A 72089-nucleotide genomic window follows, 5' to 3' on the forward strand; every position below is an offset into this window, starting at 1 on the left:
TTAGAGGCAGATGCTTGGAATTTAGAGTGGTAGAAAGTGGCTTTAGCAGCAGAGACAGAAGAGGAAAATGTAGAGAGGAGGGCGTGAAAGGATGCCAGGTCCGCAGGGAGGCGAGTTTTCCTCCATTTCCGCTCGGCTGCCCAGAGCCCTGTTCTGTGAGCTCGCAGTGAGTCGTCGAGCCACGGCGCAGGAGTGGAGGACCGAGCCGGCCTGGAGGATAGGGGACAGAGAAAATCGAAGGATGCAGAAAGGGAGGAGAGGAGGGTTGAGGAGGCAGAATCAGGAGATAGGTTGGAGAAGGTTTGAGCAGAGGGAAGAGATGATAGGAAGAGATGATAGGATGGCAAGGTGCTCCATCATGCTGGAAAAGGCATTGTTCGTCACCAAACTGTTCCTGGATGGTTGGGAGAAGTTGCTCTCGGAGGATGTGTTGGTACCATTCTTTATTCATGGCTGTTCTTAGGCAAAATTGTGAGTGAGCCCACTCCCTTGGCTGAGAAGCAACCCCACACATGAATGGTCTCAGGATGCTTTACTGTTGGTATGACACAGGACTGATGGTAGCGCTCACCTTGTCTTCTCCGGACAAGCTTTTTTCCAGATGCCCCAAACAATCGAGAAAGCTCTGTACTGGTGGTGCCCCGATCCCGCAGCTGAATCAACTTTAGGAGACGGTCCTGGCGCTTGCTGGACTTTCTTGGGCGCCCTGAAGCCTTCTTCACAACAACTGAACCGCTCTCCTTGAAGTTCTTTACGATCCGATAAATGGTTGATTTAGCTGCAATTTTACTGGCAGCAATATCCTTGCCTGTGAAACCCTTTTTGTGCAACGCAATGATGACAGCACGTGTTTCCGTGCAGGTAACCATGGTTGACAGAGGAAGAACAATGATTCCAAGCACCACCCTCCTTTTGAAGCTTCCAGTCTGTTATTCGAACTCAATCAGCATGACAGAGTGATCTCCAGCCTTGTCCTCGTCAACACTCACACCTGTGTTAACGAGAGAATCACTGACATGATGTCAGCTGGTCCTTTTGTGGCAGGCCTGAAATGCAGTGGAAATGTTTTTTGGGGGATTCAGTTAATTTGCATGGCAAAGAGGGACTTTGCAATTAATTGCAATTCATCTGATCACTCTTCATAACATTTAAGAGTATATGCAAATTACCATCATACAAACTGAGGAAGCAGACTTTGTGAAAATTAATATTTGTGTCATTCTCAAAACTTTTGGCCATGACTGTATACCAACCCTACCTTGTCACAACACAATTGATTGGCTGAAACACATTAAGATGGAAAGAAATTCCACAAATTCACTTTTAACAAGACACACCTGTTAATTGAAATGCCTTCCAGGTGACTACCTCATGAACCTGGTTGAGAGAATGCGAAGCGTGTGCAAAGCTGTCACCAAGGCAAAGTGTGGCTACTTTGAAGAATCACAAATCTCAAATATATTTTGATTTGTTTAACACTTTTTTGGTTACTACATGATTCCATATGTGTTATTTCATAGTTTGATGTCTTCACTAGTATTCTACAATGTAGAAAATAGTAAAAATAAAGAAAAACCCTTGAATGAGTAGGTGTGTCCAAACTTTTGACTGGTACTGTATGTAAATTAGATATTTCTGTATTTAATTTTCAATACATTTGCAAACATTTCTAAAAACATGGTTTCACTTTGTCATTATGGGGTATTGTGTGTAGATGGGTGAGGAAAAAAATATGTTTAATACATTTTGAATTCAGGCTGTAACACAACAAAATGTGGAATAAGTCAAATGGTATGAATACTTTTCGAAGAAACTGTAAGCCTTTATTCTAACTATGATCTCAGACTTTAAATAAGGAGCTTTTTACAATCACAGTGAATGACAACGCCTGACACCGATTTCCTAGAGCCAAAGTACCCAAAGCTTCCCCACCCCCGACTCGCTCTCCCTTCATCCCTCCTTCCCCTCTACACACTGCTACTCTCTCTCTGCCTCTCTCTTTCTCTCCCCCTCCCTCATCACAACATCCTTCTCTTCCTCCTATCTTCAGTAATAACATTTGTCTCCAGCTGCTCGGATTCATCCCCCTCTTCTAACACGCAGGCATGGAAAGCAGAGCAGAGCAGCGGCGTCTACTAAATAGTTGTCATGAAGGCTGGATATCATTGTCCCTTACAGGAATAAACAGAGACAGGGAGAAGTAGAGAGAGCGAGAGAGAGAAAGAGAGAGAGAGATACTCAGGGCTGCACTGGGGGAGTGTATAGGGAAGGGAAACGTATCCCTTCCCAATAAAGAAAAAAAATGTTTTATGTAAGTCTGATGTTTTGTGGGAGTAAAGACTCAGACATAATACTTTTTCAGTATGCAATACTATTAACGGTGAGAGGGTGGAAGTAGGACTCTTGGCATTGGTCAGAAACACTGCTGAACCTGGTTCCCTCCTCTTTATTGGTCTTGGGAGCAAGATCACATGTCAATAAAAAAGGAGAAACTATCAGAATCAGCCAGATGTATTGAGACATTGACTGTTACATGCAGAAAGACCAAGTTAAGGATGTGCATAGGCTGCACTTACACAGGCAGCCCATTGTGATCTTTTTTTACATTAATTGGTCTTTTGACCAATCACATCAGATCTTTTCACATCAGACTGTTTTCAGAGCTGATGTCACTGGTCGAAAGACCAATTACTGACAAAAAATATCAGAATTGGGCTGCCTGTGTAAATGCAGCCTTGTTGGAAAGGCCTATGGCAGGAGGACTGGCTCCTTCTGGTTTATCTACAGTGTCCTGGAAAATGGAAACAGACACACACAAACATACATACAGGGGAGAGGGTTCAAAGGGGAATCTCAACAGTGCAGGCTTTTTCTCTATTCTTTTTTCTTCCTTTTTTACTTTTGAATCCTCTTTCCTTGCCCGCTTCACAAAATGCATTGGAGAAGAAGGTCAGAGGGGAGGGACCTTAGACCTCTTCCTCCAATACGGTTGAGAAGGAGGACATAGAGTGAGGAAATGCAGAAAGGCCCTACAGTAGCAATTGGGGGTGATGTAGGAAGCAACTGGGTTGATTGACACTACGCTCAACCAATAACAAATTGGGATGTTGGTACGCCGACCAATAGAAAATCTGCATTTTGGAACTGCTACTCACACTGGAGGCCAGCTTCTCCAGAGGAGTGCCAGAGATGTTGCCGAAGTTCTCCACAAAGTTACGGGGGGGCACGGAACACCCGCAGGACCTTCTCGTCGACCCCGGAGACGTACTGGAAACGCCCCACCATGGCCAGAAACTGCATGTCATAGCTGTGGATCTGGGGGTGAGAGATCTGGTGTCAGGTAGGCTGTAATTAAGATACAGAGGACAGGGGGGGTTAGAGATACTGAAGAGATACTGAGGTATAGTATTAAAGTGAGAGATCTGGTGCCAGGTGGGCTGGGGGAGGACAGGGGGGTAAGAGGTAGTAAAGAGATACTGAGGTATAGTATTATAGTGAGAGATCTGGTGCCAGGTGGGCTGGGGGAGGACAGGGGGGTAAGAGGTAGTAAAGAGATACTGAGGTATTGTATTATAGTGAGAGATCTGGTGCCAGGTGGGCTGGGGGAGGACAGGGGGGTAAGAGGTAGTAAAGAGATACTGAGGTATAGTATTAAAGTGAGAGATCTGGTGCCAGGTGGGCTGGGGGAGGACAGGGGGGTAAGAGGTAGTAAAGAGATACTGAGGTATAGTATTATAGTGAGAGATCTGGTGCCAGGTGGGCTGGGGGAGGACAGGGGGGTAAGAGGTAGTAAAGGAAAAGTTAGAAGAGGTCTCCTGTGGCAGCATCTCAAATGGAAGCGCTATTCCCTATAGTGTAATACCAGGGCCAATTGTCCAGGGCCCACGGTTAGGAAATGTGGCGGTAACAAATACATGCGCATAACTTTGACAGAAGTATCCATCTTCAGATAAATATAGATTTTTTTCAGTTTTATGTAGTCCTGGGAATTTTTCCCCCCACAATAGGTATTATTCAAAGTGGTTCTGATCTGAAATGCACTTTTCCCTTCAAAAACCACCTCAGAGAGAAATAAGCAATTTTAATGTGGTTACGTGCCTGAATACGAGACAGAAAAATGCATTTTCCCGTCTTAACAAGGTTTTCCTGCCAGACAGACACATTACAGTATAAACTTAAACAACAAATGGTTGGAAGTCCTCTATGAGAATATGTAGGGCTAGTAAAACGACTTAATCTTCACAAACTGTTCATATTTTACTGTAAATACAAAACGACGCAGCCCACAATATAACACTGCCTTATTGAAAACGTGCAAAATAGGAGGATGATATCTGGTCATTACCAAGAGGAATAAACACTTTGAGAAATTAAAGTACTTTTAGTTTTAGGATCATGGTACGTAGCCAGTAGTTTGGTTAAAGGCCTTAAAAAAATCTCAATTCAATCAATTTACAAGTGTTCATGCAGTAGTATACAAAATAAAAAATGTTCCTGTGGTCAAATAGAATTGCAGTATGGTTTTATTAGTAGGGCTCGGTAGGGGCATCAACATGGGCAGGTTAGCGTTTTTCATCATGCATCTTGTTCTGGAGGCAACTCTACAGAGTGGTCGCTAGGTGGCATAACCACAGTCATAAAATCTGATTTAAACCCAACCTTAACCTAAACATTAACCACACTGCAAACCCTAATGCTTAACCCGAACCTTAAATTAAGACCAAAAAGCTTGCCAATTTTGACTCTGCAGTTGGCCTATTTAAGGGGAAATCTTTCAGTTCTGCCTCCAGGACAAGACTAATGACACTAAAGTCCACTTGCTCAATGTCATGTCTATAGGTACTTATGGATACGCCTCTATTTTCTGTCTACAGTGCATCTGTGGGTCTGCATATAGGAGTGAAAGGGGTCTATAGGTTACATCAAGGCTCTCCAACTCTGTTCCTGGAGAGCCACTCCAACCCTAATCTAGAGCACCTAATTCAAAAAGGCTTCTCAACAGTTTTTACCCCCAAGCCATAATACTCCTGAACAGGTAATCAAATGGCTACCAGGACTATTTGCACTGTGTGCCCCCCCCCCAACACCTCTTTTACTCTACTGCTACTCTCTGTTCATCATATATGCATAGTCACTTTAACCATATCTACATGTACATACTACCTCAATAAGCCTGACTAACTGGTGTCTGTATGTAGCCTTGCTACTCTTATTTTCAAATGTCTTTTCACTGTTGTTCTATTTCTTTACTTACCCAATGATCACCCAATACCTTTTGTTTGCACCATTGGTTAGAGCCTGTAAGAATTTCACTGTAAGGTCTACTACACCTGTTGTATTCGGCGCACGTGACAAATAAACTTTGATTTGATTTGCTGGTTGATAAGATAAGTCAGGTTAGTTACAACTGGGCTTGGAGTGAAAACCTACAGGACGGTAGCTCTTCAGGAACAGGGTTGGAGAGCCCAGGGTTACATGTTTGATCTTTCCTCCTCCAGGGTGTTAATAGCCTGGTGGTCTGGTCTGACCCCACACTGAGGATGAAGTCCCCCTCAGGGTCCCACCGCATTGAAGTGACCAGATATCACCACCCCTGGACTCCACTCCACCTGGGACCACACACAGACATAACCTTGTTGCACAGCTACTGAACCTGATCCCTTCTTCCCACTGTCCTGCCGACCAACCACACTGTGCTATAGTGTTGTCACATTTTCTTTGGGAAAAAAAGAAAACACTAATCAAAATTCACTCTAGGGTCCTTATTGTGTGCTATATGGCTAGCAAAATAAACAAATGTAACTCTGGGTGACAATTGAAGGCTGTTTTTTCCAACATTAGGACTGTTTTTCAGTCCGCTTCATGTTTTGTTTCCTTTCCTTCCTTACTCCCTAGTATCGCAACGCCGGTGTCATGACAACCCTACTGTGCTGACCCAGATATTTTCCTTTCACATTGAACCAGGCCAGTACATCTCCGCTCAGCTCAGTAGTGTAAAACAACAAGGCTAACAGAGTAGTCAGCCACTCAGTCAGGTCTAGTTCTCAGGGTAACAGAGTAGTCAGCCACTCAGAGTCAGGTCTGGTTCCCAGGGTAACAGAGTAGTCAGCCACTCAGTCAGGTCTAGTTCTCAGGGTAACAGAGTAGTCAGCCACTCAGAGTCAGGTCTAGTTCCCAGGGTAACAGAGTAGTCAGCCACTCAGAGTCAGGTCTAGTTCCCAGGGTAACAGAGTTGTCAGCCACTCAGTCAGGTCTGGTTCCCAGGGTAATAGAGTAGTCAGCCACTCAGAGTCAGGTCTAGTTCCCAGGGTAACAGAGTAGTCAGCCACTCAGAGTCAGGTCTAGTTCCCAGGGTAACAGAGTAGTCAGCCACTCAGGGTCAGGTCTAGTTCCCAGGGTAACAGAGTAGTCAGCCACTCAGAGTCAGGTCTGGTTCCCAGGGTAACAGAGTAGTCAGCCACTCAGTCAGGTCTAGTTCTCAGGGTAACAGAGTAGTCAGCCACTCAGAGTCAGGTCTAGTTCCCAGGGTAACAGAGTAGTCAGCCACTCAGAGTCAGGTCTAGTTCCCAGGGTAACAGAGTTGTCAGCCACTCAGTCAGGTCTGGTTCCCAGGGTAATAGAGTAGTCAGCCACTCAGAGTCAGGTCTAGTTCCCAGGGTAACAGAGTAGTCAGCCACTCAGAGTCAGGTCTAGTTCCCAGGGTAACAGAGTAGTCAGCCACTCAGGGCCAGGTCTAGTTCCCAGGGTAACAGAGTAGTCAGCCGCTCAGAGTCAGGTCTAGTTCCCAGGGTAACAGAGTAGTCAGCCACTCAGGGTCAGGTCTAGTTCCCAGGGTAACAGAGTAGTCAGCCACTCAGAGTCAGGTCTAGTTCCCAGGGTAACAGAGTAGTCAGCCACTCAGGGTCAGGTCTAGTTCCTAGGGTAACAGAGTAGTCAGCCACTCAGAGTCAGGTCTAGTTCCCAGGGTAACAGAGTAGTCAGCCACTCAGGGTCAGGTCTAGTTCCCAGGGTAACAGAGTAGTCAGCCACTCAGAGTCAGGTCTAGTTCCCAGGGTAACAGAGTAGTCAGCCACTCAGGGTCAGGTCTAGTTCCTAGGATAACAGAGTAGTCAGCCACTCAGAGTCAGGTCTAGTTCCCAGGGTAACAGAGTAGTCAGCCACTCAGGGTCAGGTCTAGTTCCCAGGGTAACAGAGTAGTCAGCCACTCAGAGTCAGGTCTAGTTCCCAGGGTAACAGAGTAGTCAGCCACTCAGAGTCAGGTCTAGTTCCCAGGGTAACAGAGTAGTCAGCCACTCAGAGTCAGGTCTAGTTCCCAGGGTAACAGAGTAGTCAGCCACTCAGAGTCAGGTCTAGTTCCCAGGGTAACAGAGTAGTCAGCCACTCAGAGTCAAGTCTAGTTCCCAGGGTAACAGAGTAGTCAGCCACTCAGAGTCAGGTCTAGTTCCCAGGGTAACAGAGTAGTCAGCCACTCAGGGTCAGGTCTAGTTCCCAGGGTAACAGAGTAGTCAGCCACTCAGGGTCATGTCTAGTTCCCAGGTTAACAGAGTAGTCAGCCACTCAGGGTCAGGTCTAGTTCCTAGGGTAACAGAGTAGTCAGCCACTCAGAGTCAGGTCTAGTTCCCAGGGTAACAGCGTAGTCAGCCACTCAGGGTCAGGTCTAGTTCCCAGGGTAACAGAGTAGTCAGCCACTCAGAGTCAGGTCTAGTTCCCAGGGTAACAGAGTAGTCAGCCACTCAGGGTCAGGTCTAGTTCCTAGGGTAACAGAGTAGTCAGCCACTCAGACTCAGGTCTAGTTCCCTGGGTAACAGAGTAGTCAGCCACTCAGGGTCAGGTCTAGTTCCCAGGGTAACAGAGTAGTCAGCCACTCAGGGTCAGGTCTAGTTCCCAGGGTAACAGAGTAGTCAGCCAAACAGTCAAGTCTGATTCCCAGTCAAACACTGACAATCAGGGTCTTTAGTCAGTCTAATGACACTTTGCACAGTCTCTCTCTAACAGTGTGGCTGACCGGGAACTCACTGTGATTAAATCTCATTTGAGATAGACCCACCACGGTGCAGCTCAATCAGTAGTCTATAGAATATAATATAATAGGAATCTCACCTTTTTGCCTCCAGAGATGTAGAATAGAGAGAGAGAGAGAGAGAGAGAGAGAGAGAGAGACAGACAGACAGACAGACAGACAGACAGACAGACAGACAGACAGACAGACAGACAGACAGACAGACAGACAAGACAGACAGACAGACAGACAGACAGACAGTCATCTGACATTATCTAAAGTAAACCCATGTCTCCAGACAGTCCACCTAAACTCACACACTGGCATCAGCTGTGTGATGAGCGATCCCTTTTTTAGGTGCATCAGCGCAGCATCACTGCAGATCCAATAGAAATCAACACTGGTTGCATCCCAAATGGCACTGTATTCCCTACATAGTGCACTACTTTTAAAACTGGACCCGTAGGGCTCTGGACAAAAGTAGTGCACTATATAGAGAATATGGTGCCATTTGGGACGCACCTTATTCTGCCCTTTATTTTAGACTGTTTGAGTAGTTTATTTGGGTCGCATCTCTTGGGTCACCTCCAAAGCACACAGTGTATAATGAATCTGTTGGGAGTCAGAGCAGTGGGGCCAGGACTTTTTACTGACCATGTGACGTTGCAACCAGGGAAAAACTCTGGGCTCTAGTTATAAGGTTAGTGCCAACCCTGTATCCTTTGGACGTTGCTACCCTAATCCTAACCTTAACCCTTATCATAACCCTTACCATAACCCTTTCAAAATGTCAACTTCAATGGGGTAGGGACGTTGCAAGGACCCGGATAGCAAGGACCTTAGTTCTAGGCTGGTCAGGGATCCTGGATAGCAAAAACCCTACTTCTAGGCTGGTCAAAAATCCTAGATCGCAACGACCCTACTTCTAGGCTGATCAGGGATCCCAGCTAGCAAGAACCCTAGTTCTAAGCTGGTCAAGGACCTCAGATAGCAAGGACCCTAGTTCTAGGCTGGTCAGGGATCGCAGCTAGCAAGGACCCTAGTTCTAGGCTGGTCAGGGATCCCAGCTAGCAAGGACCCTAGTTCTAGGCTGGTCAGGGAAAACGCCTGCCCCTACAAATCAGTAATGACCACTAGATAATCCCAGATGTCTCCATCCAACCATCTCTTATTAACAAACACCCAAACAAATCAGACAGTCAAGCCAGAAGAAGTAATTATGTAAAGCTGTAAGACTCATTATTAGAAGGGAATCCATTTTGTTATTTTTGGAAATTAATTTATCGTCTAATGCGATAATGAAAGCAGTCACAGCGCTCCATATCACATTAAAGAAATGGGCACCAAAAAGGGCATAGCTCGAGAACATATTAAGACTTGACTAGGATTTGTTTAAATTGGATTCGGGTGAGAGAGCCTTTGACCTGGGAATGTAATCGCTCCATAGATCTTACAAGTAGGTTACATCCAAATGGCACCCTAATTGCTATATAGCACACTACTTTGTAGGGAATAGGGTGTCATTTGGGATGCACGCTAACCCGTCTACCCTCTATATGACTATAAGCCTGTATTGGACAATCCCATTAATTTGAAAATGATCAGTAACCCCAGCTGTAACAGCCAATAGAGAATCAATTATTTTCTTTCAAGAGCACAACCACATGCTCCATATTTAAATAATGCTATATTTAATTACATAGAGAGAAAGTATGTAGTCTAATGTATAAACTAGAGCCAGAATGATCTCTTTTCACAGGATAGGTGAGTGGGATAAGTCTATCAGGGTCCATATTCAAGAGTGCTGATCTAGGATCAGGTCCCCCTGTCTATATAATATTATTCAGTATAATGGAAAGGCTAAACTGATCCTAGATCAGCACAGGATGCTTTATGAATAAGGGCCCCGATTTTGACAATTTTCCAATTAAGTCATTCGCCAATTAGCAATAACCAAATTAAGATGACTTAAGTGGTAAACAAGTACATTTCAGGCAGAGAGAATTGTGGGGGAAAAGAGGATTATAATTGAGTGATAACATTACGACGTAAAATAAAGATAATTTTATGCAAACAAAGTCCTCACATGTATGCATTAATCCAGTTCCTGACACTAATATCCATGGAAAAACAATACTAAAAACAAATCAAAATAACACAAGACAGCCTACATTAGAAACACTGTTTCTTGTAGGTTGTGTAACCAGTGGTTTTTGTGGTAGGATTAAAGGCCCAGTGAAGTTAAAAATGGGATTTTTCTGTGTTTTATATACAGTTAAGTGCCAATAAAAACCATATACCATGACTGTTGCAGTCAAAAGATCTCAACCCAAATGAACACTTATGAAAGACTCTGGAGCGGCGCCTGAGACAGTGTTATCCACCACCATCAACAAAACACCAAATTATGGAATTTCTCGTGGAAGAATCGAGTTCCAGTCACTTGTAGAACCTATGCCAAGGTGCACTGAAGCTGTTCTGGCCTATTAAGACACTATGTTGGTGTTTCCTTTATTTGGTAGTTACCTGTTATTTCCACACTATGAGTTTGGAATAATACTGTAAAAAAATGCCCTTAGTGTAAGAGCTGTTTGAAAAGACAGCCTCAAATTCCAGCCTGTTTTGGTGGGCTGAAGTTTTGGCCTGCCTGGTGACATCAAGACCAATAAAAAAAGAGAGTTTGTATTTGTATTTATTATGGATGCCCATTAGCTGCTGCCAAGGCTACTCTTCCTGGGGTCCAGCAAAATTAAGGCAGTTTATACAAAAAAACATTAGAATACATTAACAGATTTCACAACCCACCTTATGCCCTCAGGCCCCTACTCCACCACTATCTACAGTACTAAATCCATGTGTACGTTTGTGTATAGTGCATATGTTATTGTGTGTGTGTGTGTGTATGCATGTGTCTATGTTTGTTCCAAACCTCTCAGTTAATAACAGTAGTTTTCAGTTTTCCACTCCCTACTCAGACCCCTCCCAGACAGTAGAGAGAATAACCTAACTTAGCAGGCATTTCTTTCTTTCTGGTCCTGACGAGAGGGAAAAAATGGTTGAGGGAGGTTCTCTTCTGCACTGTTCAACCAATCCAGTAAATGTGGAGGAGTTAAGATGGAGTCAGTGTCGCCTTATTAATGTAAAAAAGCAGAAGTCGGGTCTTTTCACCTGAAAATTGGATGCATCCGGTTGTTATCAACCCCACAGAGGGTGGGTGGAGAGAGAGGAGACAGAGAGAAAAACTTATTCTGCTCCCTCAGCACTTTGGCTGTGTCAAATCTAGTCAAAGCTATCTAATATCTGTGTTAAGCAATACATGGGCACATTCCACTATTCTATGGAATGTAATCAATTGTTCAGAAGTGTTGCGAAATATGAGAACTCAGAATATTATTCTGGCCTCAACAATAGTCAATTAATTAATCACTTTCCCTTGTTTGGATTGATAAAGTAGTATTTGTAGTTATAGCAGACTAGTAGTAGTAGTAAAGTGCCTACAGAAAGTATTCATACCCCTTGACTTATTCAACATTTTGTTGTGTTACAGCCTGAATTAAAAATTGATTAAATAGATTCTCACCCATCTACACACAATACCCCATAATGACAAAGTGAAAACATGTATAGACATTTTAGCACATTTATTGAAAATGAAATACAGAAATATCTTTATTTACACAAGTATTCACAACCCTGAGTCAATACTTTGTAGAAGCAACTTTGGCGGCAATTACAGCTTTGGTTACATCTTGGGTATGTCTGTATCAGCTTTGCACATGTGGATTTTGAGATTTTTACCCATTCTCCTTGCAGATTTTCTCAAGCTCAATTAAATTAGATGGGGAGCGGCGAACAGCAATCTTCAAGTCTTTCCACAGATTTCCAAATGGAATTCAAGTCCGGGCTTTGGCTGGGCCACTCAAGGACTTTCACATTCTTTTCTGAAGATTTTCTAGTGTTGCTTTGGCTGTATGCTTGGGGTCATTGTCCTGTTGGAATGTACAGTTGAAGTCGGAAGTTTACATACACCTTAGGCAAATACATTTAAACTCAGTTTTCACAATTCCTGATATTTAATCCTAGTAAAAAATTCCCTGTCTTAGGTCAGTTAGGATCTCCAATTTATTTTAAGAATGTGAAATGTCAGAAAAATAGTAGAAAGAATTATTTATTTCGGCTTTTACTTCTTTCAGCACATTCCCAGTGGGTCAGAAGTCAATTAGTATTTGGTAGCATTGCCTTTAAATTGTTCAACTTGGGTCAAACATTTTGGGTAGCCTTACACAAGCTTCCCACAATAAGTTGAGTGAATTTTGGCCCATTCCTTCTGACAGAGCTGGTGTAACTGAGTCAGGTTTATAGGCCTCCTTGCTTGCACACACTTTTTCAGTTCTGCCCACACATTTTCTATAGGATTATGGTCAGGGCTTTGTGATGGCCACTCCAATACCTTGACTTTGTTGTCCTTAAGCCATTTTGCCACAACTTTGGAAGTATGCCTGGGGTCATTGCCCATTTGGAAGACCCATTTGCGACCAAGCTTTAACTTCCTGACTGATGTCTTCAGATGTTGCTTCAATATATCCACATAATTTTCCTCCCTCATGATGACATCTATTTTGTGAAGTGCACCAGTCCCTCTTTCAGCAAAGCACCCCCACAACATGATGCTGCCACCCCCGTGCTTCACGGTTGGGATGGTGCTCTTTGGCTTGCAAGCCTTCCCCTTTTCCCTCCAAACATAACAATGGTCATTATGGCCAAACAGTTCTATTTTTGTTTCATCAGACCAGAGGACATTTCTCCAAAATGTACAATCTTTGTCCCCATGTGGAGTTGCAAACTGTAGTCTGGCTTTTTATGGCGGTTTTGGAGCAGTGGCTTCTTCCTTGCTGAGCCGTCTTTCAGGTTATGTCGATATAGGACTCGTTTTACTGTGGATATAGATACTTTTGTACCTGTTTCCTCCAGCATCTTCACAAGGTCCTTTGCTGTTGTTCTGGGATTGATGTGCACTTTTCGCACCAAAGTACGTTCATCTCTAGGAGACAGAACGCGTCTCCTTCCTGAGCGTTATGATGGCTGCATGGTCCCATGGTGTTTATACTTGCGTACTATTGTTTGTACAGATGAATGTGGTACCTTCAGGCGTTTGGAAATTGCTCCCAAGGATGAACCAGACTTGTGGAGGTCTACAATTTCTTTTCTGAGGTCTTGGCTTATTTCTTTTGATTTTCCCATGATGTCAAGCAAAGATGCACTGAGTTTGAAGGTAGGCCTTGAAATACATCCACAGGTACACCTCCAATTGACTCAAATGATGTCAATTAGCCTATAAGAAGCTTCTAAAGCCATGACATCATTTTCTGGAATTTTCCAAGCTGTTTATAGGAACAGTCAACTTAGTGTATGTAAACTTCTGACCCATTGGAATTGTGATACAATGAATTATAAGTGAAATAATCTGTCTGTAAACAATTGTTGGAAAGATTACTTGTGTCATGCACAAAGTAGATGACCTAACCGACTTCAAGTTCAGGCTCTGGCTGGGCCACTCAAGGACATTGAGACTTGTCCCAAAGCAACTCCTGCATTGTCTTGGCTGTGTGCTTAGGGGCGTTGTCCTGTTGGAAGGTGAACGTTCACCCCAGTCTGAGGTCCTGAGCGCTCTGGAGCAGGTTTTCATCAAGGATCTCGCTGTACTTGGCTCCGTTCATCTTAGTCTTGATCCTGACTAGTCTCCCTGCCCCTGTTGCTGAGAAACATCCCCAAAGCATGATGCTGCCACCACCATGCTTCACCGTAGGCATGGTGCCAGGTTTCCTCCAGATGTGACTCTTGGCAATCTTGGTTTCATCAGACGAGGGAATCTTGTTTCTCATGGTCTTAGAGTGTTTAGGTGCCTTTTGGCGAACTCCAAGCGGACTGTCATGTGCCTTTTACTGAGGAAAGTCTTCCGTCTGGCCATACTACCATAAAGACCTGATTGGTGGAGTGCTGCAGAGATGGTTGTCCTTCTGGAAGGTTCTCCCATCTCCACAGAGGAACTCTAGCCCTAGGAAGAGTCTTGGTGGTTCCAAACTTCCATTTAAGAATGATGGAGGCCACTGTGTTCTTGGGGACCTTCAATGCTGCAGACATTTTTGGTACCTGTGGTGTCTTTGGCTATGCCGGATTAAGTGATATGACATGCTATTCTATAAAATCCTCTCTCTGTAATTAATATTACCTGATTAAGCTAATCATGTAAATGTAATTAACTAGAACGTCGGGGCACCACTAAAGAGTGTTTATAAAGCTGTTATCTTCTGAATAAACTCTTAAAGACCTAGTAATATTTTACATCAATAGCAGTCAATATTAATCATAACCTTATTTCAGTCTCATCTGAGAGTTGTAAATTCTTGGTTATCTTCACGAACCCTGGCTACAAGTTGAATGAGCAATACAAACTTTGGTTTAATTATTTATTTACTAAATAATCACACAGAATTACATATACACAGAATGCAAATTATGTCATACAGAACACGTCCCTGGTGGACGGAGCCGACATGACGGCTTGTTACACAAAGGAAAGGGGGTTGGGTTTGAGTGAAAGAGCGGGAAGACTGATGAACAAAGGGAGAAGCTATGCTATCGTAAATACAGTATCTTATGCATTCTAAATTACCGCCCATTTGGAAAAGGAAAATGCAATAAATATTTACACTGAGCTGCGCTTCGGTAGGTTGGTCGTAGATGCTGGCCGTGTTGCCCAACAGAGATCTTAGTTTATAACCAATGTCTCTGGCCTTCCCTGTAGCTCAGTTGGTAGAGCATGGTGTTTGCAACACCAGGGTTGTGGGTTCGAATCCCACGGGGGGCCAGCACAGAAAAAAATGTATGATATGTATGAAATTGTATGAAATGTATGCATTCACTACTGTAAGTCGCTCTGGATAAGAGTGTCTGCTAAATGACTAAAATGTAAATGTAATCTTCCTGTCCTTGGAAGAATGTCTCTGGTGGTAAATTGGATACGTTGTAGTATCGTCGTTGTGTGTTAGACTGCATCCGTCGTCTGTCCTTTCCTAGCCCACGTTTACAGCAGCCAATGCTAACTCAATGACTAGGAGGTATCACTTCTGTAGTGAATAAGAGTTCAAAGTTCATACCATTCGCAACCAAAGCTCATGCTGAGGTTGGCTTAGTTCTGTAGTTGACGTTAGTCCTTCTAATGTGGAACCGTCATCCTCGGAACAGCTTATTATCTGAATCCTTCTGACATCGGACCGTCGCCCTAATGTACCCGGAACAGCTTATTATCTAAGTCCTTTTAACGTGAGGCTGCAGGCCTCGCATACTCGGAACAGCTTATTATCTGAGTCCTTTTAACGTGAGGCTGAAGGTCTCGCGTACTCGGAACAGCTTATTATCTGAGTCCTTTTAACGTGAGGCTGCAGGCCTCGCATACTCGGAACAGCTTATTATCTGAGTCCTTTTAACGTGAGGCTGCAGGCCTCGCATACTCGGAACAGCTTATTATCTGAGTCCTTTTAACGTGAGGCTGAAGGTCTTGCGTACTCGGAACAGCTTATTATCTGAATCCTTCTGACATCGGACCGTCGCCCTAATGTACCCGGAACAGGAAGTTACATTGTCGTCAACGGCTTTATATAGGAAGGAAGTGAAGGGGGTGTTTCATAGTTTAGAACCAATGTCTCTTCACATGGGCGGGGCCACTGAGTTGGGCATAGTTCACTCATGAAAACCAAATTCTCTCATTTGGAAGCTAAAATTACATTTCATCTTTTCACAAATAGTTTCATATTTAAACATTTAAATTGCACAACAATTCCATGTGAATCTGATAACTATAATGTGTAGACTTTCCACGATACAGTTTATGTCATCCTATCATTAGTAATAATGTCTCAGATGACAACCGAACTGACATCATATTCATTGAGTACCAACGCATATTTACAACTGGTTGGATTACCAAAATATGGTTCCTTTCCCCCCACCTTTTGATGTTCCCAGACTCTATATATTTAACAAAGGCTTCTTCAAGAGTCCTTCTGTTGAGTCAAGAGAGAGAGGGAAGGGAGAAAGGTATTTATGGGGGGTCATCAACCTACCCACAGGCCAACATCATGACAGTAACCTTCCCCAGATCTGTGCCTCGATACAATCCTGTCTCCTTCGACCTCATTTCAAAATGTTTAAAACCTGTTTTCGCTTTGTCATTATGGTTTATTGTTTGTAGATTGCTGAGAAAAAAAATATATTTAATACATTTTAGAATTAGGCTGTAACAACAAAATGAGTGGCACTCATCTCCCCCAGCCATTCACGGGATAGATGACGAGGAGAGACCAACCTCAGAAATTGCAGCCCAAATAAATGCTTCACAGAGTTCAAGTAACAGACACATCTCAACAACTGTTCAGAGGAGACTGTGTGAATCAAGCCTTCATGGTCGAATTGCTGCAAAGAAACCACTACGAAAAGGACACCAATAAGAAAGAGACTTGCTTGGGCCAAGATACATGAGAAATGGACATTACACCGGTAGAAATGTGTCCTTTGGTCTGGAGTCCAAATTGGGGGGTGGTGGTGGTGGTGGTGGAGGTGGTAGTGGTAGCGGTGGTGGTGGTAGTAGTAGTGTTAGTAGTAGTGGTAGTGGTGGTGGTGGTGGTGGTGGTGGTAGTGGTAGCAGTAGTGGTAGTGGTAGTGGTGGCGGAGGCGGTAGCAGAAGCAGACTAGTTGCAGTAGTAGTTGACTAGTTGTAGTAGTGGCAGCAGTAGTAGTTGACTAGTTGCAGTAGTAGTTGACTAGTTGTAGTAGTGGCAGCAGTAGTAGTAGTAGCAGCAGTAGTAGTTGACTAGTTGTAGTAGTGGCAGCAGTAATAATTGACTAGTTGTAGTAGTTGCAGTAGTAGTAGTTGACTAGTTGTAGTACTGGCAGCAGTAGCAGTTGACTAGTTGCAGTAGTGGCAGCAGTAGTAGTTGACTAGTTGCAGTAGTGGCAGCAGTTGACTAGTTGCAGTAGTGGCAGCAGTTGTAGTAGTTGACTAGTTGTAGTAGTAGCAGCAGTAGTAGTAGTTGACTAGTTGCAGTACTAGCAGCAGTAGTAGTAGTTGACTAGTTGCAGTACTAGCAGCAGTAGTAGTTGACTAGTTGCAGTAGTGGCAGCAGTTGACTAGTTGCAGTAGTGGCAGCAGTTGTAGTAGTTGACTAGTTGTAGTAGTGGCAGCAGTAATAATTGACTAGTTGTAGTAGTTGCAGTAGTAGTAGTTGACTAGTTGTAGTACTGGCAGCAGTAGCAGTTGACTAGTTGCAGTAGTGGCAGCAGTAGTAGTTGACTAGTTGCAGTAGTGGCAGCAGTTGACTAGTTGCAGTAGTGGCAGCAGTTGTAGTAGTTGACTAGTTGTAGTAGTAGCAGCAGTAGTAGTAGTTGACTAGTTGCAGTACTAGCAGCAGTAGTAGTAGTTGACTAGTTGCAGTACTAGCAGCAGTAGTAGTTGACTAGTTGCAGTAGTAGTTGCAGTAGTAGTAGATGTAGTAGTAGGTTTATTCTAGATCTGACTGTAGTTTAAATGATGTAACCTGGGGTCCCTAGCACTAACAACATCCCTGCCAAGCTGCTAGCTCCATTATTCTCCCTCCTAAAGAGGTCCAGCCATCAATGACCTTCAAAGACACGTTTCCTGTCGATCCTAAGGCTGAACTAATGACGTCTATAAAGCTGTCCCCCTTCACTTTGAGTGGCACCCATCTCCCCCAGCCATTCAGGGGAGAGACAACGAGGAGAGACCCATCTCCCAGCCATTTAGGTGATAGATGACGAGGAGAGACAGCGACGCAACATTAAACAGATTGATTTTGATTCTGCACACAACAGCTCTGCCGTAAATCATGTGATACTCAGAGGCACACAACAAAAAATGTAATCAGTCTTGTTTACTAGAGGGAAAACAATATGGATGTGAGGTGTGACATGGGGTCTTATCGCTGGCCAGCGGATAGAGGGGGAAGAATTAAACAAGAACAACAGGAAAGAGGGGGATGGCATATTTCATTCCTCAAGAGGAAGGAGGAAAGACGAGGACTTAATGTGTGGAAACGGACGAGAAGAGAAGGCCATACGGTACAGTAAAGGGATAGTTCACATCATTGCTCAGCTTTGTCCATCCACAAGTTAATACTAAACAGCCTGGTTGCTCTCTAGGTTTCTTCCTTCTAGGGAGTTTTACCTTGCCACTGTGCAACTGTCTCGGCTCGCTCTTTGTAGTTTACAGTAACCCTGCCTTGACCACAATCAGTCACATTTGAGGAGAGAGGGATGCTCTGGTCTATTGCCCTCCCTGATCCTTAATTAATAGTATGGCTCGTCGTTAGTACTTGGTGCTTAACTCCGCGGTGGGCCTAGCCACCCCACTGCTCGCCCCAACCCTCCGCTAAATTTCACCAATTACTCTAATCATCACAGAGGGAGTGAGGTTTCCTTTGTAAAGGCATTAATTAAGACCTAGCCAAGGCTGGCCATTTACTGCCTTGCCTTTGGTTCACCAAACTCAGTCCTGGGGCGTGTTCAGTAGGGAATACTGTAGCAATACGTTTCGCAACGGGAAATTAAAACTAGCATATCTTATTGGAGTTCTGGTTGTTTCACTCCCTTTTCAAAAACTTTTCTCCCTCTGGACAGGAGTTGGCTCTAGAAAGGGATAGGTCTCCTTCTGGTGCAGACAGGACATGTGGAAGTTCATTAGAGTTACCAGCCTCAGAAATTGCAGCCCAAATAAATGCTTCACAGAGTTAAAGTAACAGACATCTCAACATCAACTGTTCAGAGGAGACTGTGTGAATCAGGCCTTCATGGTCGAATTGCTGCAAAGAAACCACTACTAAAGGACACCAATAAGAAGAAGAGACTTGCTTGGGCCAAGAAACACGAGCAATGGACATTAGACCAGTGGCCGTATTACAATATTACAACAAAGTTACAGCAAACAACAAACCCTGTTTTTTTCCCCTCTGACATCATTGCACACGCGAAGAACAGCAGCGCATGTACTGCAATCATTTTTTTACGATTCACGATGCTCCCCATTTTATTTTTATTTATTTTATAATATTTTTATTATTTTCCAATATAATAAAAAAAAAATATATAAACATTGACATTCCTTGTAGTGTTGAATGGGATGGCAAATTTAGAGGACAAAAAAAAATACTTAACTCACAAATACAAAAATCCTATTAGGTGGAACATATTATAAGACAGCATATAGTCATTACAAGCGGTGTAGTTAAACCAAAAATAAATATTGAGTTCAGTACAGCACAGAGTAGCAGCAGATGATCAACCCATTTATGAAGGGGGAACAAACCATTTATCCAGTATCGGCTGCCATATTTTGTAAAACATTGGACTTCTATTGGAGGTATTGTATCGAATCTTTTCCATATGCATTACATTCCCTAAATCCCGTAACCACATGTCAAAAGGTAGGTACAGTCTCCAATTTCCAAAATTGCAAAATGAGTACAAAGAGAGACAGCCTTCCCTTCCTGGTTATTCCCACCAACTGTACCAAACAGAGCGATCAATGGGTCTGTGGCTATAACTCCATCAAAGGCTTTAGATAAGTAATCAAAAATGAGAGCCCAGTAAGCATGTGACTTAGGACATGTCCAAAATAAGTGGGTCAAAGTCCCCTCATCCTGTTTGCACCTCTCACACAGTGGTGAGGTGTCTGGGAATATTTTTATAACCTTTGAGTAATGTAACCTGTGTATCACCTTAAACTGAACAGGGTTGTGTTTTCCTGAGAGTATCTACCCAATCCTCATCTGAGATTTCTGAACCAAGTTCCTGCTCCCAAGCCCTTTTAATAGTGTCTGTAGATACTTCTATGTGAGCCTGTAGCACATCATAAAGTCTAGAGACTGACCCTTTTGAATGGGGTTTGACATGGATCAGGCTATCGAATGTAGGATTATTTGGCTTAATGCCACACTGTGGGATATGTGTCCTTAAGAAATTCCTGATTTGGAGGTATCTGAAAAAATGTGTTGCTGGCATATTAAAATAAATCCTCTTAAGGATCCGACCCTTTTTTTCCCACTTCAATTTTCGCCTAAAATGACATACCCAAATCTAACTGCCGGTAACTCAGGCAGTGAAGCAAGGATATGCATATTCTTGAAACCATTTGAAAGGAAACACTTTGAAGTTTGTGGAAAGGTGAAATGAATGTAGGAGAATAAAACACATATCTGGTAAAAGAAAATACAAAGAAAAAACTAACAATTTTTTTGTACCATCATCTTTGAAATGCAAGAGAAAAGCCATAATGTATTATTCCAGACCAGGTGCAATTTAGATTTTGGCCACTAGATGGCAGCAGGGTATGTGCAAAGTGTTAGAATGATCCAATGAACCATTGCATCTCTGTTAAAAAATGTTCATCAGAACTGTTCAAATATGCCTAACTGGTTTATTAATAAGTTTTCAAGCTCATAACTGTGCACTCTCCTCAAACAATAGCATGGTATTATTTCACTGTAATAGCTACTGTAAATTGGACAGTGCAGTTAGATTAACAAGAATTTAAGCTTTCTGCCAATATCAAATATGTCTATGTCCTGGGAAATTCTATTGTTACTTACAACCTGATGCTAATCGCATTAACCTATGTTAGCTCAACCGTCCCGTGGGGGACCCACCGATCCTGAAGAAGGTTAACCCTGTAACTGTTGAAATTAAGCTAAATGACCATCAATGTAAATGCCCCTTCTCCCTCCACTGTGAAAACACCATATCATCCAATGCAGGGTGGAAAGAATGAATCAGGCAAATTAGGCAGTCAAGGTATATATTGGGTATGTTAAGAAAATAACATACCCGTATATACACTTTTTCTTCTATTGTGTTATTGACTGTATGTTTGTTTATTCCATGTGTAACTCTGTGTTGTTGATTGTGTCACACTGCTTTGCTTTATCTTGGCCAGGTCGCAGTTGTAAATGAGAGATATACCTGCTGGAGCGCGTGCTACAGGTGGCTGCTGCTATGGTGACCAGTGAGCTGAGATAAGGGGGGACTTTACCTAGCAGGGTCTTGTAGATGACCTGGAGCCAGTGGGTTTGGCGACGAGTATGTAGCGAGGGCCAGCCAATGAGAGCGTACAGGTCGCAGTGGTGGGTAGTATATGGGGCTTTGGTGACAAAACGGATGGCACTGTGATAGACTGCATCCAGTTTATTGAGTAGGGTATTGGAGGCTATTTTGTAAATGACATCGCCGAAGTCGAGGATCGGTAGGATGGTCAGTTTTACGAGGGTATGTTTGGTAGCATGAGTGAAGGATGCTTTGTTGCGAAATAGGAAGCCGATTATAGATTTAATTTTGGATTGGAGATGTTTAATGTGAGTCTGGAAGGAGAGTTTACAGTCTAACCAGACACCTAGGTATTTGTAGTTGTCCACATATTCTAAGTCAGAACCGTCCAGAGTAGTGATGCTGGACGGGCGGGCAGGTGCAGGCAGCGATCGGTTGAAGAGCATGCATTTAGTTTTACTTGTATTTAAGAGCAGTTGGAGGCCATGGAAGGAGAGTTGTATGGCATTGAAGCTTGTGTGGAGGGTTGTTAACACAGTATCCAAAGAAGGGCCAGATGTATACAGAATGGTGTCGTCTGCGTAGAGGTGGATCAGAGACTCACCAGCAGCAATAGCGACATCATTGATGTATACAGAGAAAAGAGTTGGCCCAAGAATTGAACCCTGTGGCACCCCCATAGAGACTGCCAGAGGCCCGGACAACAGGCCATACGATTTGACACATTGAACTCTATCAGAGAAGTAGTTGGTGAACCAGGCGAGGCAATAATTTGAGAAACCGTATCTGGAGCATCAGCATTTGTGGGTTCGATTACAGGCTCAAAATGGCCAGAAACAAAGACTTTTCTTCTGAAACTTGCCAGTCTATTCATGTTCTGAGAAATGAAGGCTATTCCATGTGACAAATTGCCAAGAAACTGAAAATCTCATACAACGCTGTGTACTACTCCCTTCACAGAACAGCGCAAACTGGCTCTAACCAGAATAGAAGGAGTAGGAGGCCCCGGTGCACAACTGAGCAAGAGGACAAGTACATTAGAGTGTCTCGTTTGAGAAACAGACTAGAGGTTGACCGATTATGATTTTTCTACGCCGATACCGATTATTGGCGGACCAAAAAAAAGCTGAAAACAGATTAATCGTCCGATTATTTTTATTTATTTGTAATAATGACAATTACAACAATACTGAATGAACACTTATTTTAACTTAATATAATACATCAATAAAATCAATTTAGACTCAAATAAATAATGAAACATGTTCAATTTGGTTCAAATAATGCAAAAACAAAGTATTGGAGAAGAAAGTAAAAGTGCAATATGTGTCATGTAAAAAAAGCTAACGTTTAAGTTCCTTGCTCAGAACATGAGAACATATGAAAGCTGGTGGTTCCTTTTAACATGAGTCTTCAATATTCCCAGGTAAGAAGTTTTAGGTTGTAGTTATTATAGGAAATATAGGACTATTTCTTTCTATACCATTTGTATTTCATATACCTTTGACTATTGGATGTTCTTATACGCACTTTAGTATTGCCAGTGTAACAGTATAGCTTCCGTCCCTCTCCTCGCCCCTACCTGGGCTCGAACCAGGAACACATCGACAACAGCCACCCTCGAAGCATCGTTACCCATCGCTCCACAAAAGCTGCGGCCCTTGCAGAGCAAGGGGAACAACTACTCAAAGTCTCAGAGCAAGTGACGTTTGGAACGCTATTAGCGCGCACCCCGCTAACTAGCTAGCCATTTCACATCGGTTACACCAGCCTAATCTCGGCAGTTGGTAGGCTGGAAGTCATAAATAGCTCAATGCTTGAAGCACAGCGAAGAGCTGCTGGCAAAGGCACGAAAGTGCTGTTTGAATGAATGCTTACGAGCCTGCTGCTGCCTACCATCGCTCAGTCAGACTGCTCTATCAAATATCAAATCATAGACTTAATTATAACATAATAACACACAGAAATACGAGCCTTTGGTCATTAATGTGGTCGAATACGGAAACTATCATTTCGAAAAACAAAACGTTTATTCTTTCAGTGAAATACGGAACCGTTCCGTATTTTATCTAACGGATGGCATCCCTAAGTCTAAATATTGCTGTTACATTGTACAACCTTCAATGTTATGTCATAATTATGTACAATTCTGGCAAATTAATTATGGTCTTTGTTAGGAATAAATGGACTTCACACAGTTCGCAATGAGCCAGGCGGCCCAAACTGCTGCATATACCCTGACTGCTTGCACGGAAACGCAAGAGAAGTGACACAACTTCCCTAGTTATAAGAAATTCATGTTAGCAGGCAATATTAACTAAATATGCAGGTTTAAAAATATATACTTATGTAGTGATTTTAAAGAAAGGCATTGATGTTTATGGTTAGGTACACATTGGTGCAACAACAGTGCTTTTTCGCGAAAGCGCTTGTTAAATCATCACCCGTTTGGCGAAGTAGGCTGTGATTCGATGAGAAATTAACAGGTACCGCATCGATTATATGCAACGCAGGACACGCTGGATAAACTAGTAATATCATCAACCATGTGTAGTTAACTAGTGATTATGCTAAGATTGATTGTTTTTTATAAGATAAGTTCAATGCTAGCTAGCAACTTACCTTGGCTTCTTGCTGCCCTCGCATAACAGGTAGTCAGCCTGCCACGCAGGCTCCTCGTGGAGTGCAATGTAAGGCAGGTGGTTAGAGCGTTGGACTAGTAACCGGAAGGTTGCAAAAACGAATCCCCGAGCTGACAAGGTAAAAATCTGTCGTTCTGCCCCTGAACAAGGCAGTTAACCCACCGTTCCTAGGCCGTCATTGAAAATAAGAATGTGTTCTTAACTGACTTGCCTAGTTAAATAAATATTTTTTTTTTAAATACTGATTACCGATTGTTATGAAAACTTGAAACAGTGAAGAGGCAACTCTGGGATGCTGGCCTTCTTGGCAAAGTTGCAAAGAAAAAGCCATATCTCAGACTGGCCAATAAAAATAAAAGATTAAGATAGGCAAAAGAACACAGACAGAGGAAGATTGTAAAAAAGTGTTATGGACAGACGAATCTAAGTTGAGGTGTTCGGACCACAAAGAAGAACATCCGTGAGACGTAGAAAAAATGAAAAGATGCTGGAGGAGTGCTTGACTCCATCTCTCAAGCATGGTGATGGCAATGTGATGGTCTGGGGGTGCTTTGGTGGTGTTAAAGTGGGAGATTTGTACAAGTTAAAAGTTATCTTGAAGAAGGAAGGCTATCACTCCATTTTGCAACACCATGCAATACCCTGTGGACGGAGCTTAATTGGATCAAATTTCCTCATACAACAGGACAATGACCCAAAGCACAGCTCCAAACTATGCAATAACTATTTAGGGAAGAAGCAGTCAGCTGGTAATCTGTCTATAATGGACTGGCCAGCACAGTCACCGGATCTCAACCCTATTGAGCTGTTGTGGGAGCAGCCTGACCATATGGTACGTAAGAAGTGCCCATCAAGCCAATCCAACTTGTGAGAGGTGCTTCAGGAAGCATGGGGTGAAATCTCTTCAGATTACCTCAACAAATTGACAACTAGAATGCCAAAGGTCTGCAAGGCTGTAATAGCTGCAAATTGAGGATTCGTTGACGAAAGCAAAGTTTGAAGGACACAATTATTTCAATAAAAAATAATTATTTATAACCTTGTCAATGTCTTGACTATATTTCCTATTCATTTTGCAACTCATTTCATGTATGTATAGAAAACAAGGACATTTCTAAGTGACCCCATACTTTTGAACGGTAGTGAATGTCGGCCTGGGATAAAACCTGTCTGGTCAGGGTGTATGATGTCAGAAATATATTATTTCAATCGGATTGCCAATATTTTTGTCAAAACCTTATTTTCTATGGGGAGCCACGAAACGGGGCGATAAAGACAACATCTCCATGGAATCTATCTTTTTTCAAGATCAGTGCTATAGTAGCCTCATGCAGTGTTTGCGTGAGTTTGCCATTTTCTTTGGAATGATATGACATTCGCAACAGAAGTGGAGCTAGACTGGCGCAGTACTTCTTATAGAATTCTATTACAGATCCATCGGGCCCAGGGGCCTTGCTGTTTAAAAATTGTGCTGTCACTGTGTTAATCTCCTCTAAAGTTATCCCAGCATCGAGTGCAGCCGCTGCGCCCTAGTTTAGGAAGTTCACATTCAGTGAGAAAGCGTTCCATAATTTGTGGATCAGTAGCATCGCATTTTGATTGATATAGCTATGAGTATATTATTTATTAATATCCTGCAGATTTGTTACTATTTTACCATTCTTGTATTTTATGAATAGCTCTAGATGCCTGTACGTGCTTTAGCTGTCTTGCTAATCATTTATGTGGTTTGTCACCCAGTTCAAAATAACTTTGTTGCGTTCTAGCAAGTAAGAGCTTACCCGTTTCGAAAGGATGGTATTGTATTCATATTTCAACTTTGTGATCTTCTCAAGGACTGCATTCGAGGAAATCTCGTTTGCCTAACTCTCATAATTTCTTTCAGCCTAGTATTGGTGTGTTTCTTCCTCTCCGATGTATATGAAATAATGTGACCTCTAATCACAGCCTTGAGAGATTCCCAAAGGGTAGAGTCGTCAACATTCCCCATGTCATTAGCTCCAAGGAAAAACGTTATCTGCTCCTTCAAATACTGACAAAAAGTATCATCTTTCAATAAGTGAGCATCTAAGCGCCACGGTCAACGACCTGCATACATATTGTCCAGTTTAAGAACCATGGACAGCGGAGAGTGGTCTGTAAGTAGAATCGGGTGACAGGTAACCGACACAGCTGCTGAAATTAGTTGAGTCCCCAAAAAAATGGTCAATTCTGGAATATGACTTATGGACTGACGAGAAGAAAGATTAATCCCTATCTGTTGGGTGTGTCAGCCTCCAAATATGCTAAGCTAAGTCATCAATATATTTAGACAGACACTGGCATTTGATTGTTGGAGTGACCTTGATAGCTGTTTATCTAAAAGAGGATCTAGTCACCTCCAACAATAACACTTGTATCCGACATATTTGGTATGGTTTTAAATACTCTTTGAAAAAATTATGGATCATCGAAGTTGGGTCCATATGAATTGACCAAGGTTATTGGTATCGAATTCAGTGTACCAGCCACAATAATATACCGACCATTAGGATCTGAAATCGAGGATGAGTAAATACAAGGAATGTTTTTCCTCATCAGGATTGTTCCCCCTCTCACTTTTTCATCAAAATTATACTGGTATATCTGATAGATCCAGTCGACTCGTAGTTTGGCCTAAGCCGAGTGTTTAATATGAGTTTCTTGAAGAATCACTGTGTCAGCGGCCAGTGATTTAAGATGAGAAAAAACCTTGGCTCTTTTCACAACATGACCTAAGCCATTGCAGTTCCAACTGACTATCTTTAATCCACCAGGTCTACTCTGTGCCTGATCAATATGTGGCATTTCTCATTTTAGAGCAAATTGTTTCTGTCATACAAAACTCAAAAGAAAAATGTCCCGCCGTGCAGGAACTTGTCATGCCACCTGTACTAAAAGTGAACATAAAACAGACACCACCCCCCTCCCGTCTCATTACTGAGTGACTTTGCTTATGTAGCATTGTTTAGCCTAACATCTCACCCATCATTATAAATCCCCATTTCTGATCGAAAAGACATCAGCAGAAAAATCAAAACACATTCCTGGCCTGTATTTGGCCACTTAGCCGGCTGACAGAGCAGTTCTGTATCCTCAGCCAGGGAGCTTGCTTGACAAGAACAGTTCGGCCTCTTTTGGGTTGTCAAACGTACAGTTGATCTTTCGACTGTCACCTTAAACTGAGCTGGGAAGAGGAATCCATATAGGATGTTGGCCGCCGTGCATTTTGCCCTTCAACTTATCATACTCTTTCCGTTAGTTCCTCACCTCCAAAGTAAGATCTGGGTTGGCGCCCCCCCCCTTGGGTTGTGCCATGGCGGAGATCTTTGTGGGCTATACTCGGCCTTGTCTTCGGACGGTAAGTTGGTGGTTGTAGACATCCCTCTAGTGGTGTGGGGGCTGTGCTTTGGCAAAGTGGGTGGGGTTATATCCGGCCTGTTTGGCCCTGTCCGGGGGTATCATCGGATGGGGCCACAGTGTCTTCTGATCCCTCCTGTCTCAGCCTCCAGTATTTATGCTGCAGTAGTTTATGTGTCGGGGGGCTAGGGTCAGTCTGTTACATCTGGAGTATTCTCTTGTCTTATCCGGTGTCCTGTGTGAATTTAAATATGCTCTCTCTAATTCTCTCTTTCTTTCTCTCGAAGGACCTGAGCCCTAGGACCATGCCTCGGGACTACCTGGCATGATGACTCCTTGCTGTCCCCAGTCCACCTGGCCATGCTGCTGCTCCAGTTTCAACTGTTCTGCCTGCGGCTACGGAACCCTGACCTGTTCACCGGACGTGCTTGTTGCACCCTCGACAACTACTATGATTATTTGACCATGCTGGTCATTTATGAACATTTTAACATCTTGACCATGTTCTGTTATAATATCCACCCGGCACAGCCAGAAGAGGACTGGCCACCCCTCATAGCCTGGTTCCTCTCTAGGTTCCTAGGTTTTTGGCCTTTCTAGGGAGTTTTTCCTAGGGAGTTTTTCCTAGCCACCGTGCTTCTTTCACATGCATTGCTTGCTGTTTGGGGTTTTAGGCTGGGTTTCTGTACAGCACTTTGAGATTTCAGCTGATATACGAAGGGCTATATAAATAAATTTGATTTGATTTAGAAAGACACCCTGGCTCTGTTGTAGTTAAGGGGAACTTTTGACTAGCCAGCTTGAGGATGAGATCCCTGGTCTGGGGATAGTGCAGCCGTGCGATGAATGGCGTTGTTGGCTCGCCCTTGGCTGGCTTTGTTGCCTGTGATCTGTGTGCGCGGTTGATCAGGATGGGAGTTTTGAAGTGTTCACTCCCCAGCAGTGCCGGTATCAGCTCCGATACAAATTCAGTTGGTTTCCCTTTCTCAGTGTCCTCCTGGATCCCAAATATTCTGATGTTCGGGTGTCTTGAATGCAATTCAAGCATTTCCTGTCAGACTTTCAGTGTTTTGTTCTGCACTGTTCCTCAATGTCTTGTAGCCTGGCCTCGTGATGAACTGCTGTCTGCTCAAACTCATGCACCCTGCCCTTGGTTGCCTTCACAGTTTCAGACAAAGTCCTAATACTCTTTGAGATATCAGCCAGCCATGGTCCACCTTTTTTCTTAGTGAGTTTATAACGACCAGTCGGTCACTTGGAGAAGGTTCTGTGGGGAGCTCGTGGGTTGGATGTTGACATTGGTTTGTTTTCTGTCTCATCCAAATTATCTTGTTGAGCGCCCCCTTTTTTGATGCCTTTTCCTTTTGTCATATTGCCAGACAATGTTTGAAGTTATAGGTCAGGAGAGATTAAGATAAATATGAAATGATTTCAAAATTGAGTGGCGCTCTAACAAAACACATATTCCATAGCACTCTCTAGCACCCCCTCAGCTCCCCATCTTTGCTTTGTCAAACAAAATGAAAAATAGAGAGAAATAGTAATGCTGTCTTTTTGTAGGCACTACCAACGCCATGGTTCGCTGGACAAAGCCTATGGGGAAATTAATGGAGTTTTTGGAGGAAGCCGAAAATAAGGTCTGTGGTAAACACCGGCTTAAAAGATCTTATACGTTTTGGTCTATGAGATAATCTTCATCAGCTAACGTCACTTTGCTGAATATTTTAGCATTTATGTCATTTAAAAAAGCACAAAGCACATAAAGGCTTCATAATTCCTAAAGATCATGTTAACTGACTGATATTATATCATAAAACAAAACATAAAGATCTCCTAAGCCTGTGTTAACCTCTGACCTTATTTTCGGCATTTATCCAAAAACCCGATTCTTTCCCCATAGGAATAGCTGAACGAACCAGAGGTAACTCATTTCCGTTTTTTAGGAGCTGGAGAGCTCCATAACAGCGACCGTGGGGTGGACAGTGGCGCTGTTACTGGGGAAGGTTATCTAAGGTCTCTACCAGAATACACCTGTCACTCCTGAAACTCAGGGCAGATGGGGAGGAATTTACAACTTCCACACTTCTCTTAAATTTAGCCCAGCACTGATGAAAACAGCAGATGTTCTGTGCTCCAAGAGAGGGGTTGGGGGGGGGAATCTGGTATGTCTTTCGTTATCCCTTCTTCCCCTGTCGGCTCTCTCTGGCTTGTGACTGATAACAAGTAGACAGGGAGGAAACCAACCCATACAAGCCCAACCTACAGTGTAGAACTGTCGATTAATGGCATCAGCCTCTAACAATGCCATTTCTACAATCCAACACCTCATCAGTAACAGAATCAAATTATAAACTGGGTAGTTTGGGTCCTGGATAACAGACAATATACCACCGGTATGACACAATATTACTTGTTTACTGTTCTAATTAAGTTGGTAACCAGTTTATAATAGCAATAAGGTACCTCAGCGGGTTGCGGTAGGGCTAAGGGCTGTATCCAGGCACACCAATGAAACACAGCGGGGGCATGATGACGAGAGAGAGAAGGACAGAGAGAGAAAAGAGAGCAGGCCTTGATGACATTTCAACATTTCATTTCATCACAACAGCTGCTGAAGATAGACGAGACAGAGAGACAGACAGCAAGAGAGAGAGACAGGGGTGTTGACCTTTAACAGTGTAGGATTTGAAAAATGACAAAGCTGTGAAAGGAAAGATGGTTGTGTCCCAAACAGCACTCTATTCCCCATAGAGTGCACTACTTAAGACCAGAGGCCAAAGTTGTGCACTATATAGGGAATAGTGTGCCCTTTGGGACACAGGTCGAAGCCTCCCGTTGCTCCACCCACACCCCCTAGCCCTCCTCTGGAGCCCACAAGATCATGGTCTTGTCTATAGACACAGAGAGCAGGCTCAGAGACTGATGCTGGTCACATCCTGTAGGGGGAGTTGCCCCTAGAAGCTGATCTGGGGTCAGTTTGTGCATTTCCCCCATTAATGGATAAGTTTAGGATTGGGGCAGGGGAAGTGGATCCTAGATTTGTACCTAGGGGAAACCCCTCGGAACCACAATACAGCATATGCAGGTTGGATGGGTAAAACATCATGACAGAACTGCAGCAGAAAGACAGACAGTGAGTGATGTGAACCAATAAAAGAGTTTAGGGGTCACCCTTTCTGATTTCATGGGTGTATGGTAGGCCCATCAAACAAATCACTCCAACACCATGAAATCATTGAGTGGTATGCCACCACCACATCACAGTGAAATAAGAAAAGTCTGATCTGGGGACTGAATGGTGTATAGGTTGACAGTACAGTACCTTTGATGGCAAGGGTCTGCCAGTCTGCCAAAATCATGGACATTAATATGGAGTTGGTCCCCCCTTTGCCGCTATAACAGCCACCCCTCTTCTGGGAATGCTTTCCACTAGATGTTGGAACACTGCTGCGGGGACATGCTTCCATTCAGCCACAAGAGCATTAGTGAGGTCGGGCATTGATGTTGGGCGATTAGGCTTGGCTCAGTCGGCATTCCAATTCATCCCAAAGGTGTTTGATTGGGTTGAGGTCAGGGCTCTGTGCAGGCCAGTCAAGTTCTTCCACACCGATCTCGACAAACCATTTCTGTATGGACCTCGCTTTGGGCACAAGGGGCATTGTCATGCTTAAACAGGAAAGGGCCTTCCCCAGATTGTTGCCACAAAGTTGGAAGCACAGAATCTTCTAGAATGTCCTTGTATGCTGTAGCGTTAAGATTTCCCTTCACTGGAACTAAGGGGCCTAGCCCGAACCATGAAAAACAGCCCCAGATCATTATCCCTTCAACACCAAACTTTACAGTTGGAACTAGGCATTGAGACAGGTAGCGTTCTCCTGACATCTGCCAAATCCATATTAGTCCATGGGACTGGCAGATGGTGAAACGTGATTAATCACTCCAGAGAATGCGTTTCCACAGTCCAATGGCGGCGAGCTTTATACCACTCCAGCCGACGCTTGGCATTGCGCATGATCTTAGGCTTGTTTGTGCGGTTGCTCGGCCATGGAAACCCATTTCATGAAGCCCCCGACAAACAGTTCTTGTACTGACGTTGCTTCCAGAGGCAGTTTGAAACTCAGTAGGGAGTGTGGCAACCGAGGACAGACATTTTTGCGTGTTACTCGCTTCAGCACTTGGCGGTCCCGTTCTGTGAGCTTATGTGGCCTACCACTTCGCGGCTGAGCCGTTGTTGCTCCTAGACGTTTCCACTTCACAATAACAGCACTTACAGTTGACCGGGCAGCTGTAGCAGGGCAGAAATTTGACAAACTGACTTGTTGGAAAGGTGGTATCCTATGACGGTACCACGTTGAACGTCATTGAGCTCTTCAGTAAGGCCATTCTACTGAGAATGTTGCTATGGAGATTGCATGGCTGTGTGCTCGATTCTATACACCTGTCAGCAACGATGTGGCTGAAATAGCCGAATCCACTAATTTGAAGGGGTGTCCACATACTTTTGCATATATAGTGTACATGAATATTTAGTAGAATGGTGTGATTGTACAATCACAAACTCCATCCACATATGTCAAATACATTTTTAGAATCATACGGTTGTTGCCAGGGATCGAACAATCCACATTCCCGACTAAAATAAAACATCAATCCAATGAACATTGGCAATGATGACATTCACATTAATGATCACGTGACTGTTTATTACTACATTAACACAGATATCGTTGATAGATAGACATTCATTGTCCTATGAAATCCACAAAAACCTGATGTTTTTATTTAATCATACATTTTTTTATAAGACAATTCTTCTAATTAACAGAAATGTTCTAATGAAGCCTGATAACGAGTGCCTACTCACCGTTGTCTGTCAGTTTAAAGACGTCCTCAGTCATCCTAATGGTGTGTTCATCCTGTGTGTTTCCCTCAGACCCAGATTTGGCAACCAGCCTCCACACATGGATCAGATAATCCGGAGCACAGCTGGTCAGTAACAGATCCCCCTCTGTACAGCATGGAGGTAGAAATGAGTTTGTTTTTATTTAGTATATATTTTTTATTTAAAAGGGGTCGTTCACTCAATTCAAACTACATCATCATCATCATCATCACTACAGTTTTTGCTCTGTACTGAAAGTGCTCTATCTTGGAAACTTGACTGCTGACATGCACAATTTTGTGAGTGGACTAATGAACAAAATACCAAAAAATATTTCAGTGAACTATCCCTTTAATTGTATATATTCCCTATATAGGCCTAGTGCATCACATTTGGGCTCTGATCAAACGGAGTTCACGACAGAGTGAATAAGGTGCCATTTCAGATTCACTCTAGATAAGATGGCTGAGAAGAGAACACACAACTTCTTAAAACTAAGGCCACCTGGGGAAGAGTAACAGGGAGAGGAGGGGGGTTGAAAGGAAGGGGGTTATTAGGTGGCCATGGTAGTATAAGGGGGCCAGGTCGGGACTTGCCAGGACACCAGGGTTAACACCCCTATTCCTGCAACTAGAGGGAATCTTCAGTGACCACAGAGTGTCAGAACCTTGGTTGAACCGTCTTCCAAAAGTTGGAATTAAAAAGACCCCCAGCTGAACTCAAAGACAGGGCTGTGGAGCCACGCTGCTTGAAGGTTACAGTATATCTGAGAGAGAGAGAGGTGGAACGAAAGCATTGACTAGGCCCTGCTGCACCCGTTTCATGCATTATAGAAAGACGTCAGTTTGCAAAAGCAAATCAAATTAAACTGATGCCCCAGTCATAATAGGATGGATTTTCATGTTATTTTATAGTAGAGAGAGACTGGAGAGAGAGGACTTTTGCAAAGCCTATGGGGCTGGTACATATAAATTCATCTCTGACTGCATCCCATAGGCCTCTGGTCAAAAGTAGTGCACTATGAAGGGAATAGGGTGCCAATTGGGACACAGCTTCTCTCTCCACCTCTAATGGCCACCCAGCTTGGAGTAGTTCATTGACTGAGTGGGATGAGTCCAGTGGAGAGGGCTGGTGAAGGAGATGAAATAGCTTTTACAAACCCTGGGCTGAATCCCAAATTGCATCCTATTCCTTATTATAGTGCGCCACTTTGGATCAGGGCCCATGGGGTTCTGGTCAAAATTAGTGCACTATATTAAGCCCATAGGGTGCCATTTGTGATGTAGGCTGAACAGTGCACTGCTGGAGTGCATCTGGAGTGGGTTGCACAACTCAAGTAGGCAGCTGAATATACATATACCAGAAATACTTCCACATGTTTTGTCATAACATCTCTGATTGTTAAACAGATTTAGGACTAAAATGTAAAATAAGGCAGTGAGGAAACAGATCGCTAAACACTGGTGTGGTCCTCACCTAAATACACCCACTCCACCTACAGATCCAATCCTCATGCCCTTGCAAGGAGAAGACTTTCATGAACTGTCAGAGACATGGGGAGAAAAGGCCAGCATCAATGTAAATTAATGTTTATGAATACAACATACTCGATTTATTGATTTTTACATTACTGTCCATTAATTTGTTGGCCAATGCCAGCTATTTGATCTCGCTCACCTGTCAATTGCACTGCACATACAAATGGATTCTGCAATCTCGCCACAGCAGGCCAGTATGGGAACTGAAAAATAAATGTATTGCATTAGTCCTGTCACACTTGCTGCTGAAGCCAGCCTGCATTATAACACATTTACATCTCATGTTTTTAAGACAGATTGAGTGAACGTGTGGAAGGGCGGGGGGACAAAGCATCAAACAGAGAACAGGCATGTGAAAAGAGAGGAGAGATGACGTGCGGGACACTTCGTGCACAAATTGCATTTTTAATATGGGGGCGGGGGGTATCTCCAACCGGCAAACGCCACCGTAGAAACAGCTTACCTCTGCTTCCTAGCAAGAACGCTAGCGAGACATCCATCAAGAAGCCTCTCCCAAACGATATTGTTTGTGTGCACTCCGCTTCAGGGAGAGAGAGGGAAGAAAAAACAACAAAATTAGCCTTTATAATAGGGTGTGCGTCATACTTGTACAAAACTGGCACGAAAATAACACAAAAACATTGGGTTCCATACATCACCGACAAGCATTCCTAAATCAACTGCGCCCAGATTATTTCACTAACTCATCCTAGAGAAGTGAGATGGCTAAACGCTAGGCTAGTTCTTTTGAGTCAAGCAGCAGAGACATTTGTCAAACGGTGACATGTTTTTCTTCTCTCCTTTCGCCAGAAACCCAGGGGTCTTCCAGGCACTAGCAGCACATACTGGCAGCAGAGCTCCGTCTGGCCTACATAAGACAACATACCCTGAGGACAGACCCAGACCACATCCCAAATGGCACCCTGTTCCCTATATAGTGCACTACTTTTGACCAGGGCCAATAGGGAATAGGGTGCTATTTCCAAGCTGTTTAAAGACACAGTCAACTTAGTGTATGTAAACTTCTGACCCACTGGAATTGTGATACAGTGAAATAATCTGTCTGTAAACAATTGTTGGAAAAATTACTTCTGTCATGCACAAAGTCTTAACTGACTTGCCAAAACTATAGTTTATTAACAAGAAATTGGTGGTGGTTGAAAAACGAGTTTTAATGACTCCAACCTAAGTGTATGTAAACTTCCGACTTCAACTGTATATATGTGTGTGTATATTGTGAAGTGGAAACGTCTAGGAGCAACAACGGCTCAGCCACGAAGTGGTAGGCCACACACAAGTTCACAAAACGGGATTGCTGAGTGCTGTAGCATGTAAATGGTACCCTATTCCCCATTGGCCCTGGTCAAAAGTAGTGCACTATATAGGGAATAGGGTGCCATTTGGGATGCGGTCTGGGTCTGTCCTCAGGGTGTGTTGTCTTATGTAGGCCACACGCTTATCTCCATGACTGTCATGTAACATCAACATTCACTCCCCCCCCACACCCGCTAACATACAGAGAGGAAATACCAACCAATGCCACAAAAACACCTAATCTCAGAAACCCAGAACTAAAATCAGGCGCAAATGCGTCAGATGCTTGATTAGGTTCTGGGAAGAGATGCATGAGATAAGATACACTACATGACCAAAAGTATGTGGACACCTGCGCATCAAACATCTCATTCCAAAATCATGGACATTAATATGGAGTTGGTCCCCCCTCTGCTGCTATAACAGCCTTCAACTCTTCTGGAAAGGTTTTACACTAGATGTGGGAACATCGCTGCGGGGACATACTTCCATTCAGCCACAAGAGCATTAGTGATGTCTGGCACTGATGTTGGGCGATTAGGCCAGTCAGCGTTCCAATTCATCCCAAAGGTGTTCGATTGGGTTGAGATCAGGGCTCTGCGCAGGCCAGTCAATTCTTCCACACCGATCTCGACAAACCATTTCTGTATGGACCTTGCTTTGTTAACGGGGGAATTGCCTTGCTGAAACAGGAAAGGGCCTTCCCCAAACTGTTGCAACAAAGTTGGAAGCACAGAATCCTCTAGAATGTCATTGTATGCTGTAGCGTTAAGATTTCCCTTCACTGGAACTAAGGGGCCTAGTCCAAACCATGAAAAACAGCCCAGACCATTATTCCTCCTCCACCAAACTTTACAGTTGGCACTATGCATTGGGGCAGGTAGCGTTCTTCTGGCATCCGCCAAGCCCTGATTCGTTCGTCACACTGGCAGATGGTGAAGCGTCATTCATCACTCCAGAGAACGTGGTTCCCCTGCTCTAGAATCCAATATGTGCGAGCTATACACCACTCCAGCCGACGCTGGGCATTGCGCATAGTGATCTTAGGCTTATGTGCGGCTGCTCGGCCATGGGAACCCATTTTATGAAGCTCCCGACGAACAGTTCTTGTGCTGACGTTTCCAGAGGCAGTTTGGAACTCAGTAGGGAGTCTTGCAACAGAGGACAGACAATTTTTACGTGCTACAGCACTCAGCAATCCCGTTCTGTGAGCTTGTGTGTGGCCTACCACTTCGTGGCTGAGCCGTTGTTGCTCCTAGACGTTTCCACTTCACAATATACACACACCTATATACAGTTGAAGTCGGAAGTTTACATATACTTAGGTTGGAGTCATTAAAACTCGTTTTTCAACCACCACCAATTATTTGTTAACAAACTATAGTTTTGGCAAGTCGGTTAAGGCATCTACTTTGTGCATGACAGAAGTAATTTTTCCAACAATTGTTTACAGACAGATTATTTCACTGTATCACAATTCCAGTGGGTCAGAAGTTCACATACACTAAGTTGACTGTGCCTTTAAACAGCTTGGAAAATTCCAGAAAATGATGTCATGGCTTTAGAAGCTTCCGATAGGCTAATTGACATCATTTGAGTCAATTGGAGGTGTACCTGTGGATGTATTTCAAGGCGCCTACTTTCAAACTCAGTGCCTCTTTGCTTGACATCATGGGAAAATCAAAAGAAATCAGCCAAGACCTCAGAAAAACAATTGTAGACCTCCACAAGTCTGGTTCATCATTGGGAGCAATTTCCAAACGCCTGAAGGTACCACATTCATCTGTACAAACAATAGTACGCAAGTATAAACACCATGGGACCACGCAGCCATCATAGCGCTCAGGAAGGAGACGTGTTCTGTCTCCTAGATATGAACGTACTTTGGTGCAAAAAGTGCAAATCAATCCCAGAACAACAGCAAAGGACCTTGTGAAGATGCTGGAGGAAACAGGTACAAAAGTATCTATATCCACAGTAAAACGAGTCCTATTTTGATATAACCTGAAAGGCCACTCAGCAAGGAAGAAGCCACTGCTCCAAAACCACCATAAAAATCCAGACTACAGTTTGCAACTGCACATAGGGACAAAGATCGTACTTTTTGGAGAAATGTCCTCTGGTCTGATGAAACAAAAATAGAACTGTTTGGCCATAATGACCTTTGTTATGTTTGGAGGAAAAAGGGGGAGGCTTGCAAGCCACAGAACATCATCCCAACCGTGTAGCAAGGGGGTGGCAGCATCATGTTGTGGGGGTGCTTGCTGCAGGAGGGACTGGTGCACTTCACAAAATAGATGACATCATGAGGAAGGAAAATTATGTGGATATATTGAGACAACATCTCAAGACATCAGTCAGGAAGTTAAAGCTTGGTCGCAAATGGGTCTTCCAAATGGGCAATGACCCCAAGCATACTTCCAAAATTGTGGCAAAATGGCTTAAGGACAACAAAGTCAAGGTATTGGAGTGGCCATCACAAAGCCCTGACCTCAATCCTATAGAAAATGTGTGGGCAGAACTGAAAAAGTGTGTGCGAGCAAGGATGCCTACAAGCCTGACTGAGTTACACCAGCTCTGTCAGGAGGAATGGGCCAAAATTCACCCAACTTATTGTTGGAAACTTGTGGCTACCCGAAACGTTTGACCCAAGTTAAACAATTTAAAGGCAATGCTACCAAATACTAATTGAGTGTACGTAAACTTATGGGCAAAAAGGCAAACTCGGCTCCATCATTCATTGAATCAGATGGCTCATTCATCACAAAACCCACTGATATTGCCAACTATTTTAATGATTTTTTTCATTGACAAGATTAGCAAACTTAGGCATTACATGCCAGCAACAAACGCTGACACATCCAAGTATAACTGACCAAATTATGAAAGACGAGCATTGTAATTTTGAAATCCACAAAGTAAGTGTGGAAGAGGTTAAAAAAAAAATGTTGTCCATCAACAATGACAAGTAACCGGGTCTGACAACTTGGATGGAAAATTACTGATGATAATAGAGGACGATATTGCCACTCCTATTTTCCATATCTTCAATCTAAGCCTACTAGAAAGTGTGTGCCCTCAGGCCGGGAAAGAAGCAAAAGTAATGCCTCTACCCAAGAATAGTAAAGCCCCCTTTACTGATTCAAATAGCCGACCAAAGAGCCTGTTACCAACCCTTAGTAAACTTTGACAAGATACAATGCTATTTTACTGTAAACAAATTGAAAACAGATTTTCAGCATGCTTATAGGGAAGGACATTCAACAAGCACAGCACTTACACAAATGCCTGATGATTGGCTGGAAGAAATTGATGACAAAAAGATTGTGAGGGCTGTTTTGTTAGATTTCAGTGTGGCTTTTGACATTATAGATCATAGTCTGCTGCTGGAAAAATGTATGTGTTATAGCTTTCCACCCTCTGCTATAGTGTGGATAAAGAGTTACCTGTCAAACAGAACACAAACGATGTTCTTTAGTGGAAGCCTCTCGAACATTATCCAGGTAGAATCAGTAATTCCCCAGGGCAGCAGTTTAGGCCCCTTTCTTTTTTCAATCTTTAAATCTTTCAATCTTCTGTCTCTATGTATGCGGCTGACTCAACACTATACACGTAAGCTACTACAGCGACTGCAACACTTAACAAAGAACTGTAGTTAGTTTCAAAATGGGTGACAAAGAATAAGTTAGTCCTAAATATTTCAAAAACTAAAAGCAATGTATTTGGACAAATCATTCACTAAACCCTAAACCTCAACTAAATCTTGTAATGAATAATGTGGAAATTTAGCAAATTGAGGAGATTAAAGGAGACTAAGATTGGTAGAAGTATGTCCATAGTAAAGTGCTGCTCTGTCTTCTTGACAATACTGTCCACAAGGCAGGTCCTACAGGCCCTATTGTCGCACCTGGGCTACTTCAGTCGTGTGATCAGGTGCCACAAAGAGGGAGTTAGGAAAATTGCAATTGGCTCAGAACAGGGCAGCGTGTCTGGCCCTTAAATGTACACGGAGAGCTAACATGAATGATATAAACTCAGCAAAAAAAGAAATGTCCTCTCACTGTCAACTGCGTTTATTTTCAGCAAACTTAACATGTGTAAATATTTGTACGAACATAAGATTAAACAACTGAGACATAAACTGAACAAGTTCCACAGACATGTGACTAACAGACATGGAATAATCTGTCCTTGAACAAAGGGGTCAAAATCAAAAGTAACAGTCAGTATCTGGTGTGGCCACCAGCTGCATTAAGTACTGCAGTGCATCTCCTCCTCATGGACTGCACCAGATTTGACAGTTCTTGCTGTGAGATGTTACCCCAATCTTCCACCAAGGCACCTGCAAGAGACGGTGGGTTTGTGCCCATAGGCGACGTTGTTGCCGGTGATGTCTGGTGAGGACCTGCCTTACAACAGGCCTACAAGCCCTCAGTCCAGCCTCTCTCAGCCTATTGCGGACAGTCTGAGCACTGATGGAGGGATTATGCGTTTCTGGTGTAACTCGGGCAGTTGTTGTTGCCATCCTGTACCTGTCCTGCAGGTGTGATGTTCGGATGTACCGATCCTGTGCAGGTGTTGTTACACGTGGTCTGCCACTGCGAGGACGATCAGCTGTCCATCCTGTCTCCCTGTAGCGCTGTCTTAGGCGTCTCACAGTACGGACATTGCAATTTATTGCCCTGGCCACATCTGCAGTCCTCATACCTCCTTGCTGCATGCCTAAGGCACGTTCACGCAGATGAGCAGGGACCATGGGAATCTTTCTTTTGGTGTTTTTCAGAGTCAGTAGAAAGGCCTCTTTCGTGTCCCAAGTTTTTCATAACTGTGACCTTAATTGCCTACAGTATGTAAGCTGTTAGTGTCTTAATGACCGTTCCACAGGTGCATGTTCATTCATTGTTTATGGTTCATTGAACAAGCATGGGAAACAGTGTTTAAACCCTTTTCAATGAAGATCTGTGAAGTTATTTCAATTTTTACAAATTATCTTTGAAGAACAAGGTCCTGAAAAAGGGACGTTTCTTTTTTTGCTGAGTTTACATGGCAATCTCTCATGGCTCAAAGTGGAGGAGATATTGACTTCATCACTACTTGATTTTGTAAGAGGTGTTGACAAGCTGAATGCAGAAAGCTGTCTGTTTAAACTACTAGCACACAGCACAGACACCCATGCATATCCTTCAAGACATGCCATCAAAGGTCTCTTCACAATCCCCAAGTCCAGAACAGACTATGGGAGGCGCACAGTACTACATAGAGCCATGACTACATGGAACTCTATTCCATCTCAGGTAACTGATGCAAGCAGTAGAATCAGATTTTAAAAAACACACCTAATGGAACAGCGAAGAGACACACAGGTACAGACACACACGGGTGCTAGCACACACACACACTACACACACGTACATTGTGGTATTGTTGTATAGTGGTATCATAGATTTTGTGTTGTGGATATGCGTTGGTGTGACAGTGTTATATGATGTAATGTTTTATATTTTTATTTTATCCGTAATATAAGTGTCTTAATGTGTTTGGACCCCAGGAAGAGTAGCTGCTGCCTTTGCAATGGCAAATGGGGATCCCTAATAAAATACTAAATACAAATACCTTGATACAATCCTGGTTTCACGACACAGTGGAAACCACAGCGGTAACAATAGGCCATTACAATGATTTCAGACAATCCTGAAGTGATGACTCATTAAATGATGTGACTCAAATGATCAGACTGTTCCCTCTGTGTTTCTACTACCACAGCATGCCAGCAGATGTCAGGGTAGGTGGAGAATTCAGCACAGATTAACTCAAAAATGCCCCTTTTGCTACAGGGTGAAGTTTCTCTTGTAAACAAACACACTGCCTGCATCTCAGAACAGGAATCAAGGAACACTTATAGTCCATTTTTAATGCAGGATTTTATAGATCCGGGGTGAAGTTTCCCTTAGGTAAAGATCTAGGATTAGCTCCCCCTCAATCATTAGTGGGGAAAATGCAAAACTGACCCAAGATCAGCATCTAGAGGCAACTTCACCCTACTTAGGTAGAAATAAGCCCACTTTTGGTGAACATTGTGGTTTGTGTAGCTTTATCATATTGAGATAAGAGTACCACTGAAGTTACAAAATACAAATTAACATAGCTGGGCGGCCTATGGGCAATGTTCCCGCTGAACTGCACACGTGCACGGCCTCGCACCTCCTCCAGGACTGCGACGCAGAAGAAATGTCAGGCAGCACAGAGATGCAAGAGATTGAACTTCACCTAGTTCGCCCCATTAGTTTGTACTGTATATATCAAAGTTTTTTCTGTGATCAAATCAACATTATATCACAGAGCCGCGAGTGGTATTATTTGCTAGTTAGCGAGTAATTAGCCCAGTTATAGATAAGAATAGTTCAGCAATGCGGAGTTACTGCTTCTTACAAGAACACAAAACATGTAGGCTACATTTCAATCTGTCTTTGAAATGCCATTTGGGTAAAAAGCTTAAGTCCTAATTAAAATTGCAGTGTTGAATATGCAAATAAGCCAACAGGCAAAGGGGTAGCCTACATTGTATAATTCGCTGTATGGAAGTAATAATACATTTTATTTTGTAAAGTGGTTTCTTGCATCATACAACACAATGTAATTTACAGTCCATGGTTTTGCAGACCAAGTAAAAAATCATTCATTAGTGTCAAGCCCTTAATGAAAAAACATTTTAAAAAGTCTCATGCAATGTAGCCTGCATTGAACACCACATATAAGCTATATCACAGAAATCAAAAGCTATTTCCATGTGAAAAAAATATGGGATTTGCTCCATTGGATTTGTTGGTAAGCCTACATTACGCTTGAATAGCCACAATAGCCAATTGGCTACTGTGTAAAACTGTAAGGAAACAGCCTCAGTGTTCACTGTTAACACGCCGGAAGTTGAAAAAAATTCTCAAAACGTTCAACTTTCCGCTCACAAGACCTAAAATTTGCTTAGTGCCCCAAATACGTAGAGGGAACGTTACCTATGGGCCCTGATCAAAAGTAGTGCACTACATAGGGGAATAGGGGATCAATGATCTGATTGCCTTATCTGTCCTAAAGAGTGCCTTGTCTCAGCCAGAACGCCCCATAGGGCAGGAGCTAACTGTTTCTATAGTGTGAGGCAGCTTGATGTACTGTAGAAGACAAGTACACCCCCCTGGACAGGACACTAGTCTATTGCTGGGACAAATAAGCATCTCTTACCTTTACTCCCAGTGTAGAGCCAAAGTTTGACAGTGGAGTCAGAAGCTGTGGAGGCGATGAGTAGCTTATTGTTGTCCAGGTGGATGGCATCCACAGCACACACTGGCCCAGTGTGTCCAACACACTTTACACACTGGTTAAATCAAATCAAATGTATTTATATAGCCCTTCTTACATCAGCTGATATCTCAAAGTGCTGTACAGAAACCCAGCCTAAAACCCCAAAAAGCAAGCAATGCAGGTGTAGAAGCACGGTGGCTAGGAAAAACTCCCTAGAAAGGCCAAAACCTAGGAAGAAACCTAGAGAGGAACCAGGCTATGAGGGGTGGCCAGTCCTCTTCTGGCTGTGCCGGGTGGAGATTATAACAGCACATGGCCTAGATGTTCAAATGTTCATAAATAACCAGCATTGTCAAATAATAATAATTATAGTAGTTGTCGAGGGTGCAACAAGTCAGTAACACAAGAGTAAGTGTCAGTTGGCTTTTTCATAGCCGATCTTTGAGAGTATCTCTACCGCTCCTGCTGTCTCTAGAGAGTTGAAAACAGCAGGTCTGGGACAGGTAGCAGAGAGCACAAACAACAAATATGCATCTCAGAAAGTATTCAGACACCTTGATTTTTTCACATTTTGTTACGTTACAGTCTTGTTCAAAAATTTATTAAATTCAAAAAATGTCCTCATTAATCTACACACAATACCCATAACAACAAACGAAAAGAGATTTTTATAAATGTTTGCTAATTTATTACAAATAAAAAACAGAAATACCTTATTTGCTTAAGTATTCAGACCCTTTGCTATGAGACTTGAAATTGTAGCTCAGGTGCATTCTGTTTCCATTGATCATCCTTGAGATGTTTCTACAACTTAATTGGAGTCCAACTGTGGTAAATTCAATTGATTGGACATGATTTGGAAAGGCATACACCTGTCTATATAAGGAACCACAGTTGACAGTGCATGTCAGAGCAAAAACCAAGCCATGAGGTGGATGGAATTGTCTGTAGAGCGCAGAGACAGGATTGTGTCGAGGCACAGATCTGGGGAAAAGAACCAAAACATTTCTGCAGAATTGAAGGTCCAAGAACACAGTGGCTTCCATCATTCTTAAATGTAATAAGTTTGGAACCACCAAGACTCTTCCTAGAGCTGGATGCCCGGCAAAACTAAGCAATCGGGGGAGAAGGGCCTTGGTCAGGGAGGTGACCAAGCACCCGATGGTCACTCTGACCGAGCTCCAGAGTTCCTCTGTGGAGATGGGAGAACCTTCCAGAAGGACAACTATCTCTGCAGTACTCCACCAATCAGGCCTTTATGGTAGAGCGACCAGATGGAAGCCACTCCTCAGTAAAAGGCACATGACTGGTCTGATGAAAAAGTAAAAGGACTCTCTGGTCTGATGAAACCAAGATGGAACTCTTTGGCCTGAATGCCAAGTGTCACATCTTGAGGAAACCTGTCACCATCCCTACAGTGAAGCATGGTGGTGGCAGCATCATGCTGTGGGGATGTTTTTCAGAGGTAGGGACTGGGAGACTAGTAAGAATCGAGGGAAAGATGAATGGAGCCAAGTACAGAGATCCTTGATGAAAACCTGCTCCAGAGTGCTCAGGACCTCAGACTGGGGAGAAGGTTCACCTTCCAACAGGACAACAACTCTAAGCACACAGCCAAGACAACGCAGGATAGGCTTCGTGACAAGTCTCTGAACGTCCTTGAGTGGCCCAGCAAGAGGCCAGACTTGAACCCGATCGAACATCTCTGGAGAGACCTGAAAGAAGCTGTGCAGCAACGCTCTCCATCCATCCTGACAGAGCTTGAGAGGATCTGCAGAGAAGAATGGGAGAAACTTCTTAAATACAGGTGTGCAAAGCTAGTAGCGTCACACCCAAGAAGACTCGAGGCTGTAATCGCTGCCAAAGGTGCTTCAACAAAGTACTGAGTAAAGGGTCTGAATACTTATGTAAATGGCATCAGTTTTTATTTTTTATGAAGTTGCTAAAAAAAATAAACCTGTTTTTGCTTTGTCATTATGGGGTATTGTGTGTAGATTGATGAAGTGCCAGTCGGATGAGACCAATTCCTGCTTCTAGTAGTGTTAACACACCTTCCCATCTAGGGCCTCCCACACAATCAGTCAGCCTGTCAGACCCTCCTGACACCAGGTGAGTTTCTGTACTATCATCAGGGAGGAAGAAAACCAACTGTCAGAAACAGTCTATCAAAGCATTGGATGAAACATATCAATATATATTATCAGCATATCAAAGCATTGGATGAAGCATGCAGGTAGCTACTCACCACAGTCCTCTCTGTGGACCCACTGGACTGTGTTCACCCTCCCAGTATGTCCATTCAGGACAGCAACAACACCTTTCTCCTGTAAAGCTGACTCACAGCAAATATGCCTTATACCCAAGGACTACTAGCAGCTGTCAACATTGACAAGGCTGATGATGTAGTGACACGAGTACATTTAAATTGCGAAATATATATATTACCTTTGGGTCATAGAGAGCGGCGTAATTACATGTTCTATTTGCAATGATCCCACCACGACCCCATGTAAGAACATTTTGGGTTCGATTAGCACAACATGCGACATGGCATGATTCTATTATGAGCGCTGCCATTCTGAATTCTACCCGGCGGCAGAGTTACCGTAAATACGGGTATACCTGGCAAATAATTCTACAAACATTCCGAACACAGCGCTTAATGGGTAAAATGAAGTTAAACACACTCTGGAAAACTGTATATTTTCTTTCACAAGAATGCCGTTTAAGGGGACAGTTGCTTGAATTTTATTGGTGGCATTGTTACCTTTACAATAAAACATTACACACGTTTCATCGTAGCCTACATGAGCTCGAACAATCTCTAAACTCTTCTGATTGCGTTACTGGGTAGAATCCACTAGGTGGTGCAATAGACTCATTGTGGGCCTTGCAGAGAAAAAGCCCCAGTTGTAATATTTGACATACAGTACTTCTTATTAATGGGACTTGCGAAGCAAACGTCTTTGAAATACTTATAAAGCTAAGTCTTCAACATACTCAGAGGCGACCCATCATTCAGGGCCTGTTTTGGGGCCTCACCTGTTCAGCAAAAAAAAAAAGTTTTGCATGTTATTTTGGCATTAATACTTGTCACATATCAGTTTGCAAACAATGTAAAAATAATAATAATTGAGTTAATGAAGACGTATACAAACATGGTCTTGAGTAAGGCAGCTCCAAAATGCGGAAAATACAGAGCGTAGGGGTTGGTAATGTTTTCTATTTGTGCCGTGAATGGCTCAGTGTTCTGTCACTCATGGGGACACTACGTCACCTCAAAATCTACAGGGAGAGCTCGAAAGTTTAAGCCCCTTGGGTGCTGCAATAGCCTTGTTTATCAAAAGTGTTGGAAAATCTTGTCAATAATCGACTGACTGGCTTTCTAGATGTTTATAGTATTCTCTCTCGTATGCAATCTAGTTTCCGATCAGGTTATAGATGTGTCACTGCAACCTTAAAGATCCTCAATGATGTCACCATTGCCCTTGATTCTAAGCAATGTTGTGCTGCTATTTTTATTGACTTGACCAAAGCTTTTGATATGGTAGACCATTCCATTCTTGTGGACCGGCTAAGGAGTATTGGTGTCTCTGAGGAGTCTTTGGCCTGGTTTGCTAACTACCTCTCTCAAAGAGTGCAGTGTAAAAAGTCCGAAAATCTGCTGTCTCAGCAGTAGTACCCCAAGGCTTGATCCTAGGCCCCACGATCTTCTCAATTTACATCAACAACATAGCTCAGGCAGTAGGAAGCTCTCTCATCCATTTATATGCAGATGATACAGTCTTATACTCAGCTGGCCCTTCCCTGGATTTTGTGTTAAATGCTCTACAACAAAGCTTTTTTAGAGTCCAACAAGCTTTCTCTACCCTTAACCTTGTTCTGACACCTCCAAAACAAAGGTCATGTGGTTTGATAAGAAAAATGCCCCTCTCCCGACAGGTGAGGGTGTAGAGCTTGAGGTAGTCACCTCATACAAGTACTTGGGAGTATGGCTAGAAGGTACACCGCCCTTCTCTCAGCACATATCAAAGCTGCAGGCTAAAGTTAAATCTAGACTTGGTTTCCTCTATCGTAATTGCTCCACTTTCACCCCAGCTGCCAAACTAACCCTGATTCAGATGACCATCCTACCCATGCTAGATTACGGAGACATCATTTATAGATCGGCAGGTAAGGTGGCTCTCGAGCGGCTAGATGTTCTTTACCATTCGGCCATCAGATTTGGACACATCACTGCATTCTATACTCCTCTGTAAACTGGTCATCTCTGTATACCCGTCGCAAGACCCACTGGTTGATGCTTATTTATAAAACCCTCTTAGGCCTCACTCCCCCCTATCTGAGATATCTATTGTAGCCCTCATCCTCCACATACAACACCCGTTCTGCCAGTTACATTCTGTTAAAGGTCCCCAAAGCACACACATCCCTGGGTCGCTCCCCTTTTCAGTTCGCTGCAGCTAGTGACTGGAACGAGCTGCAACAAACACTCAAATTGGACAGTTTAATCTCAATCTCTTCATTCAAAGACTCCATCATGGACACTCTTACTGACAGTTGTGGCTGCTTTGAGTGATGTATTGTTGTCTCTACCTTCTTGCCCTTTGTGCTGTTGTCTGTGCCCAATAATGTTTGTACTGTCTTTTGTGCTGCTACCATGTTGTGTTGCTACCATGTTGTTGTCCTGTTGTGTTGCTACCATGCTGTGTTGTCATGTGTTGCTGCCTTGCTATGTTGTTGTCTTATGTCTCTCTTTATGTAGTGTTGTGTTGTCTCTCTTTTCGTGATGAGTGTTCTGTCCTATACTTATATTTTATTTATTTATCTTAATCCCAGCCCCCGTCCCCGCAGGAGACGTTTTTGCTTTTTGGTAGGCCGTCATTGTAAATAAGAATTTGTTCTTAACTGACTTGCTTAGTTAAATAAAGGTTAAATAAATACATAAATAAATAAAGTAAAAAAGAAGGCAAAAGGTCATTGGCCACAGATAAAATGATGTCAAATCCCGCTATATTTTCCGTAGCTTTGATTGGACTGATGTCAACATCATACTTTCGAAATCTTAGCTAGCAAGCTAGACAAGCAGTCATCATCATGAATCAAGTCAACAATCTACTGGCAAATCATTTTCAATCCTTGTCATATGAAGAGAAATTCTAGATAAATGGTATCGGTGCTCATCAGCCATTGGACATGAACATACTTCTTCTTATTATTATTATTCTTTAGCATGCTACTCCTCCTACACCGTTTAAGATAGATACGGCGTTCAAACTTCAAAACGTGCAGAATTGTATACAACTTTTTGATATCATCTATACTTTTAAAATAGTACACTTTTTGTCATTTTTTGTCCAACTTCCATTTACTGTAAATGCATTAATACAACTTTTGACACAAATCAGCTACTTTGACCACTTTGCAACAACTTAGACAAAAGGTTGGTGTTTACATCTTCGTCTACTTCTCTGCTACTCAAATCTGACATTTGAACAAAAAATAATACTAACCCAACAAGTTAGACAAAAATATACAGGGTATGAAATCTTCATCTACTTCTCTGCTTTTAAAATCCGAAAACGGATTAGGAATAGTGTCTACCAATCTGTAGATGTTTTAGTAACCCATCAACTGCTCTCTTTCTAGCTGCAGTAAGTCATGTCAGAAGCTAGCAGATTCATTATTTAACAACAGCTGCAAATAAAAATAAAAAACACATCACGTTTTGAAGTTCACTTTCCTTTATTTGTCTAACAACATTATCATAAATCTAGCAAATACGTTTTGTGGGTCAGAGTGAAGTATTTCGGTCAGGCCAGGTAGGTAGGTCCGGCCGGCCATATAGGGAGGTCCAGTCGGCCAGATAGCTAGGTCCGGCTACCTATCTTGCCGGCCGGCCAGACCTACCTATCTGGACTGCCGGACCTACCTGTCTGGTCGGCCAAATAGGTAGCTAGGTCTGGCCGGCCAGATAACTAGGTCTGGCCAACCAGCCAGATAGCTTAGTCCGGCCGGCTAGATGGAAAGGTCTGGCCCCCGGCCTGATAGCTTGCAGATAGCTAGGTCTGTCGGGCTGACCGGCCAGAGAGGTAGGTCCAGCCAGCCAGATAGATATCCCCAAGACAGAACAGCAACCTCCGGTAAGACCAAGGGGGGTGGTTTGTGTCTCCTTGTCAACCACAGCTGGTGCACAATCTCTAATATGAAGTAAGTCTTTAGGTTTTGGTCACCTGAGATAGAGTACCTTATGATAAGTTGTAGACCACACTATTTACATTTTAGTCATTTAGCAGACACTCTTATCCAGAGCGACTTACAGTAGTGAATGCATACATTTCATTTCATACATTTTTTTTCTCCCTGTGCTGGCCCCCCGTGGGAATCAAACCCACAACCCTGGCATTGCAAACACCATGCTCTACCAACTGAGCTACAGGGAAGGCTAGATAGTTTACCAAGATAGTTTTTATCTATATTCGTCGTAGCTGTCTATTTACCACCACAAACCGATGCAGGCACTAAGACCGCACTCAACAAGCTGTATAAGGCCATAAGAAAACAAGAAAACGCTCATCCAGACGCAGCGCCGGAAAACTTTAACCTGTTTGGGATAGGGGGCAGTATTTTCACGGCCGGATAAAAAACGTACCAGATTTAATCTGGTTACTACTCCTGCCCAGAAACTAGAATATGCATATAATTAGTAGATTTGGATGGAAAACACTCTAAAGTTTCTAAAACTGTTTGAATGGTGTCTGTGAGTATAACAGAACTCATATGGCAGGCAAAAACCTGAGAAGATTCTATACAGGAAGTGCCCTGTCTGACAATTTGTTCTCCTTCTAGGGCATCTCTATCAAAAATACAGCATCTCTGCTGTAACGTGACATTTTCTAAGGCTTCATTGGCTCTAGGAAGGCGCCAGAAAGTGGAATGAGAGCTCTCCAGTCTCTGGGCAAAAAACAGCAGGGGTTTTTGTGAGTGGTCCTTCTGGGAACAATGACACTGAGGCGCGCGTGCATGAGACGACTCCATTTTTTTCTTTCAGTGTTTGAACGAATACATCGTCGACCGGTTGGAATATTATCGCTATTTTATGAGAAAAATAGCATAAAAATGTATTTTAAACAGCGTTTGACATGCTTCGAAGTACGGTAATGGAATATTTTGAATTTTTGGGTCACGAAATGCGCCGGCGCGTCACCTTTCAGATAGTGACTTGAACGCACGAACAAAACGGAGCTATTTGGATATAACTATGGATTATTTCGAACCAAAACAACATTTGTTGTTGAAGTAGAAGTCCTGGGAGTGCATTCTGACAAAGAACAGCAAAGGTAATCCAATTTTTCTTATAGTAAATCTGAGTTTGGTGAGGGCCAAACTTGGTGGGTGTCAAATTAGCTAGCCGTGATTGCCGGGCTATCTACTCAGAATATTGCAAAATGTGCTTTCACCGAAAAGCTATTTTAAAATCTGACACCGCGATTGCATAAAGGAGTTTTGTATCTATAATTCTTAAAATAATTGTTATGTATTTTGTGAACGTTAATCGTGAGTAATTTAGTAAATTCACCGGACGTTTTCGGTGGGTATGCTAGTTCTGAACAAAACATGCTAATGTAAAAAGCTGTTTTTTGATATAAATATGAACTTGATTGAACAAAACATGCATGTATTGTATAACATAATGTCCTAGGAGTGTCATCTGATGAAGATCATCAAAGGTTAGTGCTGCATTTAGCTGTGGTTTTGGTTTTTGTGACATATATGCTAGCTTGAAAAATGGCTGTGTGATTATTTCTGGCTGGGCACTCTCCTGACATAATCTAATGTTTTGCTCTAAGCCTTTTTGAAATCGGACAGTGTGGTTGGATTAACGAGAGTCTTATCTTTCAAATGGTGTAAAATAGTCATATGTTTGAGAAATTGAAATGATAGCATTTTTAAGGTTTTTCGTATTTCTCGCCAGGCGCTACCATTGGATATTGGTGAGGCGGTCCGCTAGCGGAACGTCTGTCCATAATTAATCCGTTTTACCTCATTTCTACCAGCATGTCACATGTACAACAAGAGGAAATAAAATCGAGACCACCTTTACTCCACAAATAGAGACGAATACAAAGCTCTCCCTCGCTCTCCATTTGGCAAATCTGTCAATTACTCTATCCTCCTGATTCCTGCTTACAAGCAAACATTCAAACAGGAAGTACCAGTGCTCAATATGGAAGTGGTCAGATGAAGCTACTGGACTGTTTCGCTAGCACAGACTGGAATATGTTCCGGGGTTCATCCGATGACATTGAGGAGTATACAACATCAGTCACCGGCTTCATTAATAAGTGGATCGACAAAGTTGTCCTCCCAGTGACCGTATGTATATATCCCAACCAGAAGCCATGGATTACAGGCAACATCCATACTGAACAAAAGGTTAGAGCTTTCAAGGAGCAGGAAACTAATCCGGACACTTATAAGAAATCCCGCTATGCTCGCTTCGAGGCAAGCAACAGTGAGCCAAGCATGAGAGCACCAGCTGTTCCGGACGACTGTGTGATCACGCTCTCCGTAGCCAATGTGAGTAAGACCTTTAAACAGGTTAACATTCACAAGGCCACAGGGACAGACAGATTACCAGGACGTGTACTCAGAGCATGTGCTGACTCCCTGACCCGGTCTATAATACCTACATGTTTCAAGCCGACCACCATAGTCCCTGTGTCCAAGATTGCCAAGGTAACCGGCCTAAATGACTACTGCCTCGTAACACTCACATCTCTGACTACAGCCTCAAACCCTGGACACACTCCAATTCACATACCTCCCCAACAGATCCATAGCAATATATAGTATGAGTTAAACAGACATAGTGTTTCCTCTCCCTCACTCTTAGGTGTTAATTTCAGTCTGTCTATTTCGTGATGGTAAATCCCTATTCAAATATATTGGGGGCAGTGCTAAGCTGACATATGGAATTGTTTTAAGATGGTCATACTATGAATCATTTAGCTATTCGATTTGGAATTTTAGGACCCCTTTAGGTATCCCAAAAATATATAAACAAATTATTTGATAAAATATTGATTTTGGCCTTTACTACTAAAGCTAATAGAAATGCATTGAATAACACATTTGTAAATGGCAAAAAGGAAAGTAAAAAAATAAATCATAAGAAACAAGGTTTTGAAGTGTCTCCTAAATCTAGGAGATTTATTTTACGCATACTTAACACATTTTTGGGGGCAGGCACGAAACTACCTTCATACTTCCATATTTTTTTTTTACCTGTTACCTTCAGCCGAGTCCTGTGACACTTGTGGGGGTCGTCGAGCAAAACACCATCGTGAGAGTCTCCGCTTTCCATGGAGTGGTCTGGTCATAATAGTTTGTAGGTCAAACCGTTCGGACACTACAGATGTTTTCATGAGAAGACCGATTTTCGGGACGTCTCATTGTCTGACAAAGACGGCTCTAGCTCTGCCACCTTTCACCGCAGATGTGGAAGTGCGACGGTGGGGTATGCGGTGGATTGAGACACATCCAATGCATAACAGATATCTCTATCTTAAACTGACAGATTTATTTTTGTTATGTTGCTTACATTGACGCACTTGTGCATTTCAGAGAAAATGTTGCAGTTTAAAAGCTAATTTCCTGCAATTCTACTCATTTTGGCATGGGGCAGAGAGAAAAATGTGCTGTTTTATAGCTTATCTCATGCTATTCTATACATTTTGCCATGAGGATGAGAGGACATTTTGCAGTTTTAAAGGTTATTTCCTGCTGCTCTATACGTTTTGCCATGAGGCTGAGAGAAAAGTTTGCAGTTAAACTAACTGTCCAATGAAAATCTCACATTGAGAAGTTCATATTCTGTTAACTCATACCCAAATAATGTTGTTGACTCATTCTATACTTGTATTGGTGGCCAAAGCATAAATTGTAGAAAAAACCGCCACTTCAATCCCACCTCAAAAAGACTGATTAAAAAATGCTTGATATGATTTAATCCTACTGAGGATGAGATGGCCAAACAGTGGTCTAGTCACATTAATATTTTTAATGGCCAGTATATGCCCACACTATTCTGTTGTTAGGGTACGCCCACTCTATTCCAACACAGAAAAGCTGCTTTTTAACATACTTAATTACCATTTTTATGTAGAAATCTGGAAACACCGGACAGTTACTTTAAAGGTTGACTGTCACGACTTCCCCCAAAGTTGTTCCCTCTCCTTGTTCGGGCGGCGTTTGGCGGTCGAAGTCACCGACCTTCTAGCCATTGCTGATCCTCTTTTCATTTTCCTTTGGTTTTGTCTTGTCTTCCATCACACCTGGTTCCAATCCCATCAATTACATGTGTGTATTTAACCCTCTGTTCCCCTCATGTCCTTGTCGGTGATTATTTATTGTAAGTGCTTGTGCACGTCCGTCCTGGTGTGCGTCGGGTTATGTACCCATTATTTAATTGTTCTGTTTTCCGGTGGGTTTTTTGTTATTAAACTGCGCCGTTTAGAAACACAGTTTTTGCTCTCCTGCATCTGACTTCTCTGCCGCCAGTACGCACCCCTTACAGAATCACCAACCCGACTATGGAGTCAGCAGGAGCAGGTACCCCGGGTATAAGGGTGGAGGAGCGCGTCCGGGAGCACGCAGAAATGCTCCACCATCTTGGCACCGCCATGGACCGCGTTGTCCAGACTATGGACCGCTGGGAGAGACAGGGAGTTCTTCCAGCGCCTCCACCAGCACAACTGGGGTCTCCTCTGAGCACCCCTCTTCCTCCTGGTTCCAGTGGGATTCGTCTCTCCCTGCCCCAGGAATACGATGGAAAGGCTGCGAACTGCCAGGGGTTCCTTCTTCAACTGGACCTATACCTGGCCACCGTCCACCCGGCCCGAGCCGTGATAGGGTGTCCGCCCTCGTCTCGTGCCTCACCGGGAAAGCCCTGGAGTGGGCCAACGCCGTGTGGAGAGAGGGAGATGCGGCGTTGGACCAGTTTGAGGAGTTCACCCACCGTTTCCGGGCGGTCTTCGACCACCCGCCCGAGTGAGCGCCTCTTCCATCTGAGGCAGGAGACGAGGAGCGCCCAGGAGTTCGCCCTGGAGTTTAGGACCCTGGCTGCCGGCACGGGATGGAGCGACAGGGCCCTGATCGACCATTACCGCTGCAGTCTGTGCGAGGACGTCCGTCGGGAGTTGGCCTGCAGAGACACCACCCTCACGTTCGACCAGCTGGTGGACTTGTCCATCCGGCTGGACAACCTGCTGGCTACCCGCGGACGTTCTGATCGGGGTCTGGTGTTTCCATCCTCCAGCACCCCCTCTCTGATATCCATGGAGCTGGGAGGGGCGGTGCGCAGGGAGACCGGAGGGGGTTCCAGCTCATCCCCCCAGGTGAGCCGGCACCATTCTCACCCAGAGCCCTCTGTTGCACATATGTTTTTGTATGTCACTTTCCCTGAGTTTTCCCCGCATTCCCAGCATAAGGCGCTCGTCGATTCAGGCGCAGCTGGGAATTTTATTGATAGAGCGTTAGCCTATAGTTTAGGGATCCTCATTGTTCCCGTGGCGGTGCCTTTCCCCGTTCACGCCTTAGATAGTCGACCATTAGGGTCAGGGTTGATTAGGGAGGTCACCGCTCCTCTGGGCATGGTGACGCAGGGGGGTCACAAGGAGAGAATTAGTCTCTTCCTTATTGACTCTCCTGCATTTCCCGTGGTGCTTGGCCTACCCTGGTTAGCTTGAAATAACCCCACTGTTTCTTGGCCACAGAGGGCTCTCACGGGGTGGTCGCGAGAGTGCTCAGGTAGGTGTTTAGGGGTTTCCGTTGGTGCTACTACAGTGGAGAGTCCAGACCAGGTCTCCACCGTGCGCATTCCCCCTGAATATGCCGATTTGGCTCTGCCTTCTCTAAAAAGAAGCCGACTCAATTACCACCACATCGACGGGGCGATTGTGCGATAAATCTCCTGGTAGACGCTGCACTTCCCAGGAGTCACGTGTATTACCTCTCACAGGCGGAGACGGAGGCTATGGAAACATATGTCTCCGAATCCCTGCGTCAGGGGTACATTCGGTCCTCCACTTCACCAGCCTCCTCAAGGTTATTTTTAGTGAAGAAGAAGGAGGGAGGTCTGTGCCCGTGTATTGACTATCGGGGTCTGAATCAGATCACTGTGAGGTATAGTTACCCGCTACTGCTCATAGCCACAGCAATTGAGTCAATGCACGGGGCGCACTTCTTCACCAAACTAGATCTCGGGAGTGCTTACAACCTGGTGCATATCCGGGAGGGAGACGAGTGGAAGACGGCTTTCAGTACCACCTCAGGGCACTATGAGTACCTCGTCATGCCGTACGGGTTGATGAATGCGCCATCAGTCTTCAAAGCCTTTGTAGACAAGATTTTCAGGGACCTGCACGGGCAGTGTGTGGTGGTGTATATTGATGACATTTTGATATACTCCGCTACACGCGCCGAGCATGTGTCCCTGGTGCGCAGGGTGCTTGGTCGCCTGTTGGAGCATGACCTGTACGTCAAGGCTGAGCAGTGCCTGTTCTTCCAACAGTCCGTCTCCTTCCTAGGGTATCGCATTTCCACTTCAGGGGTGGAGATGGAGAGTGACCGCATCTCAGCCGTGCGTAATTGGCCAACTCCCACCACAGTAAAGGAGGTGCAGCGGTTCTTAGGGTTTGCCAACTACCACCGGAGGTTTATCCGGGGTTTTGGTCAGATAGCGGCTCCCATTACCTCACTGCTGAAGGGAGGCCCGGTACACTTGCAGTGGTCAGCGGAGACGGACAGGGCCTTTAGTCACCTGAGCGCTCTGTTTACCTCGGCTCCTGTGCTGGCCCATCCGGATCCCTCTTTGGCGTTCATAGTGGAGGTGGACACGTCCGAGGCTGGGATAGGAGCTGTGCTCTCTCAGCGGTCGGGTACACCACTGAAGCTCCGCCCCTGTGCCTTCTTCTCGAAGAAGCTCAGCCCGGCGGAGCGAAAATATGATGTGGGGGAGCTGTTGGCTGTCGTCAAGGCCTTGAAGGCGTGGAAACATTGGCTTGAGGGGGCTAGACACCATTTTCTCATCTGGACTGACCACCGCAATCTGGAGTACATCCGGGCAGTGAGGAGACTGAACCCTCACCAGGCAAGGTGGGCCATGTTTTTCACCTGTTTTGTGTTTACCCTTTCCTACAGACCAGGATCCCAGAACATTAAGGCAGACGCATTGTCCCGGCTGTATGACACAGAGGATCGGCCCATGGATCCCACTCCCATACTCCCCGCCTCCTGCCTGGTGGCGCCGGTAGTGTGAGAGCTGGACACGGACATTGAGCAGGCGTTACGTGCAGAGCCCGCTCCCGTCCAGTGTCCCACTGGGCATCTGTACGTCCCGTCTGCTGTTCGTGACCGGTTGATCTGTTGTGCCCACATGTTACCCTCCTCTGGTCATCCTGGGATCAGTCGGACAGTGTGCTCTTTGAGCGGGACGTACTGGTGGCCTACCTTGGCTAAGGACGTGAGGGTTTATGTTTCCTCCTGCTCGGTGTGCGCCCAGTGTAAGGCTCTGAGGCACCTACCCAGAGGTTACCTGTTCCACAGCGGCCTTGGTCGCACCTGTCGGAGGATTTTCTGACTGATCTTCCACTCTCACAGGGTAACACCGCGATGTGGATCGTTTCTCTAAGTCCTGTCATCTCCTCCCTCTGCCCAGTCTCCCTACGGCCCTACAGACTGCGGAGGCCTTGTTTACACATGTCTTCCGGCACTACTCGAGGATATAATGTCTGATCGGGGTCCCCAGTTCACGTCTAGGGTCTGGAAGGCGTTCATGGAACGTATGGGGTCTCGATCAGTCTTACTTCAGGGTTTCACCCCGAGAGTAATGGGCAGGTGGAGAGAGTGAACCAGGATGTGGGTAGGTTTCTGCGGTCCTATTTTCAGGACCGGCCGGGGTAGTGGGCAGCGTTCGTGCCCTGGGCCGAGATGGCACAGAACTCGCTCAGCCACTCCTCTACTAACCTCTCTCCCTTCCAGTGCGTACTGGGGTACCAGCCGGTTCTGGTGCCTTGGCATCAGGATCAGACCGAGGTTCCTGCGGTGGACGACTGGTTCAGGCGCGCGGAGGAGACATGGGAAGCCGTCCGTGTCCACCTCCAGCAGGCCAAGGCACCAGAACCGTACTGACTTCTCTGCCGCCAGTACGTACCCCTTACATTGACTATGGGCAAAAACGCAAAATGTACAGCTTTAAACTGTAGAACTGATCAATGTACCATCATACTAGGTCATAATGCTTTAAAAGAATTCTGAATAAGATAATTGGCTACAGAAGTGCCATTTCTTACCGATCTCTACAGCTTCCGTCCAAAAACAAGATCTGTGAAATTACGTCAACACATACTGGAGGAGTTACTGGCTAGCTATAAGTAGCTATCTTAGCTAACAAACTAACTACTTCAGTCACGGCGCGCATGACCAGAATGTCACATCGATGAACCACCAAAGCGCACAACCTCATTTCTGTTTGAAAATTGAGAAAGAAGAGGAGTTGGACAGTTTTTAGTGTCCAAAGTTGACCGTTGAAGCAAATGTCTTGCAATTCTACACATTTTGCCATTGATTATGGCGTGTTCATATGCACACTTATGCTGTGTTTTTTTTTTACAGCTGCAATATGTAACTTTTTGGGCGACTTGACAAAATTCATATAGAAATATGTGTTTATAGATCTGTCATTCTCGTTAAAAGCAAGTGTAAGCAGCTGTAAATCTGTTCTATATGTGCTATTTCTATGCTTCCAGTTCTTAAGTTTTGTTGTTGCATCTTTCAGTTTTGTACACCAGCTTCAAACAGCTGAAAATAAAATATCTTTGGTTATGGAAAATATATTTCACAGCTGTTTATATGGTACAATGATTCTCTATACTATACTTGCTTATTTTGTCACATAAACTGAAATTAGGCAAACTATTAGAATTTTAGCAACCAGGAAATAGCTGAATGATTTCTGCATAGTGCATCTTTAAAGCTAATGAATGGGTGGGACAAATCAACCTGTTCCGTGGCAATTTCGCCATGTGTGGTATGGCCTATTCCCAACTTTTTTCCAATAATAGCAGTAAGTAATAACTCCCCCTGATATTTCCCACAGCCACTAACTATGGCACCCGCCATTCTGAAGGCTTTGTTGTGCTTGCTCTCTGATGTAAATCACAAACACATTCTGCATCAGAAATGATCAACTCATTATCTCTCCCAGCATGGGACAGATTGGGGAGCAGGTCCAGCTAATCACTATGTCCAGCAGAGGTCAACCCCCTTGCATTCACAAGGAAGACGCAACCCCTGAAGTGTGTGTGTGTGTGTAATGTTATCCCTACCTGCATGCATCAGCTTGCAGAGCAGACAGACGATCTGTAGTTTAAGGTGCAGGATAAAGAGAGAGAGGCTCGGAGAGTATTAATGAGCGTGTGTGGGATTTAAATGTCCATGATTATGTCACGACAGGGGAAATACTATAACAAAACATGGCAGCAAGACTACTGGCAGCTGCCTCTGTGTCACTTTCTGCAGCCTGTTTTTGTTTACAGGCAATTAAATGATCCTAGCCCCTGAGGGCCTCTCTCTGGCAGGCTGGCCAGCAGTGGCATAGGCATATTGAGCATATGGCACTGGCAGTCACAATCACTGATGTCCAGAGGGAGCATCAGCTTGCACCTGTGGTCTCAAATGCAAGGTCAAAGGGGTTTAATGGTAGAGGTAAGGGAATCTTTCCACCATGCCCTTTCTGAAGGTGAAAGTATCCACTCTCCGGAAGCAGAAAAACAACTATGTTTTTATAATTTATAGTTATCGCAGGGCCCGTCCAGTGTCATTAGCTCAAAACCCGAATGCCTCTGGAACGCAAAAGACATTGGTGTTACAGGAAATGCTATATGAAATCTGTTGTACATTTCTTGAACTTAAATTCTATAACTCTATTTCAGAAAAGATATTACTTATTTTTAGGGAAACTACCACTCAAACTTTGTTGGTGGATTATTGAAATCATCATATGCCGTCCATGAACCTAATATGCCTGAGAAAATACTTCAAAATCCCACAGCAAGTCATCCTTTAATCTGCATATCCCAGGGAAATGACTGAGTATGCAGCTTATTCCACGTTTCACTGTGCACAAAATCACCCTCAATTCATGATCTTTACATTCAGCTCAGCAGTTCTGTTCCCAAGAGCCACACAGCCAAGAGGAAAGATACAGAGAGTGAAATAGCAGTCAGTGTTTCTGCAGAGTATAACAACTTCAGAGGCAGCTGTAAGCAAGACAATCACACATTGCCTAGACATGCTAGGACAGTGTGGATACGCTTACACAATTTTTTTTTTAGTTTTCTGAGTCTGATTGTTTTCCTCAGAAAATATGTCTGACAAACAATAAAAACAGAGGGCTTCCAGAGTGGCACAGCGGTCTAAGGCACTGTGGTCTAAGGCACTGCATTGCAGTGCTTGAGGCGTCACTACAGACCCAGGTTTGATCCCAGGCTGTCTCACAGCCTGCGGTCACCGGGAGACCCATGAGGCGGCACACAATTGGCCCAGCGTCATCGGGTTAGGGGATGGTTTGGCCATCCGCTGACTTCGGTCGCCAGCTGGACAGTTTTTCCTCCGATATATTGGTGCGGCTGGCTTCTGGGTTAAGCGAGCGGTGTGTCAAGAAGCAGTGCGGCTTGGCAGGTTCGTGTTTCGGAGGACGCATGGCTCTCGATCTTCGCCTCTCCCGAGTCCGTAGGAGAGTTGCATAGATGGGACAAGACTGTAACTACTAATTGGATATCACAAAAAAGGGGTAAAAGTAAAAAATATATACAGTACTAGTCAAAAGTTTGGACACACCTACTCATTCCAGGGTTTTTCTTTATTTTGACTATTTCCTACATTGTAGAATAATAGTGAAGACATCAAGCTATGAAATAACACATATGGAATCATGTAGTAACCAAAAAAGTGTTAAAACAAATATTATTCAAAGTATCCTCACTTTGCCTTGATGACAGCTTCATGAGGTAGTTACCTGGAATGCATTTCAATCAACAGGTGTGCCTTGTTAAAAATGTAATTTGTGGAATTTCTTTCCTTCTTAATGTGTTTGAGCCAATCAGTTGTGTTGTGACAAGGTAACGCGGGTATACAGAAGATAGCCCTATTCGGTAAAAGACAAAGTCCATATTATGGCAAGAACATCTCCTTAGAGCGCTGCTCCCGAGTGGCGCAGTGGTCTAAGGCACTGCATCTCAGTGCCCGAGGCGTCACTACAGACCCTGGTTTTATTCCAGGCTGTTTCAAAACCGTCCATGATTGGGAGTCCCATAGGGTGGCGCACAATTGGCCCAGCGTCCTCCGGGTTAGGGTTTGGCCAGGGTAGGCCTTCATTGTAAATAAGAATTTGTTCTTAACTAACTTGCCTTGTTAAATAAAGGTTCAAAAATAAATAAATAATAATAAGCAAAGAGAAACTACAGTTCATCATTACATCATTACTTTCAAGAACTTTGAAAGTTTCTTCAAGTGCAGTTGCAAAAACCATCAAGCGCTATGATGAAACTGGCTCTCATGAGGACCGCCACAGAAAGGAAGACCCAGAGTTACCTCTGCTGCAAAGGATAAGTTCATTAGAGTTACCAGCCTCAGAAATTGCAGCCCAAATAAATGCTTCCCAGAGTTCAAGTAACAGACACATCTCAACATCAACTTTTCAGAGGAGACTGCGTGAATTAGGCCTTCATGGTCGAATTGCTGCAAAGAAACCAATACTAAAGGACACCAATAATAAGAAGAGACTTGCTTGGGTCAAGAAACATGGGTAATGGACATTAGACCGGTGGAAATCTGTCCTTTTGTCAGATGAGTCCAAATTTGAGATTTTGGGTTCCAACCGCTGTGTCTTTGTGAGACGCAGAGTAGGTGAACGGATGATCTCCACATGTGTGGTTCCCACCGTGAAGCATGGAGGAGGAGGTGTAATGGTGTGGGGGTCTTTTGCTGGTGACACTGTCTGCGATTTATTTAGAATTCAAGGCACACTTAACCAGTATGGCTACCACAGCATTCTGCAGCGTTACGCCATCCCATCTGGTTTGTGCTTAGTGGGACTATCATTTGTTTTTCAACAGGACAATGACACAAAACACAACTCCAGGCTGTGTAAGGGCTATTTGACCCAGAAGGAGAGTGATGGAATGCTGCATCAGATGACCTGGCCTCCACAATCACCCGAGCGCAACCCAATTGAGATGGTTTGGGATGAGTTGGACCGCAGAGTGAAGGAAAAGCAGCCAACATGTGCTCATCATATGTGGGAACTCCTTCAACACTGTTTGAAAAGCATTCCTCATTAAGCTGGTTGAGAGAATGTCAAAAGTGTGCAAAGCTGTCTATGTGTCTATATGTGTCTATATGTGTTATTTCATAGTTTTGATGTCTTCACTATTATTCTACAATGTAGAAAATAGTACAAATTAAGAAAAACCCTTGAATGAGTACTTTTTTTGCAAAAGTACTCATTCAAGGGTTTTTCTTAATTTTTACTATTTTCTACATTGTAGAATAATATATATACTGTATAGTCTATCAGGCTGCCAATCACCAAAGAGATGGTTAACACCCAACATCCTGCAAACACCTTGTTACATACATGTCTTCATTCTTCCAATAGGCTTGAGCAAACGCCGGCTATGAAGTTAACATGTGAATTGAGAAGGTATAGAGAGAGCTGTCTTCGATGCTTGTCCGTAAAACTATCCGGGTGAGAGAGTCATGGAATATTACATCAAATAGTCAAGGGTTACTACCATATAATAACAAAACATTAGGGTAGGCTAAAGGCTATGCGGACAATAAACCATGTTGTACGAGTTTAAAACAAACTGAAATGAGCTCTGTAAATAAGAGACTAAAACGTCCATGTCCTTCCTCGGTGTGCTCTCTCTCTCTCGATCGTTACAACCTTTGTGTGTGTGTGTATGTGCGTGCCTGTCAGTTCCTACTCGTACGGCTATAGTCCTGGATAGCCAACCTACTCTCTCTAGCTAGTTGCTGCAGACTCCTCTCTGCCTGTCGTAGTTGAGTAAAGTACATAGACATTAGCGGGCGCACAGAATGCAGCACAGCCGAACACGAGTGGATTAAAACAGCATGCTTCTTTAGAGTCAGTCAGTCGACCGTGTAACTAGAGGAATAAACCCCAAATACTTTAACACATTAGTTTACGCTAATTTACTGAAACGTTAAGCCAGGTAGCGGTAACCCAGTAGTGCATTGTGTAATAAAGAGAGATCGGCTGGAATGGCTTCATCTCCTTGCAGCAGTGTTAACTTTGATTCCGGACTGGAAATCAAAACTCGGTCGGTGGAACAAACACTTATCCCATTGGTCTCGCAGGTGAGTTGTTGTGCGCCAGAACGAGCCGAGTGAAACTTTGTCCATGACCATTCTTAAAGGACGAATTGTTATTTGGTTTCATTTAACAAGCTAACGCAGTGTGTTGTGGATTGAAGGAGACTGCATTGCACTTTCACTCTCGAGTCGTCGATGGTTTAAACTATTCAGACTTTTCTGTAAATGTGAAGATTTGATAAAGGTGGTTGAATGACGGTACATTTGAATAACTGCGTTGTTCCCGTTTGTTTACGTGGAGGCCGCCGCATGTTCATGTTGTTGAGAAGTTTTGCCCTTACGAAAAAAGATTGCTGTCAGAGTGCAGTATAACTGCAGTACATTGCAGTATAACTGCATTTAGAGTGCAGTATAACTGCAGTATGCTGCAAATACTGCGTCCAAAAGAAGTTTTTTGTTACTGTAGTAATTTTGCAGTGTAACTGCAGTTAGAGTGTAGTATTCTGTAATTACTGCAATTACTGCTTCCAAAATACCACAGTTGACTGCAGTTACTGCACTTTTACTGCAGTTTCAAAACTGCAATCTTTTTTTATGGGTGGAATTTGTACCCAGTGAAATATCCAACTGCTGTAAAGGCTCCACATTTTTTAAATATATGGTCTAATTCTATTGTGAAAGTCTCAAATGATTTAATTGCATAGGGCCCAATTTGGGAAAGAATGTGGGGACATGATCACAAGGAAGTTTCAAAGGGTAGCCTACTAAAGCTACAATGTGTCATTTGCTCATTGATGAACTATTGTTGAAATATTTATTTTCAGTGCATTTCATGTATCAAATTGTCTGTGAACATTTCTCTTTGTTTCTTCCCCTTCTAATTAGTGCACAACGGGGCTGACCCCAAAATGTAGAAGAAAAGTTACAAATAGCCTATATTCTCAGAATTTATGTTAACTTTTCTCCCCTCACTAGATGCAGAGAACATTGCCATGCAAGACTGCAGAGAAAGTATCTCTGAATATCAATAGTTTTAACCAGTTTGCCTTAGCAATCTGACTTCCAGATCAGAGTTGACCCCACCCCTCTAATTACTTTGACATACTTGTTTTGTTTTTCAATCAATAACTCTAATTTGGCATACCAACCGTTCTTTGAAGTCTTAAATTAATAAAGGTTCATCAGATAACAAAAAGTACCTGCTCTTCTGCAGTTTAAAATCATAGGTTATTACAGTTCTATAGATTAAGCTATAAGCAATGTATGTCTATTATCCCCATTGAGAAAAATGATTTGTCCAGATCAGATAAACAACATAATCCCGATTTTCACAAATAGCTCCTGTTTCAGCATGTGTAAAACTAACCCATTATGCTCCTGTGTGACCTCTAGGCTGATTTCCAATTCCAGCAAGTCACATGGCCAGCTTGCATTGCATCACATCAATGGGGGGAATGAGAGAGAGAGAGAGAATCACATAAATGCTAATGTGTTCTTGTTTAAGAGGTAGTGGCTATTGGAGAAGGTTCAGAGAGACATGTAATATGTACTGTTGTGTCTCTATTCATCTACAGTGGAAAGAGAGGCGGTGGGGCACCTTTCCAATGAGGGTTTACAGAGTCCCAGACTATACAGTGGTGAGGGGGGTCTCTGTCCAGGACCCTTCCCCCTCAGAGGGGTGCCAAAGCCTGGGTCTTCCCTCTATTGGCACTGGCTCATTTGAAAGATAAGGCCACTAGCCAGCTGCATGACGTAGGTCTAGGATACACTTGTCATTCCAATGCATTAATTTAGCACTGTGCTGTGTGATTTTTAATTCCATGTATCTGAAGTGAAGAAGCAGGTTGTACATGCTTTAGTTTATTGATGAAATGAGCTGTAAAATCAATGTTTCTGCCTTTCTCAAGGAAAGCTGAAAAGATTCAAGGCCTTCTCTAGCTTAACTTTTTAATACCAACTCATTTGAAAAACTAGCAGAGTTGTTACTGTGTCGTTCATGCACTTTGCACAGCCAACTTACTGAATGTAAGGCTACAGTGCTGCAAAATCCAGCTGTAAGGTCTGTTTCAACTTTTCTTTATTCTCTCCGGTGGTGAGGAAGGATCATCGTGTGTGGGCGTGCTATAATGACATTCACAATCTTGCTGTTTTAGATGTAACAAAAGCGTCAAGGACAAAATGTTTGCTCAACAATTACATTTTCTCTCCCTGTGTAAGAATCCCCATAGCAACCGTTTGCGATGCAGATAATCTCTTCTAAATGTTTTCTCCATATTTGTTGTTGTTGTTAAAGTCATGATGTCATTGGGGATAATCATGCAACCAGACAGTGTTGTTGATACAATGTAAATGTAATACACTAGTTTCCCTGCAGTGAGAGGCTTCTGTTGTGTAGAGGGCAGAAGTAGATTGTGAGGGACTGGCTACATTGTGTGGGTTCTCCTTTGGGAGTGGGGTTGCGGGGTTGAAGAAGGGGGTTCTGGATGATTATCTGACTGCCTGCATTGTGTGGGCTCTCCTTTGGGAGTGGGGTGGTTAGAGGGGGGGTGGTGGATGAAAAGTCTGTGTCACTGAGAAAAGTCCTGGGAAGATTATTCTGGTGCAGATTCCACCCCTGTCTGTATGCTGTGACATTGATCTTCTCACAGCCTCTGTTCTGTTATCAGCTCCACTCCCATCAGCATGTAATCTCAGGGCTAGTAGCTGGGAGTGAGATGTACTGCTGGGCTTGCTCACGACCGCACACCTCTACAACTACAGAATGAAATGGAACACTTTTATACACGCTCAGAACAATATAATATAGAACATTGCCATATTGTGTCTCTATGGCTACAATATTCTATCTCTATGGTCCTGCACCATGTATGCACACACAAGGTTACAACAACCTGCCAATCAGTTTGTCTGCCCACCTGGCTATCTGTTTGTCTGACCGCTTGGCTATCTGTTTGTCTGCCCGTTTGTCTGCCCGTCTGGCTATCTGTTTGTCTGCCCGTCTGGCTATCTGTTTGTCTGCCCGTTTGCCTGCCCGTCTGGCTATCTGTTTGTCTACCTGTTTGTCTGCCCATCTGGCTATCTGTTTGTCTGACCGCTTGGCTATCTGTTTGTCTGCCCGTTTGTCTGCCCATCTGGCTATCTGTTTGTCTACCTGTTTGTCTGCCCGTCTGGCTATCTGTTTGTCTGCCCGTCTGGCTATCTGTTTATCTATCTGTTTGTCTGCCCGCCTGTCTGTCCGTCCACCTGTCTTTTTGCACCCTCCGTCACTGTGGCCACTCTCAGGACCTGGTCAAAACTAAGAAGACCTTTTTTTGTGTTTCAACAGTATTTCTCTCATCTCTATACAATGACATAGACATAGATTTGTTTTGTAGGTAACCCTTTTTTTTATTCCAATGGCGTATTGAATGAATGGTGGTGAGTATCCTATCTCTGATAGAGGGGCCCAATTCACCCATCATCATACACAGCACAGGGAAGCAAAGGAAAGCAAAATTAATGTGTCTAGGGTTGACCCCATTTAGTCGACTGGTCAATTGTTTGGTCGATAGGCTGTTGGTCGAACGAGATTTCTTTAGTCGAGCAGTAGCCACATTTGTTTTTACAAATCATGGTGTACAAGACACCTGTCTGATTGGTGCCTGTCTGAGTGGACTGAACCATTGTGGAGGCCGTGGGGATGGCACAGTCTATCAGTCTAAAACATGTGCTACTGAAATTGTATGTGGTTATATTATGTAAGAGCAATGGTGTAACACAAATAAAAATAATATTTTTTTACCACAAATGCACTTTCTCCAGCGTTGGATAGTGGTCGCTGTCCGCGGTTCTGAAACACATCACTGCGCTGTTGAATTGGCGCCTTTTCCTAGACCATGTTGCTATGTGCATAATAGCAAAGTTAACCAGCATACTATTGTTGAGAACAATGTGGTGGAGGCAGCAGATCTCCTTTTTATTGTTACTATTATTATTATTATTATTATTATTATCATCATTAGTAGGTTTATTAAAGCAGCCTTGTATCACCACCATCAAGCTGTAAGTCTTAAGAGCGCATCCTGTTTATTCTTAATACCGTAACTTACTTATGCCTTTATTTTAATACTTACAGTATATAGGCTACTGTATCAATCAATAATTTATTTGTTCATGTCATCAGACATCATACGAGTCATTCATGATGTGAAATGCATTCAAGCATTTTAGTTTGAACATAAAATAAAGTGACCATTGAATAATTAGCGTAAACAATAAATACGCCTAAACCATTTCATTTCAGAAATTAAATTCACGAAGGAATGCGACTTTACAAAAAACAAAACAACTTTACAACAGACTCTCTGGTACGCTTATAAATGATCTAGTGTTGTCTACATTGTTCCAAACGGTCAGAAAAAGTTGATTGTATTCTAATAGAACCTGTTTGGCACACATAGGCCTAATATGCATGCAACGCTTGCTCCTTACCTTCTTTTTCTTGAGCTCCAGTATATTCCACAACTAGTCACATTTATTCCACATATCTGACTTCCCCTTTACCACCTGAGCAACCAGTAAACATTCCCTTTTCAAGTTTATTTGTCACATCCTCTGCATTGATTTTGCTATCACGTGTTACGATGTACCAAGTTATTGATGTGATTATGATATGCTATAGGTAAGGCCCTATTGGTCACGTGCATGTGATGCATACATGTGTCACATAAAGAGAGAAAGCGTTGAGGGTAGGGCTGGGCGATAAATCAATATCAATAATTATCGAGGTAACTACTTCCCCCAATAATGATATAAAAACGTTTAGATTCATTTTCGATAATGTCGATATAGAATAATTAGGTCCATTTCACCTCTGTGACACAGCACGAATGTGCGGAGAAGTGACAATATGCACGTGGTTAGGTATACGCCCACTAAAAACCACTATTAACCACGAAAAATGATTCATATAGGTGAAAACAGTGGCAGTGATAGCCATGGAGAAATGCTTTGAAAGGCTGGTCATGGCTCACATCAACACCATCATCCCAGAAACCCTAGACCCACTCCAATTTGCATACCGCCTCAACAGTTCCACAGTTGATGCAATCTCTATTGCACTCCACACTGCCCTTTCCCACCTCGACAAAAGGAACACCTATGGGAGAATGCTATTCATTGACTACAGCTCAGCGTTTAACACCATAGTGCCCTCAAAGCTCATCGATAAGCTAAGGACCCTGGGACTAAACACCTCCCACTGCAACTGGATCCTGGACTTCCTGACGGGTCGCCCCCAGGTGGTAAGGGTAGGTAACAACACATCCGCCATGCTGATCCTCAACACAGTGGCTCCTCAGGGGTGTGTGCTCAGCCCCCTCCTGTACTCCCTGTTCACTCATGACTGCACGGCCAGGCATGACTCCTACACCATCACTAAATTTGCCGATGACACAACAGTGGTAGGCCTGATCACCGACAAATACGAGACAGCCTATAGGGAGGAGGTCAGAGACCTGTCCGTGTGGTGCCAGGACAACAACCTCTCCCTCAATTCGATCAAGACAAAGGAGCTGATTGTGGACTACAGGAAAAAGAGGATGAGCACGCCCCCATTCTCATCGACGGGGCTGCAGTGGAGCAGGTTGAGGAGCTTCAAGTTCCTTGGTGTCCACATCTCCAACAAACTAACATGGTCCAAGCACATGTCATAAAGAGGGCACGACAAAAGCTATTCCCCCCTAGGAGACTGAAAAGATTTGGCATGGGTCCTCAGATCCTCTAAAGGTTCTACAGCTGCACCATCGAGAGGGTCCTGACTGGTTGCATCACTGCCTGGTATGGCAACTGCTCGGCCTCCGACTGCAAGGCACTACAGAGGGTTGTGCGAATTGCCCAGTACATCACTGGGGCCAAGATTCCTGCCATCCAGGACCTCTATACCAGGTGGTGTCAGAGGAAGGCCCTAAAAATTGTCTAAGACTCCAGCCACCCTAGTCATAGACTGTTGTCCCTGCTACCGCACGGCAAGCGATACCGGAGAGCCAAGTCTAGGTCCAACAGACTTCTAAACAGCTTCTATCCCCAAGCCAGAGTTAATGTTATTTGTGAATTCTTCTACATCTGACAATAAATAAGAAACAGTAAAACCTTGGGTTTGTTCAGGCAGTCTTGAGTCTGAAGCAGAATGACCCTTTTAAACATGATTTGATTAATATCATGCTAATTATCGGTATCGAATGAAAATAAATATATACTGCTCAAAAAAATAAAGGGAACACTAAAATAACACATCCTAGATCTGAATGAATGAAATAATCTTATTAAATACTTTTTTCTTTACATAGTTGAATGTGCTGACAACAAAATCACACAAAAATAATCAATGGAAATCCAATTTATCAACCCATGGAGGTCTGGATTTGGAGTCACACTCAAAATTAAAGTGGAAAACCACACTACAGGCTGATCCAACTTTGATGTAATGTCCTTAAAACAAGTCAAAATGAGGCTCAGTAGTGTGTGTGGCCTCCACGTGCCTGTATGACCTCCCTACAATGCCTGGGTATGCTCCTGATGAGGTGGCGGATGGTCTCCTGAGGGATCTCCTCCCAGACCTGGACTAAAGCATCCGCCAACTCCTGGACAGTCTGTGGTGCAACGTGGCGTTGGTGGATGGAGCGAGACATGATGTCCCAGATGTGCTCAATTGGATTCAGGTCTGGGGAACGGGCGGGCCAGTCCATAGCATCAATGCCTTCCTCTTGCAGGAACTGCTGACACACTCCAGCCACATGAGGTCTAGCATTGTCTTACATTAGGAGGAACCCAGGGCCAACCGCACCAGCATATGGTCTCACAAGGGGTCTGAGGATCTCATCTCGGTACCTAATGGCAGTCAGGCTACCTCTGGCGAGCACATGGAGGGCTGTGCGGCCCCCCAAAGAAATGCCACCCCACACCATGACTGACCCACCGCCAAACCGGTCATGCTGGAGGATGTTGCAGGCAGCAGAACGTTCTCCACGGCGTCTCCAGACTCTGTCACGTCTGTCACATGTGCTCAGTGTGAACCTGCTTTCATCTGTGAAGAGCACAGGGCGCCAGTGGCGAATTTGCCAATCTTGGTGTTCTCTGGCAAATGCCAAACGTCCTGCACAGTGTTGGGCTGTAAGCACAACCCCCACCTGTGGACGTCGGGCCCTCATACCACCCTCATGGAGTCTGTTTCTGACCGTTTAAGCAGACCCATGCACATTTGTGGCCTGCTGGAGGTCATTTTGCAGAGCTCTGGCAGTGTTCCTCCTGCTCCTTCTTGCACAAAGGCGGAGGTAGCGGTCCTGCTGCTGGGTTGTTGCCCTCCTACGGCCTCCTCCACATCTGATGTACTGGCCTGTCTCCTGGTAGCGCCTCCATGCTCTGAACACTACGCTGACAGACACAGCAAACCTTCTTGCCACAGCTCGCATTGATGTGCCATCCTGGATGAGCTGCACTACCTGAGCCACTTGTGTGGGTTGTAGACTCCATCTCATGCTACCACTAGAGTGTAAGCACCGCCAGCATTCAAAAGTGACCAAAACATCAGCCAGGAAGCATAGGAACTGAGAAGTGGTCTGTGGTCCCCACCTGCAGAACCACTCCTTTATTGGGGGTGTCTTGCTAATTGCGTATTATTTCCACCTGTTGTCTATTCCATTTGCACAACAGCATGTGAAATGTATTGTCAATCAGTGTTGCTTCCTAATTTGACAGTTTGATTTCACAGAAGTGTGATTGACTTGGAGTTACATTGTGTTGTTTAAGTGTTCCCTTTATTTTTTTGAGCAGTGTATATATATCGTGATAATTTATTTGCCATATCGCCCAGCCCAAGTTGAGGGTATAGGGAATGTTTTTCTTAAACAAATTAGAGATTTCGGTAACATAACTTTTCAGTCAGAAATGTCTGTATTTATGTTGCCGCTTCAGCAACACTGATAGCGTGATACACACTGTTGATGCAGGGAGGAGAGAGCGGGTGCTAGTCACAGTCACTCGCTGTCTTTTTTTTAACACCGCGCAGCAAGTCTGAGCCAGGCTCGGCACTCCCTCTTGTCATTTTTGTGTCTTAATTATTTCATCCAACAATTCGCTTAAAGCAACAGACAAGCTCAGTGCATATAGTTGATTTGATTAAAACACATAGGATGTGTCTATATATGGAAAAATACACGTTTTAAAATTCCGACCAATCAATTGGTCAAAAGAATAGACGACTCTTAGTTGACCAAGATTTTATTTTGTCGGGAACAGCCCTAAATGTGTCTCAACCAGCCCTTTGTGCAGCCGTACCTGTGATGTTGCCCACAGTAGGCTGGTGGGCAATTAGGGATCATCTAGTTCTGCTTTTGTGCTTCCTTTTCACATCCGATTACTGTTTTGAAGCCACGATTAGTCAAATAATAGTTCTGGTCTTTGGCTATATAACTGAGGTGTTCATTTAGTTAAAAGGTCTGTGTCTTAACTGGAAGTGTGGGTGGAGGTGGTGGGGTTGTCTGGAGGTTTGGGTCTTGTGGGAAGAAAACAAGGCTAATAAATTACACCTGAGTCTTTGATCTCATCTGGGAACATTTAAACGCCTGTGACATCCAAAGCCTTGTTATAACATATTTGTGCTGGCTCTGTTGTTTTTCTGCCAGACTAAGCACAGTTTCTTAAAATATTTTCTCTTATAATTGGGGCTGTGAAATCCTTTCTCTGTCCAAGTTGGTTAAGTTGAGTTGTCATGCTTGCGTAACTTCTGCACCACTTGCAGTTTTTCTGAACGGTGAAAAGGTCTGAGAAAGAGAGGAGTTTTTTTTGTTGTTGCTCACAATCTGGATTAAGATCAAATATGTATTAACATAACAACACCTCAGTGATAGGCTTTCAGTCAATTGTTGATAACGTTACCTATTTTGTCAAATAACCACTCTGACAACACCTCAGAATGAAGAGAAAATGCTGCGTAACGTTTTCTCTGATATCTGAGTGCTCCTTTACCATCTATTCCTGAATGTTTCATGTTAAAATGAAAATGTTGTTTTATGGAGGAACTAACCACCCTGTGCCGTAATGTCCTAGCCTAGAATCCAAAAGGGATATACTCTGTTTCACCAGCATATCAGTGTGGATTCCAGGCTAGTAATGTCCCCATCCCAGCAGTGGAAGGACATGATAAACACCCAGGTGGAAAAGTCGTTTTTTATTCCCAGACAGACAGTAGAGGCATTAACCTAGTTTGAGAGCATAACAGATCTGCTTCTTCTAGCCATGACTGTAATGAAGATGAATGACTCCATGGTTTAAAGGCAAGCCACAGAGGATTACCACACCAAACACCTCCTGGGATAGGAGGGAAATGTGTGTGTGGTGGTGTGCAGTGTGGTCGAGCGTGTTTGCCTGTGGTAAGCGGTTGTATTCCCTCAGCATGATGTTTGTTTATCTATAGCTAAACACGGGTGGCCAGGGCCAGGGCAATATCTGATCAATTATTTCACAGTCGACTTCAGGCTAACTATGTGAGTTGAGGCCTCCGTTTGTTGGTTTCCTCATCATAGGCCAAAGCCAGCTCTGCTCTGCTCTGCACTGTGGAGAATGATGCAGTCAGGCAGTGTGCATCACACACCATGAACCATGAGGCACAGAACAGGCAGAGAAAATGGTCTGGTGTAAGATAACATCAGATCAGCTATGAAAACACATGAGCTAGCCTAGGGCTGACTCGCTGTTGTGTGAATGAACATTGTAAACAATACTGCTTTACTGCTCTTTAATTATTTGTTACTTAACTTTTTTGTTGGTATTTTCCTTAAAACTGCACTGTTGGTTAAGTAATAATTTCACTGTTGTATGCGGCGCATGTGACAAATACAATTTTATTTGATTTGATTACTCATGAGATGGCTAGTGCAGGCCATCAACAAAGATTTAATTTGAAACCCAGATCTGTCTGTCACGCTCACTATCTTCAAACTCTCTGTCGTAAATAAGCCAAGGCGCAACGTGCATGGAATTTCACATCCTTTAATCGAAGTGAAACCAAAAACAATACAGAAAGGAAACGGAACGTGATGTTCTGGGCTGCTCGCTGGCAGCTACACAAAAACAAGATCCCACAATCACAGGTGGGAAAAGGGCTGCCTAAGTATGATCCCCAATCAGAGACAACGATAGACAGCTGCCTCTGATTGGGGACCATACCCGGCCAAACAAAGAAATAAGAAAACTAGATTGCCCACCCAAATCACACCTTGACCTGACCAAATAGAGAAATAGAAAGGCTCTATGGTCAGGGCGTGACACTGTCAACAATGTATTTTGTTTCGATGCACCACATTTCTAGGCCATCGTTGTAAATAAGAATTTGTTCTTAATTTACTCACGTGATAAATAAAGGTTAAATAAAATACTAAATAAAATCACGGATCCCACTAATATTTGGGGTGGGAAGCCAACATGTAGTAGCTGGTCAGGTGGTTTGGTCCTATTAGGGAATCTTGGCCCCCCTTCCTATGACCACAGTTTCCCTC

At 43.7% G+C, this 72089-nt stretch overlaps 1 protein-coding gene and 1 long non-coding RNA gene across 6 annotated transcripts in view; one reads left to right on the top strand and one right to left on the bottom strand.

The window, feature by feature from the left end:
* Positions 1-2915: 2915 nt before the first annotated feature.
* On the bottom strand, positions 2916-44731 carry LOC115175548 (uncharacterized). Its single transcript, XR_003872058.1, has 8 exons — positions 44402-44731; positions 44208-44278; positions 42097-42229; positions 34013-34090; positions 33689-33752; positions 33488-33553; positions 31994-32137; positions 2916-3315 (listed from the first exon to the last, which is right to left on the bottom strand). It is a non-coding gene; the product is annotated as an uncharacterized LOC115175548 (long non-coding RNA).
* Positions 44732-61222: 16491 nt separating this feature from the next.
* The window catches only part of ctnnal1 (catenin (cadherin-associated protein), alpha-like 1), a 132892-nt gene continuing 122025 nt past the window's right edge, over positions 61223-72089 (top strand). For all 5 annotated transcript variants that reach the window (XM_029734843.1, XM_029734846.1, XM_029734844.1 and 2 more), the window contains exon 1: positions 61223-61602. In XM_029734843.1, coding sequence (XP_029590703.1) covers positions 61507-61602 — 96 coding nt within the window. In that variant the 5' untranslated portion in view covers positions 61223-61506. The remainder of the gene's footprint in view (positions 61603-72089) is intronic.

This window comes from Salmo trutta, chromosome 36 (genome assembly GCF_901001165.1).
Source record: "Salmo trutta chromosome 36, fSalTru1.1, whole genome shotgun sequence".
NCBI classification, from domain to species: domain Eukaryota; kingdom Metazoa; phylum Chordata; class Actinopteri; order Salmoniformes; family Salmonidae; genus Salmo; species Salmo trutta.